The 72,089-nt window shown below is 33.2% G+C and overlaps 7 protein-coding genes across 7 annotated transcripts; 2 read left to right on the forward strand and 5 right to left on the reverse strand.

Annotated features, from left to right (window-relative positions):
* Positions 1 to 12,818: 12,818 nt before the first annotated feature.
* Positions 12,819 to 13,170, reverse strand: BDCG_17538 (uncharacterized protein; the record flags this gene model as incomplete). Its single annotated transcript, XM_045426649.1, has 2 exons — positions 12,819 to 12,915; positions 12,971 to 13,170. The coding sequence occupies 2 exons, from the start codon at positions 13,168 to 13,170 to the stop codon at positions 12,819 to 12,821; spliced, it is 297 nt and encodes a 98-aa protein (XP_045282144.1).
* Positions 13,171 to 13,561: 391 nt separating this feature from the next.
* On the reverse strand, positions 13,562 to 16,064 carry BDCG_07439 (fungal specific transcription factor domain-containing protein; the record flags this gene model as incomplete). The annotated part of the gene is made up of 4 exons (XM_045423227.1): positions 13,562 to 14,647; positions 14,770 to 15,697; positions 15,767 to 15,834; positions 15,957 to 16,064. 4 exons carry the CDS (start codon positions 16,062 to 16,064, stop codon positions 13,562 to 13,564), a joined length of 2,190 nt encoding a protein of 729 aa, XP_045278667.1.
* Positions 16,065 to 16,364: 300 nt separating this feature from the next.
* BDCG_07440 (farnesyl-diphosphate farnesyltransferase) lies at positions 16,365 to 18,975 on the reverse strand. Its single transcript, XM_045423228.1, has 4 exons — positions 18,679 to 18,975; positions 17,400 to 18,459; positions 17,129 to 17,311; positions 16,365 to 17,064 (listed from the first exon to the last, which is right to left on the reverse strand). Exons 1-4 carry the CDS (start codon positions 18,744 to 18,746, stop codon positions 16,954 to 16,956), a joined length of 1,422 nt encoding a protein of 473 aa, XP_045278668.1. The 5' UTR covers positions 18,747 to 18,975; the 3' UTR covers positions 16,365 to 16,953.
* Positions 18,976 to 19,157: 182 nt separating this feature from the next.
* On the forward strand, positions 19,158 to 21,582 carry BDCG_07441 (DnaJ domain-containing protein). Its single transcript, XM_045423229.1, has 5 exons — positions 19,158 to 19,605; positions 19,677 to 19,720; positions 19,828 to 19,921; positions 19,990 to 21,068; positions 21,167 to 21,582. The coding sequence occupies exons 1-5, from the start codon at positions 19,500 to 19,502 to the stop codon at positions 21,332 to 21,334; spliced, it is 1,491 nt and encodes a 496-aa protein (XP_045278669.1). The 5' UTR covers positions 19,158 to 19,499; the 3' UTR covers positions 21,335 to 21,582.
* A 405-nt stretch (positions 21,583 to 21,987) lies between these two features.
* On the reverse strand, positions 21,988 to 23,874 carry BDCG_07442 (uncharacterized protein; the record flags this gene model as incomplete). The annotated part of the gene is made up of 1 exon (XM_045423230.1): positions 21,988 to 23,874. The coding sequence occupies one exon, from the start codon at positions 23,872 to 23,874 to the stop codon at positions 21,988 to 21,990; it is 1,887 nt and encodes a 628-aa protein (XP_045278670.1).
* A 453-nt stretch (positions 23,875 to 24,327) lies between these two features.
* On the reverse strand, positions 24,328 to 26,222 carry BDCG_07443 (DNA polymerase kappa subunit; the record flags this gene model as incomplete). The annotated part of the gene is made up of 2 exons (XM_045423231.1): positions 24,328 to 26,007; positions 26,085 to 26,222. 2 exons carry the CDS (start codon positions 26,220 to 26,222, stop codon positions 24,328 to 24,330), a joined length of 1,818 nt encoding a protein of 605 aa, XP_045278671.1.
* Positions 26,223 to 26,435: 213 nt separating this feature from the next.
* On the forward strand, positions 26,436 to 29,723 carry BDCG_07444 (DNA damage response protein RcaA). The gene is made up of 6 exons (XM_045423232.1): positions 26,436 to 26,568; positions 26,653 to 26,715; positions 26,805 to 26,884; positions 26,972 to 27,123; positions 27,183 to 28,164; positions 28,219 to 29,723. Exons 1-6 carry the CDS (start codon positions 26,532 to 26,534, stop codon positions 28,954 to 28,956), a joined length of 2,052 nt encoding a protein of 683 aa, XP_045278672.1. The 5' UTR covers positions 26,436 to 26,531; the 3' UTR covers positions 28,957 to 29,723.
* The last annotated feature ends 42,366 nt before the right edge of the window (positions 29,724 to 72,089 follow it).

Raw genomic sequence — 72,089 nt, forward strand, 5'->3', positions numbered from 1 at the left:
CAAGTGAGAGATCATGATATTCACTCATTCTGATTTCTTATATTCTCTCAGTGTGTTTAATGTGAATGTCTCTTGTATCTGATTCACAGAACTCTCACTTATGAAATTGAGTCTGTAACTGATTGTGTCAGGCATTACTGCATCTGATTTCTTTTGATATTTAATATGAAGATTGTACACTTGAAACTCTGAGATTCAACATACTAAGTGTTTGAAAGGTTTTGTTATTGATTGTAGATAGACAAGACTTTTGTGATCTGTGATCACTGTTATTATATGTCTGTTATTAATATATCTATCTCACAACATCAGTGCATGCTTAATTGCTAGCAATTTCTTTTCATGCACTGAATAATTGAGCTCAGCATTCAATAGTTTTCTATCATTGTACATCATCAGATGCAGCTTGCTATTCTTACTCATCTGTAGAAGAGTGTCTCTGATAGCTCATTCAGATATGTCTGTCTTAATGTAGAAAGGTTTATCACAATCTGATTGAATAAGCACTGAGAATGTTATTATATATTCTCTCAGTGTGAGAAAAGCCTCTTCACACACAGTATTTCAGATGATTAAATGAAACTTCTTCTTTCACAGATTTGTATTCATTTCTCTTAAGAGATCTGAGAGTGATATAGATATTCATGTGAAATTCTTGATGAACCTGTAATAGTATGAGATCAACTCAAGAAACTATTATACATAATGTACATTTCTCAGCTGTGATTAATTCACTATAATATTCAATTTCTCTGAAATGAGGTGTATACAGTCATCACTCACTACATGTCTTATGAACTTCAACTCTTCTATTTCAAACACACACTTGATTAATTTAATGTAGAGCTTATGCTCTGTCAGAGTTGTAAGCACTTCATTGAGATGCTTCAGATGTTTGTCATATGAGTTTGAAAAGACTAGAATATCATTGAGATATATGAGACATGAGGTTTCATTCTGTTTATAAAGAATCATATTCATCATCATTTGAAAGATGATGAGTGCATTTGTCAGACTGAATAGCATTGCTAGGAATTTGAACTTCTCTCATTGTGTATTAAATATGATTTACAGAACTGACAGTTCATCTACACAGATCTACCAGTATTCTGAGAGAAGATCAATCTTCAATAGATATCAGATATTTTCAACTGTATTCAACTGTTGTTGAATTCATAGCAGTGAATATTCATTCTTGATCATAAGCTTGTTAAGTGCTTGATAATTGATACACATCTGTCACTTCTCACTCACCTTTTTCATAAATAGAACTGGAAAGCCTCACATGCTTGATGAGAATTGTATGAGATCACATTCTAGAAGATTGATGATCTGATACTTCTGTTCTTCAAGATGCATTTGTGACAGAGAATATACATTCTGATTAACTGATTTTGTGTCCCCTGTGTCAATCTCATATACAAATCCTTGTTCTGGCGGCAATTCTGATGAAAGATCTGTTCAGAAGATCTTTCTATACTTCTTCAGAAGCTTCTTTATACACTTGTTCTCCTGCATATTCTTTATCTTAGTTTTCTTCACTTTCAGGTTCTGTATGACATACAGAATGCTTTTGAATGAGGTCTTATGAATTGTTCTCTTTGCTTATTAATGTGTAAGCAGATTTAATCCTTCTATATCAGAGATGTGAAATGTCCTTCTCATATCAGTTGATAGAATTATATGAATCATTTTCTTTCTATCAGTCAACTGCATATAGCATGTACATCATTGAATCTGCAGATTGAATCTTTGAAACTAATTGAGTCTGAGAATAAGGTTGTATTTCATGTTCTGCAGCTCTCACACTCAAATATAGCAAGATCATTCTTCAAAGTGCAAGGAAACTCTTACTCTTACAGATAATATTAAATATCAGTTATCAGATAATCTTATGCATCAGAGATTCTTCACTCAGTGAATCTCTTTCAATCTTTGAATTATATAATTATCAATATATTGTGTAGAAGCTTCTGTATCTACTAACACTTTTGCAGCTATCTCTTAATTCTTACTCAAGTGCTCTCTATACATTAACATTTCAGGTCTCAAGGCATTGAGATGAGTGTTCACTTCATTCTCACCTATATCTCATTCAGAAGCCTGCTTCTTCTTTACATTTATAGAATTCAGAGAGTCATCTAACACAGGCATCTCTTTCACTTTGAAGACTTTTCATAGAATATCAGTGAGTGTCTTCAAGCTCACTGATTCTGCTAGTTTTTTAACTTCCTTACTTCTCTTAACTGTGTATACTGAGTGCAATCTTTTACATTATGATTTTAGCATCTGCAGTTAAAGCAAGCTTGATGCTTGCAATATCAAGATTTTCACTTAGAGAATTTCTTCTTCAGAGAATTCAGTGCTTTAGTGATAGTATTCAGATCTAGATTCATCATGTTCAGATATGTGACTTATGTTATAGAAGTCTGATTATCTATTCTTCACTGAGATATACTCAATTGCAGTATTTTCTGTCACAATTGACTCACTTGTTTCTGTACAATGAGAATGTTGTATACTTCTTTCATCATGCCTGATTATGAGATTAAGCATTTTCATTCCACTCTCAACTCAGGTATAAGATCATGAATGAAGATCTGTAAACAGAAAGATGTTAAAAGCTCTTCATTTAATATAAGATAGTGTAAGCTGAAGTGTGTAAAGTATGATGTAAGATTGCTCACTTGTCTACACTCAGTGAAGTATTTGTAATGCTTGTCTCATACATTCACTTTCTCAAAGTTGTGTAAGATTCATTTGAAAAACTCATTTCATGTTCATGAGAATGAATATTGCTTCAGATCTGTGAGATTCATCTTTTCATCAGTCATTTATAATGACTTCACTTTTCTGTGTAGAAATGCAGCAGATCTTAAGACTTGTTGAAATTTCATTAACTGTCTGTCTATAAGTTTGTGTTCAATCTGATAATATGATTGCATCTGACTTAGCCAGCTAATTACAGCATCATTTTTTTAATCATCATTGAAGCTTAATGACTTCAGCAGATCTCTCAGCTTGATATATCTCATGCTCAGATTCTCATCCTGCACAGCAGTCTCTGATAATATGTACACTTCTGAAGAGGTTGTGAATAATCATGATGAGATCTTCAGGTTCAGTGTAGTCATCTGTCTGTGTAAATGTTCAATCTCTCACTGCAGACCTAAGATCTGATTTTCTCTATTCTTATTGATGATGGTGATTGCATCAGCAAAGCTCTTCATAGTGAATGCTTGATCTGCAGCAAATGCTAATTATTGTTTGACTTCTGTCTCAGCCTGCCACTGTATACACAAGGCCTCAATCTCATTTAGAATCCTTGTATACATACAGAGCTTCAATTCCAGTTCAGTGATTTTAACTATTTTTCTTACTGCTTTGAGTAAACTCTCTGAGAGATTCTGCATATCTTCCAGTTCAGATAGCAGAGAAGAGTGTTGTTTGTATCAGTTAGAAGAGATATTCATTTCAGTGATTTCTGGTTGATTGTATAATATCTATCATTATATCACTATATCACTGTATTGTTATATCACTATATCATTCTATCACTATATCATTATATGATTTCTGTTATCATTGTACAACTCTGGTAGTGGCCACTCTCTCCTTTTATTTCTTTAAGTGGAGAGCAGTCTTCTTTGAATCTGGTTCATCACTTTCATCTCTTTTCTCACACCTCATCTGTTCGCATACATGGCATTCGTCTGGGTGTGGAGTTTTCCCTCAACAAGCAAAGCAGCAGCATTAATTGAATGCTCTTTCACTCATCACTCTTTGTACACTATCTTTTGAGATGTTCTAGAACCACACTGACATGATAACTACAAATTGCTTCATAGACAGAATTATCACACTCTCAAGAAGCCTGCACTTCTCACTAGTTTTTAGACATGCTATCAGATATGATTCAAAGATTGCTTAAGCCAGTGTATAATTACAGGTGTACACCGGCTTCTTATATATTGTAATATTGTATGCTAATTTAATTAGCGGCCGCTATGGCCCCTTTACACTCATACGCGTACGCTAGTAGTTCGGAAGCGGCCGCGGTATTATCTGACAGTCGTACGTTCTTCCGAACCACAGATCTATAATAAATTTCTGTTTCATATCTTTTCTAAAGAATGTTTATTGATCAGACTTGTTAACTAAATCTATTAAATGCTCAAAGATTTATTCAATCAGATTATCAGCTTTTACTGCTCTTTTACATTCTGAATTTCATCAGAGATGATATGCATTGAAATCTTCTGCAATTATAGAGTTTCTTAATAAAGTTATGTTCAGTAATTCTCTATTAATTGTTCAGATATTATTATTTTTCTTCAATAACTTTTCATTATAGATATTTATAAGCTGTATAGTATCAAACTCATTCTCTTTATCTATAATATCACTCACCAGAATATCAGAGTCAGATATGATATCAAATCTTAGATTAAATTAATATCTTGATCTCTTTCTTTCATAGATCACTACTTTTGACTTTATCTCAGACTTTTGAGATAAAAAGCAGTAGTAGCTTGAATGAGAAATAACATATTTTTGCTCAGCATCAAAATTCAGCTCCTGAAGCAGTATAAAATTAACTTTTTATTCAAATGCAATTTGAAGATAAGAATAAATACAATTTGAGTTTCTATTCACATTATTTTAAATAAATATGGTTTTTAAAGAGTTTTTAAAATTTTTTTATTATTTTTATTGTATATTTATACTAAAAGAGAGTAGAGTAGAATCTAATCACTATTATCAGATAGTAGATTATAACTATTCTGAAAAGTAGAAATCTCAACTGTTTATATTATATCTAGTTTATCATCAGAGTCATTTCTCAATTCTTTAATCTTAACAGAAGTTTGAGAATTCAAATTCTGTTTATATTTAGCTGAAGAATTGAAGTTTGAAGATTTAGATAGTTAAGAGTTTCTTCTTTTTAAGCTTGTAATTATAAGTTTACTGGCTTGACTATTCTCTTCAGTTCTAGATTTACTTTGAGCTTCATCTTTTCTTCAGTTCTTTTGAGTTCTTGAAGTGAATATATATTCTTTTGAGCTAGATGTAGACTGGCCGCCGGAACCATGAATTTCACATTTAATCTCATTTGGTCTGGTTCCATACCTTTCTTGGCGTGAATCCCACTAGAACTGGCTATCAAAAAAACATGTAAAGTGACTATATATCAGATTTTAAAATGGAACCATAACTTGAAAAAAATGAGAAAGTGATTTCATTTGATCTCATTTAGTTTCATTCTTGATATAAAGTTACTATTTTTAGACATTTTAAGGTTTTCTTTAGACTATTTTTAATTTTTTAAAAAGTAACGCTTTTTGATAACACTCAAATGAGATTTAAAGTCATTTAAAGCAATAAAAATAATTTAAATTGAGAAGTGGAAATCATGATCTCATTTGAAAAATGTGATAAGAGTAGACAGTAAGTCTTACTGAGACAGTATAAGACTACTATCTAATGTTAGAACTGTGTAATGGGATCTGTCGAATTGGCAATGAAACTATCAAAAATTCTGGTCCTGGTCTCAGACATGGTCACACGGTCAGTCTAACTCAGACACTGCTTTTCAAGAATCTTGCTTACTTTTTCAAGTTTCTGTATTTCAAGAACTTGTTGTTTCTCTATTTCTTCTTTCTTTCTTCTCATCAGAATTTCAATCTCAGAAATAGTATCTGAGAAAGCATCTTTTTTCACATCAACTGAGTGTATTTTTAAACTCATTATTCTCACTCAATGAAAAGTTGATCAGACTGTTTCAATTAAGATATATATTAAAATCTTTTGAAAAGTTAGTCAGACTGTTTTAATTAAGAGATTTCTAAGTCTATTTTCAATTGAAAAGTTGATTAGACTGCTTCAAAAGAAGAATAAAAGACTTTTATATATAAAATATCTGATTTTTTTCACACTAGTTCAGTAACTAGATTAGATTTTTGAAGAGAATCTAATAAACTAAAATTAATTTTTAAGATAAATTAATAAAATCTTTACAATCTCTTTCTTAAGATACAGTGAGAAAAAGTATAATATCAATTAATAATAAATCAGATAATATAACAGTTTTTGAGAGAAAAACTAATAAAAAATAAATTAATTTTTTGCAGAGAAATTGATTAAAACTATTCAATTTTATTCTAAATCATTCAATTCTTCTCACACAATAAGTGTGCAACTCAAATCAGTTAATAAAGAGTGTAAAAAAGAATTAAGTATTAATGAAAACTCTTCAGTTACTGAAAAAGTAATTCTTATTTAAAAGAATATGAAATTATAATAGAAAACAGCTCTGTTTTTAATTCTTTGTAAGAATATTATATAAAATTTAGAGAAAAATATCTTACTTTTTCAAGAGAAGTAAAAAACTATTTCTAAAATCTTTTTTTTTTTACATTAACTACTGTAAAAGAATGAGATGAAAACTGCTAAGATATGCACTACTATATATTCTCTATCAAGACTTTCTCTCTTCAGAGTCTTAATATTATAGAGAATATAAGTCTGTTTCTATATAATAATATAAATATTATCAATAAGATGTAGAGAAACTGGTTATTTATATCTCAAAATAGAAGACTTTGTCAATGATTATATCAATATAGAGTTAATTCTTAAATTTAATAGAAATCTAGTATTGCTGTTCTCAATCTCTTGCAGAATCTATTGAATATTGAGATATTAAAACTAGATTTAATATATCTCACTGTGCAGAGATTAAAGGCTCAGTCAGATCTTGAGATATACTGATTTTATAGTTGTTGTGTCTGCTGATTATGTATCAAATACAGTTGCTGAGATATCTTTTTGTACTTTTCTGCTGAAGATGGGCCAGATTGAGAGAGATGATACAAGGGTGAGACTTGATGTTGATGTCTAGATACACTGAAGACAGATCACAGAGATTGCACTTCAGAAGTGACTGTTGATTATATACTTGATATTATTATCAAGATATCTTTTTATATTTTTCTGCCAGGGATGAGCCAGATTGAGAAGGATGATACAAGAGTGGAACTTGGCATTAGTGTTTTGAAACATCAAAGATGAACAGGGTTTTTACAGAGATTGCTTCTCAGATATCTTCACAATTACAGATCAGAAATCTTTCAAAATTGAGAAGATTGATGCATATGACTAGGTCTCTTCATCTTACAATTTGTATGGCAATCTGGTCCGAGGTTGTGGTGTGATAGGGGAGAATGGAGGATAATTCCACACAGGAGTTTTGAACAATGTCTGATTCACATTTGACTGGATAACTCCACCACCACACGGGGTATGCGGTCGGCGATGGGGTCAAAATGCTCATATAATCGAGGGCTTTTTGATGAATCTATCGGCAGGTTCTTATTCGAAAAATCGAGCGAGTTCGTGGTGGAGCGGTTGATATAATAGTTAACTTTGCTATCTCTCTGATTCTTTCAATGCATATATTCTCAGAGAATATGATTTGAATATTTTATAGAGCTTAAATTATCTAGATTGAAACTTCTCAGAACTCTCATTATATATAAGAACTTACATTCTTATCTTAAGACTCAATTTCTTAACTAATGAGTCTTGTATTCTTTTTGATTGAATTGCTCAGTTCAGAAGTAACTTATTAGCTTTTACATGTGAATGACTAATCCCTTTTAATCTTGATTCTGTATTCATAACTACTGTGTCTGTAACTGCTGTTCTCTCTCTCATCTTTTCTGAAGCATTCTTTGAGATGCACTGATACAATGCATATAACAGATAGAATGATGAATAATTGAAGACTGTATACTGCTAGATTTATGTGACTAATGATATCAGTCTCAGATATTCATCTCATAGTCTTATAGAATTGTTCACTAGATATTTCATCAGCATGTTATTCAGAATTTTATACAAGCATTTCATCTTTCTATTCATCTAGAAGTGATATAACATTGTTCCATAATATCTTATCTGTAACTGATATATGAAATGTCTTACTACTTCTTCTACAAAATTCACACTGTTGTTAGTTAGAATCTCATGCAGTATTTCATAGTTAATATAGATCTCATTATGTAAGAACTTCATTACTATCTTCTCAGTCAACTCTGAAACTGCTTTCACTACTGATCAATCAGTAGTGTAGATGATAGCAGTAATTATTTAATAATTTTAATTTAATGTTTACAGTAATATGTTCTAACAAGTATTACAGATAATATTTCAAAGAAAAAGTCTTCTGAGTTTTTCAAACCTTGATGAAATGAGAAGATCATATCTAAAAGAAAACAATTAATCACTGCTAGAAGAGATTAAAAGAATGATGTAATATATGATAAAGAGTTCAAAGCTATCAGAAATAAATATTTTTCAGATATTAAAAGAGCTAAAACAGACTACTGAAACAAATTTCTTAAAGAAGTATAAGAAAAAGAAGTTTTTAAAGACTTCAATCATATTAAAACAAGAAGTGTAGCAAAACTTTCAGTCTTAGAATATAAGTTTCAGAATGAATCATATACAGTAAATTCTTTTGAGAAAAAATGTCAAGCTTTCATGAGAATTCTCTTTCAAAACTCATCAGATTCAGACTCAGAGAAAGAGAATATATTACTTTATAACTATATTGATGAAAATGACTGAGAATGATCTGAACTTATACAAGATGAACTAGAGTTAGCTATCTTCTCAAGTTCAATTAAAACTGCTACAGGGCCTGATTAAATCAATTACTTAATCATTCAAAATATATATTTTTACTTGAAGAATGAATATTTTAAGCTCTTTTTCAATCTCTTGAAAAATGATTATTATTCTGAATGCTGAAGAGAAGTCACTCAAGTGATCCTTATAAAATCTAATAAAAAAGCTTTAATTTCTAAGTTATATAGAGTAATATCTTCATTGAACTGTCTGAAAAAGATTTTAGAAAAGATAATAGCTACTAGACTATCTTTTATAAGCTCTATTAGTAATTCTCTTCTATTCAGTGAATAAATAAGAGATAAAAAACAATACTTTATAATTAACACTATTCTCTCAGTTATTCATAACATTTAAATAGTAAAGTATGAAGATATGATCTCAACTTCAGTTTTTATTGATATAAAAGATATATTTAATTATGTTTCAAAGTCAAAGATGATTCAAACTTTAAAGATATTAAAACTATCACTTTCTCTAATAAAATAAGTGAACTATTTTATATCTAAAAGAATTATATAACTATTCTTTGATGAAATGAAATAAGATAAGACTGAGATAAAAATAGAAGTACTATAAGAATCTTCAATCTCATCTGTTTTATTTATAATATACACTGCATATCTATGCAAGAATAGAGAGATGAAAGTAGTGAGATCTTTAAGTTATATAGATAATATTAATCTAGTCTACAGTTCAAAAATAATTAAAGAGAATTTAAAAGTGATTGAAAAAGTAGTAAAGAAAATCTTTGTTAGAGTAGATATCAATCTAATTGAATTTAATATTGATAAAACTGAGTTAATTCACTTTTTTTCTAGATTCAATGAGAAGAAACTAAGTCAAACTCTTTTAAATAAAGAGATTAAACTCAGTTTGAATATCAAATGACTAGAAGTATAGTTAAACTTCAAGTTTAATTTTAAATATTATATTCAATAAGAAACTATCAAGACAGAGAGACTACTGAATAGTGTAATTAAACTATTAAATGCAGAGAGAGATCTATTCTTCTAGACTATGAGATAGTTATATATAGTCTGTATTATCTCAGTAGCTGATTATGAAGTTCAAGTTTAATGAAATAATCAATAAAATTTCATTGAACTCTTTCAAAGTCTGTAAAACAGAGCTTTGAGAAGAATTCTGAGAGTATTTAAATCATCTTCTATTAAAGCAATGAAAATTGAAGCTTTAATTCTCTCATCTGCTATTAGATTTGAAAAGATCTGTATGAACTATACTCTGAGAGTTATAAAGATAAGCTTAAATTATATAATCAGAGAAAGAATCTCTTCTTCATTTTCATTAATTAACTCAGAAAATGAACTGAATTGAAATAGATTTCTTGATTAGAATAAAAATAATTCTTCAAAGAAAATACTCTCTTAATTATACAGACTATACTCACTGATTAAAAATCAATTTTCTTTATTAAATCTTGAAAAAGTTAATCATGAGAAGATATCTCTCTGAAGAGAAAAGCTTGAATCTCTCAGAGACTTATAAGTGAACTATCTAAAGAGAGAGAATATAAACAGAATTTGAAGAGAATCTCTATAATTAATATAAAAGACTCTATTCTGATTTACTCAGATAGCTGAAAAAATGAGAATTTAAATAGATTAGATACAGATATTACTTATACTGAAGATAATATTAATTTTATCTCAGATTTCGGAAATTTAGACTGTGAATCTGAAGTCTTTGATACTGAACTATTTGTAATAGTAAAAGCTTTCAAACTTATTGAAATAAAATCTTATAAAAGAGAAAATAGTTTAAAAGAGATATGAATATTCTCTAATAGTTAAGCTGCTTTAAAAAGACTTAGAAATAGTTAGATTTATAATAATTAAATGAATCTTGAACTGATTTAAAACTCTGTTTTAAAAATTTAAAAAAGAAGAATATTAAAACTGATAATTCATCTACACTAAGTTTCTATTTATATGAATGTTCATGACAATGAATTGACTAATTCAATTGTAAAAAAAAATTCAGAGTTAAGCAGATCTATTCAAAAAACAGTATTCTTGTCTTTTATAAAGAGAAAGATAAAAGAATGTTATTTAGATAAGTGAAATAAAAGCTGACAGAAATAAAAGAAGAGTATATAGTATTTTAAGATTTGAAATAAAACTCAAGTGAAAATCTTGTTTAATTAAATATAAAAAGAAAATATTCTCATCTATAATTCAGCTGAAACTAGAACATAATTATTTCAAATCTTATATACAAAGATTTGATAATAGATTTGATTTAATAGAATGCTCATTCTGCAATGCAAATGAAAATTCTGAGTATATTATAATATACTATACACTATACAATAGTGTCAGAGTCAGATTGAAAGAGAAGTATGATGTAAATCAATTAAATATAAGATTCTTATTCTCAACTGAGATAGAAATTAAATACTTAATAGACTTTCTATCAGAAACTCAAGCAGCTATAAGAAAATAGCTAAATTCAGAAATATCTGAATATGAAGAGGAGAAAATTAATCAGATATAGTCTGTTAAAATAGCTATATACTATCTTTTAATAATTTGTTTTATTATAGTCTCTCTTTACTTTACTTTTTCTTTTCTTTTTTATTCTTTTCTATCTACTTATTTAATGTGTCTATGTTTAAGACTTTATTCTCTTTTCCTTTGTCATGATATTTTCAAATGATTTCAAAGTATCAGAAGATATTAAAATACTGTAATTTATAAAGAGTTTTTATATTCTGAGCTGGAATTTTCTGATTTTGCATATCTGAAATTGATAAATATATAATAGTTAACTCTATAGATATTAGAAAAACTCTGAGAACTTTTAGTTCTCAGATAGATGTCATAGTCTATGACTGTATACATCTATAATTCAAGAATAATAATAATAATAATAATAATAATCTCACTGTTAATTTTTCAATTTTTTAATAGTAGATTCTGCATCTCACTCATGAATCACTTGATAACTCACATAGTTTCTCTTTTAACTTTAATCTGTATATTAATCTGATCAAGACTGTTTACAGCTGTATTCAGATTTTGAATATTTATATCAATATTCTCTGATATTGAGTGTTTTTTTCATATGATTGATATTTCTACAATCTGATAAATTTATTGTAAAAAATAATGAACTTTCTTCAGTTTCTGAATCTGTTACAGTAAATTCTCTCATTTTAAATATTATTATATAATATTTAATGAAAATCTAATCAGTGATAAGTCTGTTATTAAACAATTCTTCAGTAAGCTTTTAAAATTCAGAGTTATATTTTTAAAAGATTTCAAGATTAGAATGTTTAAAAAAATACTTATTTATAATTTTTTTAATATTAATATAAGTTTTATATCTGTGATTATATATTCAGCTGAATATCTGATTTTTATATCATATTTAAAATATTTAAATACATTTTTTTTTCTTTTACTGATTATTACATACTTCTTTGATTATTATCTGAATTATTAACTGCTTAACAGTTTGTATAATAAGATTTCAACTCACAGATTTAAAGTTGCTATTATCTGTATTCAATTCTTTCTTTTTCATCTTCAAGAGTTCAGTAAACAGAGCTTTTTTCATTGTGAAACTTCATAATATTCTGAAACATCTGATTTAAGAAGTAAGTGTTTACTTTCAAAAGACAGTAGATGTTTGATAAGAGACTGTTTCAGAGCATGTTTGAGAGAGTGTTTAAAAGAGTGTTCGAGAGAATAATAATTAAGAATCTGATTATTAACTCAGTGAGATTGAAATTGTAGAGATTTGAATATTATCATTCTTCACATTCAGATATTGTATTGAGATATCATACTGTGACATTCTTGTTCACTGCTTTCATGAATTCTAGCTAATAATGATGGTTAAATATAGACAAATCAATCATAGATATGAGAGAATATGATTTCAATGTGTCCGCGTTGATGAATGTGAAATTAAAAAAAGCCAGTGTGAAGTGATCTCAATTATGGAATAGCATGGTGGTGCAATGCCGGCTTGCTACTAATAATTGATAAATACACTATTTTTAATGAGATCCACTATTGCGTTCAAAAAGTACGGACGCACCGAACAGGCCCTTAATGGTTTTTTTTCGTCCGAAACCGGGACGAAGAAAACATCGGTTAGGGTGAATGAATCGTTGCAAGCGGGCCAAAATACCGGGTAGAATCCATCTGTGTTGGCAAAAGGATTCGTAGCTCCTTTGTCCAGTTCAAGTACCTACAAACAGGATAATTAGACATTATTAGCTATCACTTGTATGTTGGTCACGTACAGTGCACCAGAACTTAGCATCACTTCCACCGCCCCTTCAGAATCAGGACCAAGAATGCGATGCACCGCGTGGAAGGCCCGGATGATTTCCTGACAATACCATGAGTTTAACCGGTTTTCAGGCGCCTTCTGCATGGTGATGACGAAAACATTGCTATGGCTGGTTAGCGAGAGGGTGCGGAACTTGGAGATCTCGGTCATCTTTTCCAATATATTCTGGAGAGTGCAGTCGCGCAATAGAGAGGAATGCTGTGAATTACAGGACACAGTATTTGTTGCTTGCCATGATGAAGCGAATAATATTAACCGAGCTATTGAATTTCTCCTCCCCGCATTCCCTCTTAGTTCTTAAACAAAGACTAGTGCCGGGGCCTGCTGGTTCTGCGGATTATGGGGTAGGCATTTTGCCGAAGTCCCGAAATGCCGAGCACACTTTGCCGGTGAAGGAGCAGAAATGTGCTCGGGGATTAAAATAACCCAACAATCCCCAAACTAGAGAGAATATTTAAGTGCTGTGAGTTTATACTTATTTTTCTCGTACACATTACTTTGAACGCATACTATGGGCAAAGTGTGGGAATCAGACATACTTTCACCAAGCAATATCGCTATTCCAGTCCCAATCTTTCAGCAGCCAGTTGCCGATCCCTGCGTATTGGCCACAAATGATATCATCAGTGATATCCGTAGTTTCCCCACCGGTTGTGCTGTGCATCTGGTGGTGCTCAAGAATGGTGGCTAGGGGTAGGTACCCGTCCAGGGCTGCGAGAGTACTTATTGGCGTTTTCAACTTTGCTAAAATCCCGGCTGTCATCATATCAGAGGCGCTGCGTGAGAATTGGTCATCGTCGAGTCTTCGTGGATCCAATAGGTCTTGAATGTGGGGTGTCAAAATGGCTTCTCCAAGCCGACACAAATCCGTTGGAAAGCCGTTGAAGCACGTTAGTTGCTCAGGGGTGAGACTCCCAATCAGCTGTGTCTCCTCGTATCGTTGGTTTTTGCTTGCCTCCTCCTTCATGCCCCGTAGCGCATTTAAACCGCCGATTGCAGAAGGCCACCTTGTTGAGAGTTCTTTTTGAGAATTGTATATTATGCGGAGATCCTGTTCAGCCTTGGCCCACAGGCGGGGGTAGCGGAAACAAGAAAGAAGGCCAACTCCTGAGGCCAAAAGATAGAAGGTAAATACAGGGCCTAGGAAGCAAATTTCGTCTCGAGCTAAGAAATCCTCAAAAATTCCTGCGACGAAGGATGACGCGAGCACTGCTGCTGGGGAGGGTGTGCTCGCAGGCGGAGTTGATCGAAAGAGAATGGCGAGGATTATAAAATACAGAACGTGTAGCTGGCGTGCTTCGAAGCTGTACGGTGCTGGTACTAACTTTGGGGAGGTGCCATTGTTTGAGCTTGCATACCGGAAGAGATGTAGATGGTCAGGGAGTTCTCGAGTCCAACGATAAAGCGCACCTTCGATATACTGACGTTTTTGGCGTGATAGATATGTGCGGCAACAGCACTGAGTTAGATCGCCTAGTAGCGAGGCCAATTCTACGTATGAAATAAACATTGGGCCGTCTGCAGTTGATCCATAGAAGTCTTCGTTAGAAAGCGATTTGACGTCGCAGTCGTCAGGATTAATAGCGCGAGGCCTTCCGTGACTTGCCGAGATTAAACAATCTCTCGCCTGCAAGGGAACGAGTTAGCTGTGGCGTACTATCATTTAAATTGACGAGGGAACATTTGTGTCTACATAAATGCCCCGATTTAGGATGTTTGGGGACAAAGAGAAAAAGGATATCCGCTCACGTATAAAGTCCACCACAATCGTCGACGAAGGGCTGCATTCCGTCCAGGAGGAGGTTCCTTATGCAATCCAATCTGATACGCCAGACCGACACCAATGCGATTCCAGAAGCCGCTGGTGTTAAGAGATATATGTTCCGGCCCTTCAGGGTTATACCAGTGCATTACCAGTACGGCGGTAATGACGGTGATCGTATTTTTTTCATAGCCAGACCAGAACAAAGCCTTGGCCCGACGGTAGAACTCGTTTGGCGAAGCATACGCTGCCACCGCTGGAGCAGATGACACTCTGCTACCCGCGAGGAACACCGCTTGCAGGAGTAGCAATGACGGTTGGTTCCCATAACGTTCAGTTAGCCAGCTTCGCTCAACAATGGGCATCCACGGCGCACAGCGCTTCATGAACGTGTCTATTAGGCCCTCTCTAACAGCCCGCGGTGGTAAGTCAAACGCGTGCTGTAGCTGCAAAACACGAATATCCTCCTCTGTCAAACTCTCCGTCGCGACTGCGGGGTAAGACTTTGCCTGGTCTTCGTTGATGGGGACCTCACCGCCTAGATATTCTGATCGGCCTAGAAAACTTGAAGCGCTGGGGCTCTCATCGTATGAATGTACATGTGGTAAAGGAACGCTGGACGTTGTGTTCGTGTAAAGAGTTGCTTTGTCTGGTTCACGGAGGATGGTTGTTGGTGCAGAAAAACCGGGATTGGGAGGAATTTGGCTTAGGGAAGGCTCTGCAGCTTCTGACGGGGGAGCTCCAGTGATAATGCTAACACGCCTAGAGGCATTCCAGCCCGTCACTTTCGAATCCCAAGCGGGCTGCTTTGGCGACGAGGGTTGAGACATGTCATGGCTCCCATTCGCAATAGGGCTACCCTCTTTGACCTTTGTGGTGGTAACCTCACGCCGCTTTCGCTTCCGTTCCCGAGGACTAGACAGCAATCAGCAAATAAGACCCTACAAACCATATGTGTTGTAAAGGTAGGTTTGAGGCACGCACGAGCATTCCCAGCGATTGCGGGAGCAGTTCAGGCATTCTTTACTGTGTTCGGGATAGACGCAACGAATCTGCTCACGCGGTTTGCAGGTGATGTTAGAGCCCGAAGGGATATCCAAAACTAGGCTTCTCCCCCGGAGGATTTATAGAACGCCTTTGAATTGCATAGTGAATGGAGGATGTGAAGAGATACCTTTTTCATGTTACAGGCCAAACATGCGGACGCTGCACGAAGCCGGGATGGACTGTGGCCCGCTTTGCCTAGAACCGCCGGTGGCATCTGTGACTGCGCACTCATCATCCTGCAGGGTGGTAGTATTTCATAGCGATCGATATAGATCACATAGAGGTGTATGCGTACGTGCCGAAACTAAGTGTTAATAAACGACTGGAATGGGCTGGGTAGCGAGGAGGGAGATAGTTGATTTGTAGTCCGGTGTTGGTTTTAAATACATAAATAGACGTCGTCGGGTCACAATCTCCATTTCCCGAGATAGAACTAAATATGCGGGGGATGGGAAAAGAGGCTAGCCAGGAGATTGGAGACTACTGCAACCTAACCTATGTCACAGTTGACATTGATGTTTACTTTTAAATTTTATTGGGAACAGCGAAGGAATTCATTCAATGTTGAACTTAAATTAGGATTAATAAAAACTGATTATCACCATAGTAATTGACAAGATGATATATTATTCCATATGTTTCGTCAATGTCGCCCGGTTTTCAATGGGTAAGTGCCATTCAACAAGCTGGTGTAATCCAGAAAGCAGTGAGACAAGAACCTAGTACGCCTGGCAGATCGATCGCAACTTAATGCAGACAGAATATTTTTGATATAAGCACATCTTCGGCGCAACCGCAGACAAAGAATGAAGGACTGGGTTGTAATTTGACATCCGTGCTAAATAAACACCAGATTCCCAACTTGGATGTCTGGGTTATATATACATATGCCCCAGAATTGTTGCACGATGGTAATGAAGAGACGGATATATAGAATGGTAGAATGGTTAGTTAATTAAAATGGCGTTGAGAGGGATTATACAAACGGAAAGTATTAGGGTGATAGTTATATATCTGTATATCCGGAATAGAAATTACACCGCGGTGTATCTGGCCGAAATTGGAAAAAAAAAAAGAAAAGAAAAGAAAAGAAAAAAGAAAGGAATGGTCGTATTCGTCATATCCTACAGCTCCTGGTGTCCCGAGATGGGTGGCGGAGAAGGGCGAAAACTTCCTTTCTTAACCTGCTGGAACGCGAGGTCGAAGCGGGCTCCCATCAGCCATGCGGCAAAGATCTGCGAGAGGCGTCAGTGTATAGACTAGAAAGGCTTTGGTGGTGGAGCAAATGTGTGAATATACCATAATTCCCGTAAGGACAGCCAGAATACCGAACAAGGCAAACATTATGTAGATTGTGTCTTGTCGGGCTTCGGCCTCTAGGCGAGCTTGTTCTGCCTCTTCGGGGCTCGGTTCCTGATTGGCCTTCCGTTGGGCGTACTCAGCGGTTTGGGAGGGGAAAATAGATTCGATGAATGCTTCAACCTAGAAGGTGACGAAAAAAGGACCATTGGTTAGGCATAAACCAAATCGGCCAATTCGGGGGACAAAACAACATAGGAGTCTGACTAACCTTCCCACACGCAACACTGATTTTTAGGAAATTAGGGTCCTTGGGAGTATTCTTCTTGTGAATTTTCCGAACGTATTGTCGGAAAACATCACAAATAGCACGAACATTTTGAGTGGACTGGAACATGAGGTGGCAGGCGGAACCTTTCGTGATCTTGACATTCCGCTCAAAGATGGCATCATTGCGGAAGCATAGTTGAAGAGTCGCGATGGCCATCGACTGGGGGATGGCGCAGAAATTAAAGACACTCTGTTCCTTCAGGCCAGCGAGATAGAAAAGACATTCATCAGCGTGCTCAAGAGCATTCAGAATCATTTCCGAGTTACAGTTTAGGGCTGCCTCTTTGTTTTCGGGTTTGAAGAGGTCTTCGAACTCGTCGACATGTTTGGACCAAATCTCCCTTGGCCAAAAGCACCTGTTGTCCACATAATCCTCTTTCACATCACGGATGATGTTGGTCTTCTGAAGAAACAAACCCATTGAAATAAAGAGTTCAGTGCGTTCCAAGAGGGCCGGGTTAGCAAATCCAGCCTCCACGAACAGCCTTGTGAGGCCCTCACCAACGATTCCGGCAACGTAATAACAGTACAGATCGTATTCTTTCACAGTCTTGACCTTTGCTGTGTCCAACTCGGCTCTCCTGCAATAATCCGCCATCCCACTTCCCATTTTCTTGGTGATGTCTTTTATAATGGTTCGGTAAGCAGGTTTTATCTTCTTGAATTCAGTAACGACGTTGTGGAACTGAACCAGCAGCTCACGGTCTTTCTCCTCGGGCCGATTGCCATTGAATGACCAGCCATCTTTCTCCAAGATATTGTGGAAGTCGCGGAGAAGCGGTTCCTTTGTTTGTAAAGGGATTGAGGTGTCATCCTCGATGGTATCCAGACCGCGGAGGACCAAATAAAACAGGCAGACAGGGAGAAGCAGTTCAGGATGCAGCTCCATAATAACGGCGCTGAAGCTTCTGCTGGTAAATTTTAGGAAATGGAAACATTGCTTCTCCGTTTCGGACGAATTTTTCTCATCTCTCTCGTGGACGGGGTTATGCCACACCTTCCTACAGCATCAATTAGCATAGGAGGATGAGGTTAATGTATGCATGGCGTCCTTTCTCAAATTGCACTAAAGGGGGCTGGCTCAATGGAGTGGGATGTCATGGTGTGATCATAATGAAGGCTTCGGTTAGGGCTAAGGACTGGAAGAAGGAGGGGAGTATACAAAGTACCATTTCGGAATAGAATAGACAGAAATGAGAGAAGCACCCAGAGGAGCTTACCATTGGATGATTGACCTCAGCTCTTGAGGGTGTAGAAGGTAATATATTGGAGTTGTGAAGCCAACCATGGCGGCGGCGGGGGGAGAACGAGAACGAAAAACGACGAGGAAAAGAAGAGAATAGAGCGAAAGCAATCCAGGTACGAAATTGAAAGAAGAGAAGCAACAAGAGTAGAGGGGAAAACGCAATATATATCACATAGAAGAAGAAGAAGAAGTGAGAAGGGGGGCTGGGGGAAGAATTCTTAGGGGGATAGTTATTTTCGACTTATTTGCTAAAGTTAAGGGATGAATAGTTAGTTGTTTTATATATCAGCACGGGTTATTCTTTATCCGCAAGCGCCAGCCCGAGCTTCGGCGGTACTGTTATTCCGATATTCCGGTCCAAAAGAAGACAAGGCTGTTAGCTAACACATGGCCCTGCTTAGTAACACAGCTCAGCCACTCAAAAGCAGCTAGTCCAAACAGGCAAGCGGCGGCAGAACTTGGTATGACATCGCCAGAAAAACAGTTATACAAATCTTCGGTAGGCAAAAATCATTATCGCCATTTTTGAGTCGCCCTTCCGCTGTGTTTGTCTGTCTGTCGCTGCTGAGCCCCGTTTGACTCTTTATTATTGGTGCTGTTGTTTGCATATAGTTTATCCATATATCCCCCCCTTCCTTTTGGTGTTTTCTATTCGGATTCTATTCTTCATAACCCCCCAAACACCCCTCTGATAACCCTCTCCCCCCCCCCCCCCAATCAGGGTTTCCCTCAAATAAGCAGCTAAAAAGGAAGAATCGGCTCTGCCCCGTCGTTGCAGGTGCTGGCCGCTTCAGTATGGTGGCAGATACCGCCTACTATGATGTCTTGGGCGTCCCGACAAATGCGACAGAGATACAAATTAAAAAGGCATATAGAAAACTAGCCATCACCACTCATCCGGGTTAGTTCATTTCGCTTTGCTTTTCCCCTCCTCTTATCTTTACTCTCTTCTTACTCAAAGTGATCAAATAGACAAGAATCCCGGAGATGAAACTGCCCATGAACGATTCCAGGCGGTACTTACATATAAATAACCCCTTGCTCTTTGCTTCTCTTACCACGCCCTCCCTCCACAATGATGCGAATAAGGGTGTTGTTATTCTAACCGCCATTTTTTCTCCAGATCGGCGAAGCCTATCAAGTCCTAAGTAATGAGCAGCTACGAAAACAGTATGATAAGTTTGGTAAAGACCAAGCGGTGCCCGATAGCGGGTTCGGTGAGTACTCCTTTTGCACCTGGCTCGCCTCATCTTAAAAGATGGGTTCATCTAACACACAATCGCAGAGGACCCCGCGGAATTTTTCAGTATGATCTTTGGAGGCGGTGCCTTCATTGATCTTATTGGCGAAATTTCCCTCATGAAAGATATTACGCAGACCATGGATATCACTATGCAGAATGAAGAGGAGGATGAACAAGCAGAACAAGCAGAGCTGGCGGAGGCAGCAAAGGAAAAACTCCATGTACATGACAAACCTCGTCCGGAGCATTCATCCCAAAAGACAAGCGGAAGCACTCCCCCCCCCCCTCAATTCACGGATCAGAAGGAATCCACGAGTGTCCCGGAGCTGAAAGTTCTTTCTACCGATGTCCCCCACCAATCAGGTCCGAGCTCCGGCGCCAATACTCCTCGTCGCTACCTAGGCCAACACGCTATCATGGATCGATCGGATGAGGATGTGAGGATGGAAAGTATTTCGGCAGAAGAGAAGGAGCTGCGGAAGAAGGAGAAGAAAAAGGGCGGCCTCACCAAGGAACAGCGGGAACGCCTAGCGGCTTTCGAAATGGAAAGAAGACGTCAGCGGGAAGAACGGATCAACATTCTTTCCCAGAAACTCATTGACCGCATTAGTATCTGGACAGAAACCGACATGGGACAGGATGTAACGCGCGCGTTTGAAGAGAAGATTCGTCTAGAAGTCGAAAACCTCAAAATGGAATCCTTTGGACTGGAAATCCTCCACGCAATTGGCACGACCTACATACAAAAGGGCACAGCATTCCTGAAATCCCAGAAGTTTCTAGGCATCTCTGGTTTCTGGTCGAGGCTGAAGGACAAAGGCACCTTGGCAAAGGAAACATGGCACGCCGTTTCTACAATGGTCGATGCCCAGATGAGTGCGGAGCATATGGCGCAACTGGAGGAACGGGGCGGCGAGGATTGGACTGATGAGAAGATGGCAGAACAGGTCAAAATTGTCACAGGGAAGATGCTTGCAGCTGCGTGGCGTGGAAGTAAATTTGAGATTCAGAGCGTCCTCCGGGATGTGTGCGATAAGATCTTGAACGATAAAGGGGTTCGGTTGGAGAAACGTATCGATCGTGCTCATGCTCTCGTTCTCAGTGGGAGGATATACCAGTCGGCACGTTCCCTCTCTCTCTATATGCTCCCCCTCAGTCATACAAACATCCCTACAAATTTTTATGTGGTGCGTGCACTGACATATCGATATGACCATAGGCTAAACGTACTCCAGAAGAGGAGGGTGATTACATGGCCTTCGAACAGTTGATGGCGGAGGCTACTGCTAAGAAAGCCAAGAATGAGAAAAAAAGGGATGGTAAAAAGCCAAAGACAGAATCTGCTAGCGATACTCAAGGACCTTCGGAACAGGGTACGTCAAACTGATGTTGCCATTGGACGGAGATGAGTTGTACCTGTAATTAATGGGTGCGTCCAAGGGAACTTTCCTCCTCTTTGCTGCGGTGTTTTCGTTGATAGATATACATTTTTCACGATCGTTTGCCCCTTTACCCTTTTTGTTTTCACATACGGCTCCCAACTCAGCGGCTTGGCATTTACTTGTTGAACACTTGAGATGTATTGTATCTATGTAGAGATAAGACGATATTAATCATAAACTGAATTTGAACACATTTGTTTGTTTTTTGTTTTTATGTTGCATTTTAGAAAATCGCGAAGCAATGGTATATTTCGGGTATCACTGGAGTGGAGGAGAGCAAGAGACCGGTATGTAAAGCTCTACCAATATACACTGTTGGGAAGGGGGACATCCAGCGTCCGACACCAAATCCAGACCGCACGCCAAAACTAGGGAAAAGAAAACAAGTATCACATAAAAAAATAGCTTCGACGTAGAATCTCGTAGATAAATATGCGCAGACAGACCGACTTAAGAGCCACCGTTAGGAATGGGTTAATACACGAAGGAGAAGGCAACGCGCTGAGACAATGAGAAGGGCACATAAAAGTGTGAGTCTAAGTGCTTCGGTCTATGACGCAACAAGACAAAGGAAATGGTAGTATGCATGGAATAATGGTTAGTCCGAGTCTGGTAGCCTGATGTCGGACGGAGAAGGGTTCGGGGGCCGATATAGTTCAGCCACCCCTGATGTTGGGCTGAGCAGGCCACGGCGACCTTCCGCTTCTCCCTCTAGTTCATCAGGTGCAAGCACTCTGCCGCCAATATCAATGTCACTGACACGGACATGATAGTCCAGGGCTTTTTTGCCCTCTTGGATCAGGCTTTCTGTCCACCCTAGGCAGCGCTTGATGCTTTGATTCATCTTTTGGCTGTTGATAAGAAGTTGTTGATGTTTCCCAAAGTCCAGGATAAATCGCTTCTCATCTCTAATTCGATGTTTTGCGTCGTTCCCGGTTGGTTCATTCAAGGTCGCAGTCTCGTCATGGGAACGTGTTGACCCATTGTCGCTGGAGGTTGAAGGGTCCTGATCCGAGTCCTCGGTCAGTGATATATCACTAGGCTCATCATCTGTTGAGCCAACAATGGAAAGGGTCCGTCCGGGGGCGGACAGAGTAGACTCAGTCATGGAGAAGCGGCCAGATCGGGTCAGCCGGCGGTAGCGACGTAGTTCAGCGCTCTGTTTCCGCAATTCCCGTTCAAGAATGCGGTTAATTGCTAACAGGGACGAATTGCTGATCTCAAGATCAAGGACCTTACGCTCTCGGCGAGCATTTGATGCTAGTTCATTTATCTTATCTATATCAGCGTTTCGAGGCGGGTCCTCCCTGGCTGGGCTATGATTGCCAGACATGGAAGGATATGTGGGGGCATCTATAGATTCTGAAGAGCTGCCACTGACAACCCTCGCCCGTTTGTCGCGCGAAATTGAACTTGGCGAAGGCAGCTGGCTTGTGGATGGGAGATGCGAACTTCCGTGTACAGTTCCTAGCAGATCGTGTTTCCGGTGTCTCCCATATTCCGATGTGTCCATACTTGAAGATTTTGTGTGGGAAGGGCGCCTCGTGGCGCTGTTAAATACGCAGGTGTACTCAGGTTGGGTAGGTGACTGTTGGTCTCGCCGGGCGTCTAGGCCTGGGAGTAGTGTGGGATTCGGACTTGCGGGCGTCCGGTCATGTCGGAGTATTTGGGAATCTCTGGGTAACGTAGTTGATATATAGGGTTGTTTCGATCGTGACGGGGCCGAAAGGTCCGGTTGTCTGAGTGAGGCTACGCGAGCAGCTTTGTCCGACGGCGTAGCAGCCCTTGGTGGTTCACGATGTGAACTGCCAGTGGTGGTGCCATCAGCATAGAGAAAGGTGGTTGGTGCGGGTTGATTATGTAGAGACCCTGGCCGGTGGTCAAGATCGCTTGTGGACGGTGGAGACCTAGTATCGTCCGCATGAAAGAACATAGACAAGGCACCGGAACTACCACAGGATGAGGTCGGGCGGGATGTCGGGGTAGGTAGCTGCATCTCGTTTGCTACACTCCTGGCTCTCGCTAGTCTTGGGATCGATATAGCAGGATTATCACGTTTCGGGGTGTGGTTGTGTGGGGATGCAGGTTGGTGGACATCGTTGATAGCTGGAAATAAGGCATGTTGAGAGGCTGGAGACGTTTCCGCTGGCGAAGCATTTCCGTCCCGCCTGGATAGTCGTAGCCCCGATCTGGGGGTTACATTGGCGCTCAAAAGGGAGGAGGAGGTTGGAGTCGAAGTTGCGGGCCGGGAGATTCCGTTTCGCTGTTGCTGGGTGGATTCCGTATACACGATATTGCGTGTAGTGCGGGTGGGAGTATAGCCTGCAAGCTTAGGAGTCAAAGGGTTTTTTGTGGCTCGAAACGTAGAACTCATTGTGGGCGTGAAGGGCTTGGCCTGTTGGCCGCTGGGGTGTTTATTCGAGGCCATTTTTGCGGGACCGAGTCGAGGGTTCGAGGGAGGTGCGCGCAATAGTTGGTCGCGCATTATGACATCGTGAGGATCTGGATAGAGAGGAGACCATGGTGGCCGGGGCCAAAACAGTATCAGACGCGTAGATATGTACCAAAGCCCGAGACCAGAACCAATGAGCAACTGGGAGGTGATGTTTGTCGATGTTGTTGATGTTGATGTTGTTGGGCGGTGTCGGATGGTGATGCTGCTGGACGGGAAAACATGCGGCTAAAAACGTCCTAGCGCGGAATCATATCATAACGGCGATAAGGGTCTGCTGACTCAGCCCACGGGAGAACAGAGCGAGCATGTCGAATCTGAACATGAAGGATTTTTTTGGATCGTAGAAAATATATTTATCTTCGTAGCGTCGTAAGAGGCAAGCTATGTAAAAGTAGTATTTACAGAATTCTAGTAGAAGAATCGCAAACAAGGCTATGCGAAGGATGATTGATAGCAAGTGATATTCGAATGTGACGGCCACTTTCACGTAAAGAATGGTCGTTTTCTCACGTTCTCTGCGGCGGTATCAGCAGGATGGTCAGTCTTGCGTTTGCCCGTCAGTGGTGGCCGGGGTTCCTCCAATGTCCCCCAAACAGCTTCTCTAATCGTTTGTTTTGACAGGCAGAAATCTAAGTGTCGATTGAAAGTCGAATTGTCGGGCTGCTGCGGGTCCATGCAAATCGGACACTCCCACATTTCCAAAGTTGGATCCGACTTGAATAGTGGGTTCAAAGTATGACTCCCTGCAATGGATCCATATGGTACATGCGAATGTTCCCAGTCCTCTATCATGGAATCTGGATCCCGGGGTTGATCGTGGATATCTTGACCATCTAGTATTCCCAACCCTTCTTCCTCGGGGCTCTTGATACGGGAACTGGATTGAGGCCGCCCGTTACTAGTTTGGATACCACGAAAAAAGTTAACATCTGTGTTTTTCATGCTGACCAGGTTTGTACATCGTAGACCCATTAACCGGATTTTCAAATTTGGCGTCTCCTTGTAAAGTTTGACCAACATTGGAAGCGCATAACGATAGAGGTCTTCCGATAAATAAACCGCTTTCGGTAACAGCATTTGGCGAGATAATACTTCAAAAGTATGAAGCTTCACTTTCAGGACCAAAGTCCGGCCCTTAAACTGGGTACGAAGCATGTCTTTCTCCAGTTCAAGGGCTGTCAGCTGAAGTTTTTCTTGTAAATCTGCCACATTCCCAGTGTCTCTAAATGTACGTTCGGTGCCGACACTCTTTCTTTCAGATTCTTCGATTGGCTGTATTTTAGTCCTTCCCAGTCCGAGGTAGCATTGCATTAGGAATCTATAACATTTTTCTCCAAACAACGGTAAAATAAGTCCACGGTGTGTGAATATGTCGCGGCAATACTTTATGCCAATGGCGTCTAGTTCCCTTTCGAAAACACGACCTACACCATTGATATTGCGTAGTGGTATGGCGGACATGAACTTCATAATCGCTGAACGCTCGTTAGGTACATAGTGTTGACCATTTGGTTTGTTCCAATTCGAGCAGATTTTGGCTAACCGCGCATTAGGTGCAATACCGCCGGAAATTGACACCTTTGTCTTTTCGACAACTTCACTACGTAGCCTGCGAACAGCCTCCTCTGGCTCAATCTCGTTGGCCGAGCAGTAAGCGGTGATATTCAGATACGCTTCATCGAGGCTGGAGCTCTGGAATTGTGGGTCGTAGCATGCCAGTATGGCTCGGATTTCGTCAGCCTTGGCAGTATATTTTTGATAATTTTGCGGAATTAGGATGAGATCTGGGCACAGCTTTTTGGCGATAAAACCCGCCATGCCACTTCGACAGCCATACTTTCTAGCATGGTAGTTACATGTTGTGAGGACTCCTTTTCCCACAGCCATGGGTAACTCGCGTAGTTCAGGTCGGTCAAGCTCCTCGACAGCCGCAAAAAATGCGTCGCAGTCGATATGAACAACGGTCTGCGATAGGTCGCGCCCCAGCTCGAGCTCAGCCAGATATTGGTCTGTCCGGCGTGTATGAAGTAAAAGGCCGTGCTCTTCTATTTTCTGCTTCTGGGAAATAATCCGTTCGATTTTGGTGGTTAATAGCTGGTTGCGAGACTTCTCATGAGTAAAGAATTTGGAGCCCCTGGAGACGTTGTATATGATTTCGGATACCTGTGGCGCGCGACGAGTGTTCAATATTCCATTCCAATAAAGGAATCTATGCGTAAGCCATCCCCTAGAGAGCCTACCTTTCGTTGGTCAACAGCACTCTGACCCGCCTTGGTCAGGGAGGGCCCAAGGAGACGGTATTTGAGTGTTTCGTCTGTTTCCTCTGTTTCTGTAGCCTGGGCATCATCACCTGCACCGCTATTCTCGGAAGATGCCATTCTCTTTTTTTCGTTTTATGAAACCTATACCAATTATCTACCCATACACATGCCACACACCTCTAATGAAGCGATAGCAATCCTCTGGGTGTCCAAAATTCCTTTGATGCCGTTCAAGCAGCATTCTCGTACTCCTCCGTTGGACAGATTACTTGGGTAGCAACACGCTAAATATGCTGGGCACGTGGTCACGTGCATTCGCGTCTCTCGTAGCTGGAATTAATAATCAACAAAACGACGTAGCAGCTTTTCAACATTTGAAGCGGATTCCTGTCATCACTGTCATCAGGACACTGCGACCTGTTGGAAATGTGGATATTGTCGTCTGATGGTGATTTCCTTCTCGGTAATCCTTTAGCTTCCATCTCACTATGTACATGTAACATGTACAATTCTTTGTCTTGATCTTGCTAACCCTTCTGGTGCGAAGGCAAACGAGTATGGCTGAAGCCTGGGAAGAAGTATCTGTTTGGCCGAGTGAAAAGGAACGGAGGTAAGAATTGATTTCTCCTCGTCGCCTGATAGAGTCGTGCGTTATACTGCCTTGCTGCCTCCGTATTGTACCCTATGCTCACTTCCCAGTGTGCCATGCAATCAACAACACAACCATCTCTCGACAGCATTTGGTTATCGAAGTTGGCCAAGTAAAGCCAGGGGCAGGAGTATGTTTCCTTTACATATTTACACCCGTCTAAATATGCCTATAAGGTACCAAACATTGTGTCTACTGCAACTAACACTCAACGAAGTTGCAAATCCACTCGAAATCGCGGCTCATCGTTACCGACCTAAAGACGAAATGTGGGACAATAGTCGACGGAGAATCGATCCAGGGCTCGAGCAAGGAGCTTAACAAGGACGATCATGTAATCCAGATTGGGAAATATCCGCACGTTCTAAGGTATATATCGCTCGGAACCTATCTTTACAAGGGTGGACGCTCACGGAAGCATTTGACAGGATTAAGTGGCACCCTGTCGTTCTGACCTTCTCGTTTCCGTCCAAGGCGAAGGATCCACTCAAGGAAGTTCTCTGTCGCCTCGAAGGCCTTGATATTAAAACAATCATCCCCTACGTGGTCGATAAGACCACCCACGTTGTTCAAACCAGACGCAATACCGCGAAAGGGCTTCAGGCGTTGATTAATGGAAGATACATCGTTCAAAAATCCTACATTGAGGCCATTGTATACGCCACCACCCCAGGAGACCTCGGGAGTGAAGAGGCTATTTGTCCTCTAGAGGAAGATTTTGATGCTGCCTGGCCAGATCCGACACAATACCTACCGCCGAAGGGCAGGGAACCTACCCAGAGGCCAGACGCGGCATATGAACCAAACCCGAATAGAATCAACGTATTCGAGGGATATACATTTATCTTCTGCGATGCTAATAGATTCGAGGATTTACAGGGACCAATTACAAACGGCCATGGAAAAGCTTTGCTATACGATATGGAGCGGGGGAGAACCACCGCAGATGATGTAGTGAGTTACATGGAACAAGTTGCGGGGAATAAGGGGCTGGGGAATTTCGACGGAAGTGGAGGCGTTGGTCTCGTGCAGTTTCGGAAAGCAGACGAACACTATGATTGGGATGGAGAAACGGAGAACCGCGTCGCTGGGATAACAGGCCAGAAGGTTGTTGAAACAAGCGGATTTTTAGATGCCATACTTGGTAATGACGCATCTTCGCTTCTCCGACCTCACCCAAAGGATAATCCTCTACGTCAATCGGAACGACTCGACGAACAAGCGCCGGTAAATGAGGATGAGCCCGTCCCAATGGATGTTAGCGACACGCAGGCTGCTAGCCACCCACCAAAAAGATCCCGTACACGGACATTTGTCAGCAAGTTCAAAACATTCGATGACGGGTTTGACATGGATTCTATTCCGGTGTATACTTTGGAGCAGGGTGATGGATCAGAACAAGCCTCTCAAGTGCGCGTGTTTCCCAATTTAATTGTTTATTAAGTGGCCATTAACGCTTCCTAGGCAATGATTACGGAGTCGTTACCGGACCAATCTCAGACAGGTCTCTCGGTGTCCGAGGGCGAGGATATGGTCTCAGAACTCCTCCCGGGCGCTGCTGCGATGAAAGTACACCTTGCTGGAAGTCGGAAACGAATAAAATCGACTCCTGCGCTTGAAAGCTCGCAAAAGCCCAAGAAAGCGAAACTGAATGTAATGGAGGCCGCCCGGCAACGTCGTAAGGCTGTTGATGAAGCAGCGATGCAGCGGCGGGAACAAGAAGTTGCGTCCTTCCGTGCGATGACCGAAAGCGTGGATATCGGACGATTGCGGAACCTTGCGATTGTTGAAGAGATGGTGGTGCCAGTCATGTCTCGCGAACAAATAGACCCGGCCGATAGTGTTCGATACGATCAGCGCTGGAATGGCCGAAAGAACTTCAAAAAATTCCGCCGAAAGGGACATGGCTGTTCAATCCCTCGCACGGTTCAGCCTGTGATCGTGCCCCTGGAAGAGGTTAAGAGGAAGGACTTTGGTCTTGGGGGGGCATACTGGAGTACGAGCCAACCCAGGGCCCGACATCATACTACGATTGGAAGGAATGAGGAAACTCCGAGCCCTTCACGGCGCATTATTACCCAAAGCAAGTCATCCACTCGGCCTGCAAGCATTGGTAAGCGGCCCCGAGATACTCGAGATGCAAGGGAGTCTGATAGTGAAGATTGTGTGAGATTCCGCTTCCGACGAAGGAAGGGAAGATGATATATCCTTGAGGCGGGATTTCAAACCAAAATTCGAATGATCGGAATGCACAGCTATTTGAAATCGAAAAGTCGGAAACCATGTCTTGTCGCTGTTCGTAGAGTGCCGTTTTTTTGTTGTAAACCAGGTCTTTCCTGTATCTTAGCTTCCAACTATAGATATAGTAGTAACGTAAGCATGCACTCACAACTCAGTTGATGCCCGCTCTGATCATGTTAATCTTAATACTGGCTTCCATTGTCTTGAGACAGTCACGAAAATTGATTTTTATTAAAGAAGGCTGAAATATGCTTTAACAGTGACTTGAAATCAAACTTTCTCTCTCTTTAAAAAGCATCTGCTTTATTGTGATGAATGTGTTTATGTAGAATAGTTGAACATTGTATTGGCAGAGCTATTTACAAAGAATCTAATAGTGGTTGATCACATGATCTAGAGAGATTGTGTGGGATGGTTAATCCTTATCTCAGTAAACTCAGCCACTCCACTCCGAGCTAACTCAATCCGAACTACTGCTACTTTCTGCCAAGTCCTGCTAACATCTGAGCCAATCAACTGTCACAGAGCTTACACTAAACCTAAATGAGACATCCCCAGCAAACTCTTCACAGAGTGTCTGAGAAAAAACAGTTTCTATTTATTAGTAACACAGAAATAATTTACTTTAATTATAATATTTAAGATAGAATCACTGTATAATATCACTTATAGATCATTTCTCTATTATCTTGAAGAATTAATTTTTCAATTTTCTGTTGATTGATGTAATTTTTATCTGAAAATACATATATTCTGAGTATAAAGTGTCATATTGAAAACTGCTACTATGATTTTGAACATAGAAATGATTTACTAATTTTTCAATCATAATTATATCTAGTTATTCAATATCTTAATCTTACTATTAAAACATCTATTTAGCTATCAGAGACTATAGTCAAAGCACTGAGTATATTTTTCAGTACTTTTAATAACTTCTGATAACTTCTAATCTCTTAGTAATCTTATATAGTATATTAACTTATGACAACTTCTGATAACTTCTGAGATCTTTTAACAACTTCTGAATCAATCATATAATACTTCTTTTTAACAGATGAGTTATTTTTTGACAGCTGAGTCAGACAACATTTCATCAACTGCATTAAATATGATTAAGAGAGATTAAAGAAAATATGTAAGTCAGCTACAACAGTGGCTTTAAAAGTCATTATTAAAGCAAATACTTTCAATGAATATTAAAGATATGCTATAACTTATTATAAGCTATGTCAGATTAGATAGTATTGATAAGCAACAGAATGTTATTCAGTATTATCTTTAATAAATACTTCAAGACCTGTGTTCAGATTCTGAGTATACTCTTCAGTAGACTGGTCACTGAGACTAGACTGACCGTGTGACCGTGTCTGAGACCAGGACCAGAATTTTTGATAGTTTCATTACTAATTTAATAGATCTCATTACATGATTCTAACATTAGATAGTAGTTCTATACTGTTTCAGTGAGACTTAGTGTCTACTCTTATCACATTTTTCAAATGAGATCATGATTTTCACTTCTCAATGTAAATTATTTTTATTACTTTAAATGACTTTAAATCTCATTTGAGCATTATCAAAAAGCATTACTTTTTAAAAAATTAAAAATAGTCTAAAAAAAACCTTAAAATGTCTAAAAATAGTAACTTTATGCCAAGAATGAAACTAAATGAGATCAAATGAGATCACTTTCTCATTTTTTTCAAGTCATGATTTCATTTTGAGATCTGATATATAGTCACTTTGCATGTTTATTTAATGATTAGTCTCAGTGGGATTCATGTCAAGAAATGTATGAAATCAGATCAAATGAGACTAAACATGAAATTCATGATTCTGATAGTCAGTCTAACTGAGATCATGAATGTCATATTTAATCTCATTTGATCTGATCTTATACATTTCTTGACATGAATTTCACTGAGACTAATCATTAAATTAACATGCAAAGTGACTATATATTAGATCTTAAAATGAAATCATGACTTGAAAAAAATAAGAAAGTAATCTCATTTAATTTCATTTAGTCTCATTCTTCACATAAAGTTACTATTTTTAGACATTTTAAGGTTTTTTTTAGACTATTTTTAATTTTTTAAAAAGTAACACTTTTTGATAACACTTAAATAAGATTTAAAGTCATTTAAAATAATAAAAATAATTTAAATTAAGAAGTGAAAATCATAATCTCATTTGAAAAATGTGATAAGAGTAGATAGTAAGTCTCACTGAGACAGTATAAGACTACTATCTAATATTAGAACCATGTAATGAGATCTGTCAAATTGATAATAAGACTATCAAAAATTCTGGTTCTGATCTCAGACACAGTCACACGGTCAGTCTACTCTTCAGTCATGCATAGAATAACTCTGTATACTTCAGTGTATGATATATGAATATAGCAACACTTTATTCATTGCTAGAACTGACTATTAAAAGAGTCTTATTCTTCAATTCTATACAATTCTGACAGGAAAGATAATCATTCAACTGATTCCTCTAGCCCCGGTGGCCGAATGGTTAATGCGGCCACCCGGTAGCGTCTTGGCGTGGGAAACCAAGGTGTGTGAGTTCGAAACCCGCAGGGGATACATTAAATCCGGAACTCAAGCACCTCAGGTTTCTAATAAATACAGAGGTGTACAAATCACTTCAATAAAATCGCTCTATGTTCCTGGGCTGGGAAGTTATTATCGCATGTATCTAATTGTCACTCCTTTGTATTTCCTATGTTCTTGTTATCTTGATGTGATCTCAACACCTGTATTTCCTCCTGTATAATCAACACTTGACCTGTATTTAACATCATGCAAGGACTCATCATAAGCTCCGCTTGCATATAAGTATAATGATAGAATAATAATAATAATAATAACTGATTCCTCTAAACAAGTTCGAGTTTTTCAAGAAATAAGAGTGATATATAATACTTATAATAACAAACAGCTGTTTGATAGCTGTTGTTTCATCTGAGTCTCATTCATAGCTCTTTTAATTAACGCATTTATTTTTTAGAACAGAAGTAAGTAGGTTAAACCAGATTGATGTGTCAGTCTGAATAATCTCAAAAGCAGTCTGAAAGTCAATGATATTCAGATCAGAATCATGATTGAATTTTACAAAAAAGAGAGTGTTGATAAGACATTTCAGCTTCTGTTTAAACAAGATAGTATAACATTGATTATCATTGAATATCCCTGCTTTGAAAAGTACTGAATATAGTGTATTTCACTGCTTTGTAGAAGTACTGTATTATTAATGACTTAAGATATCAGAACTCTGAATTCAAGTCTCTATAAAGATCTTCATTTCTCAACTATTTTACTATAATATTCTGACAATGTGAGATAATTTCAACTGTCTTTTCTGCCAGTTATAAGGCATTGTAGACAGGTGCTGTGAGTCATAATGATTTGATTGTAAACAAGCTTACAGAGTATCAGTATCAGTATCAGTGATCTTGAATTCTGAAGAAATATTAATAGATTTAAGCTCTGTTAAGTTACTGTCTGATGTGTCATATTCATCATCTACATTGTTAAGAGACTATAGTGATTGTAGAGAGAATTCAACTTCAAGTGATAAAGAATATTGACTGAAGTGTGTCTGATATTGAGTGTCTTGAGATTCAAAAGACACACTGTCTTTTATCAATAATTATGATATGATGAGAAGAGATAGTAAGTTATAAAATAGCAGAGATAATAGCAGAATAACTGAGGATTTGAAAAATATCAGTTTGATAATGATCAGACAGATATTTAGAGTAGATATATAATTTCAAAGTCAATTGAATATTTTATATGAGTGAAGTTGATTTTTCATATATGATGAAACTGTTTCTTCTCAGACTCTCTATGAGATATTAGATTGTGAGCACATGTGAAGTCTCTTATTAATCCAGAAGTTAGCAGAACTTGGCAGAAGTCTAAAGAAGTTTAGTTGATCGTGCTAATTCAAAAATATCGAGAAGAGAGACTGAGTATGCTGAGATAAGATTAATTCATTGTATTCGTGTAGAAAGAGCTAGCTATATATATATTACATATGAGATCATGTGTAGGCGGAGCAGTCGCTACGGCAATGCTACTAGGGCGGATGCTACACTCTCTCTCGCATTGCCATGTGAGATTATAAACATTATAATAAAGAATCAATCATCTCTTGCAAATCTAGCTATGTCATTCTCAAATTCATTCAAATTATGCTATCTGTATTGAGTTTGTGTATTCTGTCTCTCTTCATCTGTAAAACCTAGTAAATCAAGGAATTGATGAAATGTAATTATATTCAAGAGTTTAGTCAATTCATCTACTATCATTTCTTCAGTTGAAATGTAATCAATTGAGATTATTGTAAGAAATCCTGCTTCTCACGAATTCTTTACCTCTATTTCTATCTCTTGTGTAATCAATAGGGCTAGCAGCCCTTGGCTACACACAACTATATAGACTGGAGTTCGCGAATACTATTTATAACTCAGCTTGAATACTATTATATATTTGATCTCTACATTTTATCTTTCTACTGTGAATACTTCTAGTAGTTAACAGTATATATCACATCAAGCTGCAAACACCTGAATAATCATCTGTAAGCATTTATTCTTACATTTCAAGCTCAGTCAGTCAGTAACTGTCTGTTATAACTGAAAGAACTAGAAACTTACATGCTTCAATTCCTGTAAACTCTACTGCAGACACTCAGAAGCAGTCACTCAAATCATGAATAACTCTTATAAAAGAAGTCTTAGAGAACTTATCAATAACTCACAGAACATCATTCTCTGCATCTGTGACAGAGAAATTCTTCAAATTCATGAATAAATCAATCTCAGTGAAGAACATTCTTAAGTATCTTGTATAAAATCAAGCTATTTTTCTATAAGAAATGCTTACTGTCTGTAAACACTCTCAAACTGAGTCTCTAGACATGATCTTCAAAAATATCTATGAACTGAAAAGAAACTTTCTTAAGTTATAATCACTTAAGGTCACTTATTGAATCACAATCTATAAAAGCTTTTATAAGTTTGTATTTAAAATTGACTTACAATCTATAAAAGCTTTTATAAGTTTGTATTTAAAATTGACTTACAAGCTCAGCTGTGTGATATAAAAGATGAAGAAGCTGTTATCTATATAATAACAGATCTCTATTACACTGAAGTCAAGAACTGATTGAATTATCTAGAGAATGATTATAAGAGATTCTACTAATCTGTTCTCAAGATCTATCTAGAGAATAAGTTAAGAGACTTTATAAACTGAACAGAGAACACCTGAGCTGTAATCATTAATATTAGAAAAAGAGATAAGAAATCTGATAAAGACTACTCATAGTGCTTCATGAAATTGTGATGTGAATTGAGATCTGTGAAAACAGAGCTCTGAAACAAGACCTGAATAATGATGTTTATAAAGAGACTGAATAAAGACATATAGAATAAGCTTATTAAATAAGACTTTAAACTCTTAACTCTGAAGAAACTGATAACTCTTATTCACTGCTTACAGATTACTGTGAGAGTCATAGATCTGTGAAGAGTGAATCACTGATCAGCTCTGTAAGAGCTAGAACAACAGAGAACAGATTTGTCAGAAAAAGATAACAAGATACAGAGAGATTCATGTCTGACTGCTGAGTAGAGAGAAAGAGTCTCATAAGCTTCTGTAAACAGAGTGTATAATAGAAAGATCAAGGAAAAGAAACTCTGCTTCATCTGTTCTAAATTAGAACATTTTTATACAAACTATCTAAATAAATTAAAATAGAAATTTAAGAAGTTATAGATAGAGTCAGTAACAGTCTTCTTAAGAATCTTAAAGCTGATATCTGAATCTGTTACTTTTCTGATGAAAATGCTTACTTATAGAGAGAGATTACACTGTGATACTGCTGCTCTGTAAGTATGAGAAGTATTAATAAACTCAGAATCTCAGATCAGTGTAATGTCTCTAAAGCTTATAAAGGAAATGAGCTGAAAGATGAAGACTGAAAACCTGCTCTTATAATAAGTAGAGTGTGAGAACTCAGATCTGAGAACTAAGAGACTTATAAGAGTTATCTTTGAATTACAAGATCTCTCTGAAATCTGGAAAAGATTTGTAGAAACTGTGATTATCACAGATATTGTAGATAACATGTACTTAGAACTTACATGACTTTAAAGACATAATCTGCACATAGCTGTTCATAAGTCAGGTTTATACTTCTGATCAGTGTTGACAGACTTACTTATAAAGATAGAATCAGTTAATACTGCAGAGTTGATTAGAGAAGACAAGCTTATCTATATAATGACTTTGTAAGTGTCTGAGAATCTTGTAATTATGAAAACTGAGCTTCAGATATCAGAGAAATACTGAGATCTCACAGAGATATTCAGCTCAGTAAAGATAGCTGAGCTTTCTTCTCACTGTGAGAAGAATCTGATAATAGATTTGATAGAAGAGTAGAAACTCTTCTGAGAATCAATCTATAAGCTCTCTTATTATAAGACAGAGATCTTACAGATCTATGTGAAGAAGAATTTAAAGAATGACTTTATCTGATCTTCACAGATCTTCACAGAAGTCTCTGTGATATTTATAAAGAAGAAGAATAAAGATCTCAGATTGTGTGTAGACTATCATGATCTGAACTTTAAGATAATAAAGAGTTACTATTCTCTATCTCTGATTGAGAATGTGATCAACTGTCTCACAGAAGCTGTCATATTCACACAATTAGATATGATCAATATATATACATAGCTGTGAATACAGTCTGAGAATGAATAAAAGACTGTCTTTAGAACTGCACTGAAATTATTTGAATATCTAGTAATGTCTTTTGATCTGACTAATGTCTCTATAATGTTTCAGTCTTTTATCAATAAAACACTTCATGTATATCTGAATATCTTTGTGATAATATATCTGAATGATGTGATAATATACTCTATGAAGAAGAAAGAACACACTGAGCATGTATGAAGCATGTTAAAGACCTTAGATGAGATAGAACTGTATATTAAGCTTATGAAGTACAACTTCAGTACTCACTGAATTAATTTCCTAGAATATGTAATTATCACAGATGATATTCAGATGAAATCTTCATGAATTGAGACTATTCTATTATAATCAGAGTCAACTAGTATTTATGAGATTCAGATCTTTCTGAGCTTTGTGAATTTCTATAGATAATTTATCTTTATATTCATGAGAATCTTCTTGACTCTTACAGACATGCTGAAGAATGAAAATAAGAAGAAGTCATTCTATAAATAGAGAATGAAAAGATTGTTAAGAAGAAAGAACTATAAGAACTTTCTTATCTCAGAAGCTCATGAGATCTTTACAAGATTGAAATAGATATTCACAGATATAGTGATGCTGTTTCATTTTAATCTCTTACTCTTAATCAGATTGAAGATAGATATCTTCTTCTTTATAATTTCAGAAATAGTCTCATAACTACAGTTAAATGAGAACTGAGTTTCAGTAATCTTTTTCTCATAGAAGATGCAACTTATGAAGATTAACTATAACATTTATAATCAGAAGCTTCTTATAATAGTGAAATTCTTCTATCACTGATATCACTACTTTGAGAGCCTTATAACAGTGATTACTGTTAAAACTGATCATAACAGCTTATAATAGTTTACTTCAATCAAGAAACTCTCACAGTGACAGATTTACTGAGCTCAGAGACTGAGTGAGTTCTGATTCAAGATAGAATATATTAAGAGAACTAAGAACTCAGCAGATGAACTCTCTCACAGATCAGACTATATTAAGAAGATCAGAGTGATAGATACTCAGAGACTAGAGAAGATAGAAAAGCTTTACAGAATGCTCAGACTGAGTGTTATAAAGAGATTAACTGAAGAGTCTCTCAATCCCCTGTGAGAGAAGAGAGAGAAGAAAGAAGAGAAACCTGTACAACTACTCTCTATAACACTGAGAGTCAACACTCTGAGAATCTCTGTGAGAATTCTTGAAGAGAGTATCTATAATCTGAAGAGTTTGCAGACTTTGAGAAGTACTGTGAAAGACCTGATGTAAGAGAAAACAGAGTATAAGTCTTTATAAGATCTTCTATTCAGATTGTCTGAACTGTAACTGAAGAATGAATATACTCAGTATATTCAGAAACTGCTCATGACAGAAATCAAATCTACAGAAATAAAGAATTGAAGAGACTTAAATAATCTCTTGTAAAGAAAGAACTGAATTTATATATCTATAAATAAGTTTCTATGTATAGAACTCATTAAAAGATATCATGACTCTTCTCTAACAGGTCATTTTACAGATACTAGAACTTATAAGTTGCTTATAAGAAAATACTTCTGACTGAAGATGTGAGAACTTGTGAAGAAGATAGTGAATTCTTATACTATTTATCAGGGTTCATGAATAGTGCAGTTCAGGTTATATGAAGAACTTACTTCTCTACTCATTCTATGAGAACCTTGAGAACAGCTAGAAATGAATGTTCTTATAAGCCTCTCTGAAAGCAAGAACATATATAATGCCTGCTTTGACAGTGTACTGGTGATAGTGAATTACTTTATCAAGATAACACACTTTATACTCATCTGTAAGAACTTGAAGTCAAAGAATTTGACTCACATCTTTGTTCATAATGTGATCTGATTGCATGAGTTGTCTGTGAACATTGTCTCAGACAGAGAATTAATCTTTGCAGAAGAGTTCTGATCTGATCTGATAACTATACTGAAGATCTCATGAGATCTAAGCATGACTTTTCATTAATAGACAGATGATCAGATAGAATATCTGATAAGTATATTGAAACAGTATCTACAGTGCTTTGTCAATTATAATCAGAATGACTGAGTGTATTGATTATTACTCACAGAGTTTGTATACAACAACTTAAAGCATGTCAGCACAGATAAAATCCTCTTTGAGATGCTCACTGAGACTCATCTGTGAATAATCTTGATGAACCTGCAAGAGTACACTATAGAGTGTGATAATATCTGTGAATAGGCTGAGAGAATTCAGAAGATTCAGAAGAAAGTCTGTGAATTCTTGAGAAAGACTTAAGAGTATCAGAAGAGATACTATAACTTCAAGTATATTACAAAGAGTTTTAAGAAAGATGATAGAGTCTGACTGAGTCTAGAAAATATCATCATGCAGAGATCTAGTAAGAAGCTGAATCTCTTATAAACAGAGTCTTACAAGATTATGAAGAAAATTAGCTTATAGTTCTATAGATTGAAACTGTCATCTGAGTTGCAGATATATAATGTTTTTTATATCTCTTTACTTCATGAATATAAGAAATTCTTAGAAGAGAATTCTGTGACTCATCACTCTGTTCATGAAGTACTAGAAAGTGAAAGAGAATATCAGATTAAAGAAATTATTGACTCAGAGAAGTGAGATTATAAGCTCTGATTCAAGATTCAGTGATAAGAGTATTCTGATAAGATGAATGAGTTCACTTAAGAATCATTCAGACAGATAAGATATCTGCAGAAGCTGAGACATGACTTTCATACTGTGAATTCTGATAAGTCAGAATAACACAGTCTTTGCTAAGAACCTGATTATGATAAAGATATTAACACTGTTATTTATGAATTCTAGTCTATAAGATGATGAGTTTCTACTGAGATGAACAGTCTGCAGTGTATACAAGAGAAGAAGAAATCATGTTCTTATTAAAGCTAAAAAACAAGAAAATAAACAGAGCTGTGAACACAATTTAAAGATTAATAAAGAAAAAATAAAGAAAACTCAAACTCACACTCTCAACACTTATAACACTCAACTCTCTCACAACTACTAATTTCTCTCTTCAAAGAAGCAGAGAGCATCATATCTGTGATACAGATAATTGTTACATTTGACATGAAGACTGTCAGAAATGCACAGACTTCAGAGAAGCTGAATATCAGAGTGTGTACAGTTGCAGCAGAGCCTTGAAGACTGACTGTCTATATGTGTGATCAGATATCTCTTACAAAGCTGTGTTCACTTTCTCAGTTATACTGAAGTATTCAGCCTGAAAATAATTGAGATACAGAGAGAGAGCTCATCTACTCAGATTAACTTTCATCACAAATTCATGATATTCACATTGCCTTGATTACTCAGATTTTATGAGTACTCAGAGACTCATCTCTCATTGATAATGAGATTGCAGAAATGTGCTGCAGTGTGAGAATCATTGATAGAGAACCTAGGCATATTTGTATATATCTGGTCAGAGATTGTGTAAGCAGAGAGAGAGTGATTGTAGACCTGTAGAACTGCAGAAGACACTGATAACACTGAGAGCTTTACAAGAACTGTTAGCTAGAATCTGTAAGAAATTACTTATGAGAAGACTTACAGTAAAGAGAAGAACTACACTGCTTAAAGTTAGAGACTGATCTGAGAGAGAAATGAGATGAGTCACTGATCTGAAGATCAGATACAGTGACAGAGCTGAAGAGAGTGAAGATATAATCATAAGTGACAGCATCCCTGCTTCATCAGCTGATAAAAAGTAATCAGAGAAGTCACAGAGACACTCATGAGAAGCTCAGCAGCAGTCAGATATCATTTATAAAGATATTGAAATTGAAAATTTTTTTTATTCTTGAGAAGTTCTTGAATCAATATATGAATATTATCAGAAACACTCTCTGTCTATCATCTGAATGAAAACACTTTGTGAATAAATGAGAATACTCACAGTTTGTGAGAATGAGAGCTGTTACAGAAAAAGAGAAAAGAAGATGAGATTCTATAGACAGATCTGAGATATTTATACTACTCTAGAGAGGTTTGTTTACACTGTGAGTGATTCTGTAAAACAGTCAGATCACTCTAGTAAACAAGAGTGATTATGAATCATAAGTCTGAATCTTTCTATATGACTATAAAGATTGATTGCAGACTGTGAATATCTTGATTCTATAATTCTACAGAGTTGATAAAAGAATGAAAAATTCCTCACAATTCTACAGTGTTAAAGAACAATGATTTGTGAGAATGAGTGAAAGATTAACTTATAAATGTTTCTCTTTGATAAGAGTGATCTCACAGAGAGTGATTCATCTGTGAGATGAATCTGTGTGATAATCACACAAGAATCTTGTGAAAATGATTAAGAGTCAACTGAAACTCTTCTGTATAAAAGATGTGAGATAAATCTGTGTAATAGTCAGAGAAGAATCTGTAAATTATAAAGAATCTTATAAAATAAGAAACTGAGTGACAGACTCTTTTCTCTTTGTGATAATAAGGGATTTTTCCTCACTGAGATTTTTTATAGATATGAAGGATTTTTAGTGAGTATCACTGCAGTGCTGAGCTGATTCTATGAAGTCACTCAGTGAAAGGCTTCATAGATGAAGTCTTAGAGAGGGAGAAATATGTAAGAAATCCTGCTTCTTATGAATTCTTTATCTCTATTTCTATCTCTCATGTAATCAATAGAGCTAGCAGCCCTTGACTACACACAACTATATAGACTGAAGTTCATGAATACTATTCATAACTCAGCTTGAATACTATTATACATTTGATCTCTACATTTTATCTTTCTACTGTGAATACTTCTAGTAGTTAACAGTACATATCACGGCAAGCTGCAAACACCCGAATAATCGCCTGCAAGCACTTATTCTTACAATTATATCATTGTTCAACTGACTGTGAGTGTAATAAAATTAGATATTAATATACTTACTTCTTACAGTGATTATAGTCACTGTAATAAGATTAATCACTCTCTTATTATCTATCTTAATTGACAGAGAATCTTCTATTTCAATGAAACTCAGATTCATTATTATACTTCTTAATCATGTTACTTTGTATACAGCTTCACTCAATACTATGTATTCAGTCTTATTAGAGCTTAAGAATACACAGAATTACTTACTTAATTATTATAAAATCAGTATATTTCTCAATTTAAAGATGTAACTGAATATAGATTTATAATCATTATTCAATAGATCAGCTTAATCAGAATCTATATATCTGACTAACATATATATTATATTTATAAATTCATTCTTAGATTTCTCATTATGATTCTTTGTATAGAATATATCAATCTCATATATTTCTTTCAAATATTGAATAATATGTAATAGAGTGTTTTATATCTTAGAGATAAGAGCAGTGTTCTTCTATGTTAGTAGAGATACTATATAAGTGATATTCAGTCACAGCTTGATAGCTAAGTATTGCAGATATCTGATATTATACTGAAATTATTACTTTATAAAACTGCTTTCTTTTTCAGAGATGAGAGAGTTATCTAGATGTAAATTCTTATTTATAAGTATATAGATAGCAGTTATATTATCTAGATAAAAATCTTCTATCAATTCATTAATATAATATTAAAGTGTTAATTTAACTTTACTCTCTATATATTTCACTTTCATTTCTAGATATTTTGTAAGTTTTTTTAAGTCTTTGATCTCTAGTTTTTACTGTAAAATATTAATAAGTTAATCAGCATTCTTCAGAGTATCTGTAAAGATATAAGGATTATCAACATATATAATTATATACAGATATTTTCAGGCTGAATACTTTTAAAGAGTAGAGTTATAAGAACTCAGACTGAAGTCATTTTCTCACAGTATAGCTGTTAAGTAGTTATATTATATTTTAACAGCTGAATTCAATTTATATAGAAATTCTTCAACTGCACAGATGAGTATATACTGAGTTTCTTATTTAAAGTCTGTAAATTGTCTCATATAAACTGTTTTCTCTAATCTATTATACAGATATATCATTACTATATTTACTTATTATAGAGTTCAATTATATTTTACAGTGATTACAAGCATTATTTAATTTATTACATCTGTAATTACAGAGATATAAGTCTTCTGATAAGTATCCTTCTTCAATCAGTTATTATATATAACTTATTAAGATTTTCATAATATATCATTCTTATCAGTATTGAAATTATCAGAGTGATTCTTTTCAATAAATACTCAGTAATCAGATATCACTGATTCATTATATAAGATATCAGAATATGAAATAAGTGTTCAGATCTTATATCTCTCAAGATCAGATATTTTATATTATATAAATTTCTTTTAATAATCTTCTACTCTTTCTGATCTATTTATAGCATTCTTATATAATTTCAGAAGAGAATCAGTAATGAGAGTGAGAGTGTAAGCTGTAAATATCTTTATTAATCACATTTAATCTGTATTCATTAATTCAGAAATGTCAGAATTCTTTATTAAATAGATAGTAGAAACAGTGTCAGTTGCTGCAGTTATAGTAGTTATAGTAATCTTCAGCATTTCTTACACTTTTACAGAGAAAATTATATCACTTATATTAATAATTTTATCTATTGTAAAACTTCATAAGCAATAGATTGAATATCTGTGAAATTTAATAAGCTTATATAAATCAGTCTATGTAGATAACTTATTTAACAGCTTCTGTGATTCATAAAGATAAGTAAAAACATCAGTTTCAAGCTTACAGAAATATGTGATTTACAGTGAGATATTTATCAATACTGAAAAAGAAATTATATAAGAGCTATAAACAGCTTCTTTACTATTATTATCTACAACTGCAGATCAATACTTTTCATTATATAGAACTATAGATATGAGTGTATTATTTATAATTAAAATAACTGTTTTCAGAATGTCTGCTCAGAATTTCTTCAGAATCTTCTTACTGATAAGAACTGCTCTGACACAGGCTATAATTATATGTATTCTGTGCTCAGACATGTTATCTTGATGTGATTCGGAATAGACTGGCCGCCGGGACTATGAATTTCACATTTGGTCTCATTTGATCTGGTTTCATACATTTCTTGGCGTGAGTCCCATCAGGATCAAGCCTCAGAAAAATCTGAAAATGAACCATTTCTGAGAGAAATAACATGAAAAATGACCAGATTTAATTCAAGAACAGTGAAATGAGAGTAATTTTCCAGAATAAACTGTGAAAGATGATCATTCTTTCAAAATCAGAATGAAACTGAGACTGAAGATTAAAATCAGTCTCATTCAGTTCATTCAGTGATTGCTTATATAATCAGAATTTGGTAATGATTATTGATAACACTCATGAAACAACTAAATACATTCTTGTACAAGTTTATTCTTCACTTTCTTATAAAAACTACACTTCTCTGATATACTGTGATCAGAGATATTAAACTGTCTGATAATTCTATGTTTTACAATCATGAGTTTCTTGATTGTTTCTCCTTGTAATTGTTCTCAGTAATAGTGATAAATATCTCAACTTGAGTTGAACTTTTACTTCATTCTCATCTCTGTCAATGAAATTATCAGAATATCACATAATATCAGTGCAACAGTTGAATATGTACTCTCAACAATTTTTTATAACTCTAGAATTGATTTGATGTGTAAATTCATCAGATCATCTTGAAGATAGCAGTTAAATTCAGTTTTATAAGTATGTAGTTTTGTCTGATTTTCAGTTGTAATCAATGTATGTAAGTTCTGTTTCAAAGTTAGTATTATAGTTCTATATAATATGAAGTGTTATCAAAGATCATTACTTACTAGAGAATTGTATTTCACTGTCTTCACATCTTAAACATCTGCTCATTCAAATCTCTGATAGTTGACATTGTAGTAGTCTTAAGCTAATTTAACATATGAGTCTTATTTCTTCTCTGTTCAATCTTGAGAAGTGTAGATATTAACTTAATAGAAGGAATCTAGTAGAGCTGCTACAGCATAGTACTCTGTAAAAGATTGTTCTATTTTACTGTAGTAATATGTCAGTTTATCTCTTACAGTAATAATAGCCTGCACTATAGCATTATTTCAGACTGAATTTCTTTTTAAGTGATTCAACTGCTTCTCAAGATGAGTAAATAAACTGTTATACATTCATCAGACTAACTGCAGTATTGATGTATAAGTGATTGAGACTGTCTTTATTATCTTATAAAACTGAAACAGTAAATCAATTACATATTTCAACTGAGTTCACTTCATATCAGAAAGTTTCAATATCTGAATCTTTTTCTGATCAGAGTGTTGCACTTAATAATCAATTATCTGACATAATTGAAGAGTCTGAACAGTCATCTTATATATTGAACTTCACTGTATTCTAATATTCTGTATCATATTCAGTGACATAACTGATTTATTTATTTATTGAATATCATGAAATCATTGTTATTATTTAGAAGAGATATAAATCACATTAACAATGTTTTAAATCTATGATATTTAAATTATTAGTCAATCTATTCAAAATTAACAGTAGTATTATTAAAAAGCATTATCAAAAAGTAATATTAAAAAGTGTTATCAAAAAACATTATCTTTTGCAAAGTGAATGTAAAAGTTACTTGAGTAATCACTTTCATCTCATTCTCATCTCAAGAATCAGTCATCTCATTATTCTTCATCTTTATATTAAGATTCTTTATCAGTGTTTGTATCAGAAGTTGAATCATATGAGCAATGCAGAGAATATAATCTTATTTATCATTTCAGAAATACAAAGTCAATTTTTGCTTCAAGCTCTTTATCATAGTGTAGTTATTCACAGCATTGTCAGTTGTAATTGTAAGAAGACTGAGACTAATATCTCAATAGTCATTTTTAATCACAGTCATTAATATCTCTGCTATATAATTCTCAGTATGACTACTGATCAATGATTCAAATTCAATTAATATCTCTTAATAAGTTTAGTTCTTATCAATGTAATAACATGTAACTCTCATAAATGCAAGATTGTTTATACTAGTTCATGCATTCACTGTGAGAGACACTCTTTGATGATTCTTCAACTCTGATTCTAGATGTTGTATATTAACTTTGTAGTGTGTCTTGAGATTGAACTGAAGACAGAATTGATATAGAATATAAAGATTTGAATTAAGCATTTGAAGAAGTGTTCAGAATTCAGAGTTTTCAATTGATTGAAGAGAAAGATTCAGAGATATACACATACAAAGTAATTATTCATGAAAGTTATCAGATAAGAGTTATGAAATCAGAGTACTGATACAGAGTTGTTTTCACATGATTTTCTTCAAATTAGAAAGTTAGTGTTATTAAAAATCATTATCTGATAGAGTAACTTATCAGCTCAGTAGTAATTTTCTGATTATTTTTCTTTTATTATCTGCATTCTGATAACTTCAGATGTCAGGAAATTTCTTCAGAGTTATGATTAGTTTATAATGAATCTTTCTGAATGAAGTTGCAGTGATTGTAACAGAGAGATGACTCTTCAGTAATCTGTAATACAATCTGTTGATAATTATTCCATAGTTTATCTTGATATTTGTGTTGAGTTTTTCATAAATTTTGTGATCTGGAATCAGATGTGAAGAATGAAGTGATCATTTATTATAAGTGAAAGAGAGCATTCTGTGTTGAATTGTAAATAATATAGACTTTGTGATTCACAGTGACTTCTTGAAGAGTTTATGAATCTTCAATAGAAGTAAAAGAAGTGAAAGAAGTGAATTCAGAAGATATGATAATAATTTAAGAAAGATGATAATTTATTTTCAATAACTGATCACTGATATATGTAAGAAGAATTAATATAAGAGAAAATAATCTTATTTCTTAGCTTAGTTATAATTTTAGTACTAACTCAGATTGAATATCATTGATGTATAAAAATAAATAAACAATCTTAATTAATCTCTGTCATATTTCTTGAAATATATTAATATTGTGAAAGAGAGTGTTACTAAATTATATTATCAGATGATATCATTAAAAATATATTAATATTATGAATATCAATGTTGAAAAAATGTTGATACTTACACATTATAGTGATTTGTGAATCATGATAGTTAAATATATATATATATATATATATATTGTTCCTGACTTGATTACAACTTGTACAATAATTTTTAAAAACTCAAAATTAATTTCAATTATTAATAATTATGAACTTATAACTAACTAATATAAAAAGAAAAAAACTTTTTCTACTCATTATCTTTCTTCTCTTTCTTATTCTTCTTATCATTCTTCATAATTCATTTCTCATTCTTCTTCTTCTTCTTCTTCTTCTCATCTAAGATGATAATCATCTTAAAATCTCTCTCTGCTGCCTTCTCAGAGAAGAGTTCTCACTGCTTTCTCTCAGCCAGGTCAACCTGCATCTCAAAATCTCACATTTTCTGATCTGCTGTCTCAGGTTCCACCTCAGCAGTAAGTAGATTGACATGCTCAGAGAGTAGAGCTGTCTTCTCAATGTTCTGAATCATGAAGTGCATTTGAGACCTGAACAAGGTCTTAATTCTCTTCTTCTCTGCCAGCTCCTGCTAATCAATTAGAGAACAGAAGTATTATTAAAAATCATTATCTCTCAATAAATAAAAAACTTATCAGTTTTAACTTCTTTATCTCTTACTTTAATACTCTCTCAATCTTCTTCTGCTGCTGCTTATTTACAGTAACACTCTTCTTCTCTCTCTCTCTCTTTATCTTAGTCTCAAATCATTCTCAGAACTTCTTCTGATCTTATCACTGCTGTATGAGACTCTTCACTGTCTTCTTCTTCAATCTCTCATAGATGATGTTATCTGTATTATTTCTATACTTAGTTCAGTCTAAATCTATCAGAAGTGTTACTTAAAATTGTTATTATTCTACTCTTTTACAGAGCCTCTTCAAGATATTATAACATGTTTTATGATCTGTCTCTTCTTACTTGAATGTCTTCTTCTCCTCTCTCTTCAATCTGTGATAGCACTCACGCGCCTTGATGGTTCACAGAACTGCAGAATATTTGAAAAGAAATGACATGATTAATTTCAGTGAGTATTGAAGAGAGGTGAAGGCAGAAGAGACAGTCAGAAATAATATAATAATGATAATAATGATAATGATGATGATGATGATGATGATAATAATGATAATAATGATAGTGATAATGATGATGATGATGATAATGATGATAATAATGAAAGAGAGAGTGCATTGAAATATATTACTGACTTATCAAATATAAAGAGACTCAAAGAAAATATTAACAGCTTTCAGCAATGTATAGAAACAGCCACAGTGTTGCATAGTAACATCATCTTCATTTAATACATGCACTGTTGATATTCTTTATATGCAGTTATCATATAATCTGTATCAGAGAGACATGCAGAAAACCATGATCTCATTTGAAAAATGTGATAAGAGTAGACAGTAAGTCTCACTGAGACAGTGTGAGACTTCTATTCAATCTTAAACCCGTGTAATAAGATCAATCAAATTGATAATGAGATCATCAAATATTCTGATTCTTATCTCAGACACGGTCTAGATAAATTGCTCAAATCGCAATAATTACAGAATCTCTCTTGAGAACTATTATATCTATGTACAGTACAGTCTTCACAGGCCGAATTCAATGTATTATTGTTAGAATTGATAGATGTTGTAGCTGTTGTAGCTGATTTATTATTATTATTATTATTATTACTCAATCATAGATGTATGCAGTCAGAGACTATGACATCTACCTGAGAACCTTTAGTTCTCAGGGTTTTTTTAATATCTATAAAGTCAACTATTATACATTTATCAATTTCAGATATGCAAAATCAAAAAATTCCAGCTCAGAATATAAAAACTCTATATAAATTGCAGTATTTTAATACCTTCTGATACTTTAAAACCATTAAGAAATATAATGACAAAAGAAAAGAGAACAAAGTCTTAAAGATAGACATATGAAATAACTAGATAGATAAGAACAGAAATGAAAAGGAAAAGTAAAGTAAAGAGAGACTATAACAAAACAAAAATATTAAAAGATCATCTATAGCTGTTTTAACAGATTATATCTAATCAATTTTCACCTCTTCATATTCAGATATTTCGGAATGTAGCTATTTTCTTATAGCTGCTTGAGTTTCTGACAGAAAGTCTATTCAGTATTTAATTCCTGTCTCAGTTGAGAACAAGAACCTGATATTTAAGTGATTTAAATTATACTTCTCTTTCAATCTGGCTTTGAGACTATTGTATAGTGCATAATACATTACAATATACTCAGAATTTTCATTTGTATTGCAGAATTAGCATTCTGTTGAATCAAATCTATTATCAAATCTTTGTATATAAGATTTAAAATAATCATATTTCAGTTTCAGCTGAATTATAGATGAGAATATTTTCTTTTTACATTTAATTGAATAAGATTTTTACTTGAGTTTTATTATTATTATTATTATTATTATTCAATTATAGATGTATGCAGTTATAGACTATAACATCTACCTAAGAACTAAAAGTTCTCAGGATTTTTCTAATATCTCTAGAGTTAACTATTATACATTCATCAATTTCAGATATTCAAAATCAGAAAATTTCAGCTCAGAATACAAAAACTGTTTACAAATTGCAGTGTTTTAACATCTTTTAATACTTTGAAATCATTTCACAATATCATGACAAAGAACAAGAGAACACAGTCTTAAAGATAGACATATTAAATAAGTAGACAGAAAGAAATTGAAAGAAAAAGATAAAGTAAAGAGAGACTGTAATAAAACAAATTATTAAAAGATAGTATATAGCTGTTTTAACAGACTATATTCAATCAATTTCCTTCTCTTCATATTCAGATATTTCAGAAATTAGCTATTTTCTTATAGCTGCTTTCATTTCTGATAGAAAGTCTATTAAGTATTTAATTTCTGTCTCATTCAAGAATAAAAACCTTATATTTAATTAATTTAGATTATACTTCTCTTTCAATCTGACTCTGAGACTATTGTATAATGCACAGTGTATTACAATATACTCAGATTTCTCATTTACATTGCAGAATAAGCATTCTATTGAATCAAATCTATTATTAAATCTTTGTATATAAGATTTGAAATAACTATATTCTAGTTTCAGCTGAATTATAGATAAGAATATTTTCTTTTTATATTTAATTAAACAAGATTTTCACTTGAGTTTTATTTCAAATCTTGAATAATGTATACTCTTCTTCTGTTTCTGCCAGCTTTTATTTCATTTAACTAAACAAGATTCTTTTATCTTTCTCTTTATAAAAGATCAGAATACTATTTTTTGAACTGATCTGCTTAATTCTGAACTTTTTTTTACAACTGAATCAGTCAATTCATTGTCATGAATATTTATATAAGCAGAAACTCAGAGTATATAAATTATGAGTTGTAATATTTTTCTTTTTTAAATTTGTAAAACAGAGTTTAAAATCAGTTTAAGATTTATTTGATTATTATAAATTTGACTATTTCTAAGTCTTTTTAAAGCAGCTTGACTATCAGAGAATATTTATATCTCTTTCAAACTATTTTCTCTTTTATGAGATTTTATTTCAATGAGTTTGAAAGCTTTCACTATTATAAATAGTTTAGCATCAAAGTCTTCAGATTCACAGTCTAAATTTCAGAAATCTGAGATAAAATTGATATTATCTTCAGTATAAGTAATATCTGTATCTAATCTATTCAAATTCTCATTTTTGAAGTCATCTTAATAAATCAGAATAGAGTCTTCTATATTAATTGTAGAAATTCTCTTCAAATGCTGTTCATATTCTTTCTTCTTAGATAGTTCACTTATTTACAAGTCTATAAGAGATTTAAGCTTTTCTGTTCAGAGAGATATCTTCTTATGATTAACTTTTTCAATATTTAAAGAAGAAAATTGATTTTTAATCAGTGAGTATAGTCTGTATAATTGAGAAGACATTTTCTTTGAAGAATTATTTTCATTTCAATCAAGAAATATATTCTAATTCAGTTCATTTTCAGAGTTAATTAATGAAAATGAAGAAGATACTCTTTCTCTGATCATATAATTTAAGCTCATCTTTATAACACTCAGAGCATAGTTCATACAGGTCTTTTCAAATCTAATAGTAGAAGAAAGAATTGAAGCTTCAATTTTTATTACTTTAAGAAGAGATGATTTGAATGCTCTCAGAATTCTTCTCAGAGCTCTGTTTTACACACTTTGAAAGAGTTCAGTGAAATTCTCTTAATTATTTCATTAAACTTGAACTTCATAATCAGCTACTGAGATAATACAGACTATATATAACTGTCTCATATTCTGGAAGAATAGATCTCTCTCTGTATTTAATAGTCTGATTATGTTGTTTAATAGTCTTTCTGTCTTGACAGTTCTTTGTTGAATGTGATATTTAAAATTCAACTTAGAGTTTAATTATACTTCTAATCATTTAATATTTACACTGAGTTTAATCTCTCTATTTAAGAGAGTTAGAGATAGTTCTTTCTCACTGAATCTAGAAAAGAAATGAATTAACTCAGTTTTATTCATATTAAATTGAATTTAATTGATATCTTCTCTAATAAAGATTTTCTTTGCTACTTTTTCAATCACTTTTAAATTCTCTCTGATTATTTTTGAGCTGTAGACTAGATTAATATCATTCATATAACTCAGATATTACAATATTTTCATATCTCTATTTTTGAATAGATATGCAGTATATATTGTAAATAAAATAAGTGAGATTAAAGATTTCTGTAATACTTCTGTTTTTATCTCAGTCTTATCTTATTTTATTTCATCAAAGAATAGTTGTATAATTCTTTTAGATATAAAATAGTTAACTCATTTTATTAAAGAAAGTAATAGTTTTAATATCTTTAAAATCTGAATTAACTTTGACTTTGAAACAAGATTAAATGTATCTTTTATATTAATAAAAACTGCAGTTGAGATCAGATCTTCATACTTTGTCATTTAAATATTATAAATAACTGAGAGAATAGTGTTAATTACAGAGTATTGTTTTCTATCTCTCATTTATTCACTAAATTAAAGAGAATCATTAATAGATCTTATAAAAGATAGTTAAGTAGTTATTATGTTTTCTATAATCTTTTCTAGACTGTTTAATGAATATATTAGTTTATATAACTTAGAAATTGAAGCTTTTCTATTAAATTGTATATAAAGTACTTCAGTGACTTCTCTTCAGCACTCATAATAATATTCATTTTTCAAGAGATTGAAAAAGAGCTCAAAATATTCATTCTGTAAGTAGAAGTATGTATTTTGAATAATCAAGTGATTGATTGAATCAGGCCCTGCAGCAGTTTTAACTGAACTTGAGAAGATAGCTGACTCTAATTCATCTTGTATAAGCTCAGATCATTCTCAGTCATTTTCATTAATATAGTTATAAAGTGATATATTCTCTTTCTCTGAATCTGAATCTGATAAGTTTTGAAAGAGAATTCTTATAAAAGCTTAATATTTTTTCTTAAAAGAATTTACTGTATATGATTCATTCTGAAACTCATATTCTAAGGCTGGAAGTTTTGCTACACTTCTTGTTTTAGTATAGTTAAAAGCTTTAAAAACTTTCTTTTCTTATACTTCTTTAAGAAATTTATTTCAGCAGTCTTTTTTAACTCTTTTACTATCTGAAAAATATTCATTTCTGACAGTTTTGAACTCTTTACTAGATATTATATCATTCTTTCAATCTCTTCTAGCAGTAGCTAATTATTTTCTTTTAGATATAATATTCTTATTTTATTAAGATTTGAAATACTTACAAGACTTTCTCTTTGAAATATTATCTCTAATACTTATTAAAATAATAGATGTAATGAGCTTCACTCTATTCTTAAGTATTTCATTTAAGATATCTTGATCAGGATTTCAATATAGCTCACTTTACTTTTCAGATTTTAACAGTTTTATACTTTCTTTAACTGCTTTTTAATCAGCTTTTTCAAAGTTAAACTGATTAGAGAGAAGAGGATTTTCACTTATTTATTTTTCACTCAGTTTAATATTAAATTGAATAATCTCATAATCTGATTCTGATGTCTCATTTGAATTAATAAATCAGTTTACAAGTTCTTTTTTCATTACATTTTATAATATAAAGATTAGATCTATAATAGATTTCTGTTTTATATCTTTTCTAAAGAATGTTTATCAATCAGACTTGTTAACTAAATCTATTAAATACTCAAAGATTTATTCAATTAGATTATCTGCTTTTACTACTCTTTTACATTCTGAATTTCATCAGAGATGATGTGTATTGAAATCTTCTATAATTATAAAGTTTCTTAATAAAGTTATGTTCAGAAATTCTCTATTAATTGTTCAGATATTGTTATTTTTCTTCAATCACTTCTCATTATAGATATTTATAAGCTATATAGTGACAAACTCATTCTCTTAATCTATAATATCATTCATCAGAATATCAGAGTCAGAAATAATATTAAATCTTATATTAAATTAATATCTTGATCTCTTTCTTCTATAGATCACTTCTCTTGACTTTGTCTCAGACTTTTAAGATAGAAAGTAGTAGTAGCTTGAATAATAAATGATGTATTTTTACTCAGTATCAAAATTTGCTTTCTGAAGTAGTATAAAATTCACTTTTTATTCAAATACAATTTGAAGATAAGAATAAATACAATTTAAGTTTCTATTCATGTTATTTTGAATAAATGTGATTTTTGAAGAGTTTTTAAACTTTTTTTGTTATTTTTGTTGTATATTCATACTAAAAGAGAGTAGAAATAGAGTAGAATCTAATCACTATTATCAGATAGTAGATTATAACTGTTCTGAAAAGTAGGAATCTCAACTGCTTGCATTATATCTAGTTTATTATCAGAGTCATTTCTCAATTCTCTAATCTTAACAGGAGTTTGAGGATTCAAATTCTGTTTACATTTAGCTGGAGAATTGAAGTTTGAAGATTTAAATAGTTGAGAGTTTCTTCTTTTTGAGCTTGCAGTTGTGAGTTTACTGACTTGACTATTCTCTTCAGTTCTAGATTTACTTTGAGCTTCATCTTTTCTCCAGTTCTTTTGAGTTCTTGAAGCAAACATACATTCTTTTGAGCTAGATGCATGTTTTTCTTTGCAATTAGAGCATTTAAGCAGAGTGTGTTGACATATTTCACCTCTTTTTGAGCATATTTCACATTTATACTCACTAGTTTTGTGATCTCTGGCACAGAATGCATATTTTGAGTCTCTGAAACAGGAGATTGCAAAGTGTTCATATCTTTGACAGTTTGAACACTGTGTTTGAGCTTTGAGATTTATTCTTGAGTCTTTGTATTCATGAACTCTCATTTTCAAATCTGCTACTCTTACTTCAGAGATCTTTGACTGTTCAATTGTCTTTATATATACTAGAACAGAGGCATTTCTTCTGCTTTGTCTGAACTCAATTGAATTTAGTCATACAGGCTCTTTTCTCAGTTGAATAGAGTTGTATTCTTCTAATTCATTTTTGAGAAGTAGCATTTCTTCTTCACAGTCAAAAATTTCAACTGAAATATTATGAAGAATGAATTTGTCTCACTTTTCATCTCTCTCAGATAGAATTATTGTGTTTAACAAAGATTCTACTGCTGATTTTCAGAGATTCTCATTCTGAATAAGGAATTCTGCACTGAATTCAGGCATTGTGATCAGAATCATGAAGTTTTCAAAGAAGAATGGCTTAGTTGAAGCTATAACTAGTTTTTGAACTTCAATATCAGTCATTAACTGTGAAAAGAACTGCTGATTGATTTCATTTCTAATTCTGAAAATGAGGTTTGAGTTTAGCTTATTTCTCTGCAATATGTTCTGATTTGAGACTTTGAGAATAAGTCTTCTATTTCTGAAGATTTGAAGATTTTTCTCTTTTTGCATTTTTTTCTTCACTCTTCTATCACTAGAAGTATGAGCAGTATTCTTCTCAGTTTTCTCAGAATTTTGAGCAGGTTTTGAGATAGCAGATTTAGAGATAGCAGATTTAGAGGCAGCAGATTCAGCTGCTTGAGCATATGTTTTCTTCTGATTTAAAGAAGAAGAAGAAGAAGTAGAAAAAGAAAAAGAGTAAAATAAAAAATCAGTGATTATATTAGAAATTTTCAATTTTTTTAGAACTGTGTTTGAAATTCCAAGTTTGAACTTGATCACTTTCTGTAGTTGTCTAGTCTGAGTATGAAGAATTAACAGAACTTCTTTATTCATCTCACTCAGACACTGCTTTTCAAAAATCTTACTTACTTTTTCAAGTTTCTATATTTCAAGAACTTGTTATTTCTCTATTTCTTCTTTCTTTCTTCTCTTCAAAATTTCAATCTCAGGAATAGCATTTAAGAAAGCATCTTTTTTCACATTAACTGAGTGTATTTTTGAACTCATTGTTCTCACTGAATGAAAAGTTGATGAGACTGTTTTAATTAAGATATTTATTAAACTCTTTTGAATTGAAAAGTTGGTCAGACTGTTTCAATTAAATGATTTCTAAGTCTGTTTTCAATTGAAGAGTTAGTCAGACTGTTTCAAAAGAAGAATAAAAGACTTTTATATATAAAATATCTGATTTTTTTTCACACTAGTTCAGTAACTAGGTTAGATTTTTAAAGAGAATCTAATAAACTAAAATTGATTTTTAAGATAAATCAATAAAATCTTTACAATCTCTTTCTTAAGATACAGTGAGAAAAAGTATGATATCAATTGATAATAAATTAGATAATATAACAGTTTTTGAGAGAAAAACTGATAAAAAATAAATTAATTTTTTGCAGAGAAATTGATTAAAACTATTCAATTTTATTCTAAATCATTTACTTGTTTTCACACAATAAGTATATAACTCAAATCAGTTAATAAAGAGTGAAAAAAAGAATTAAGTATTAATGAAAGCTCTTCAGTTACTGAAAAAGTAATTCTTACTTAAAAGAATATGAATTTATGACAGAAAATAACTCTGTTTTTAATTCTTTTTCAGAATATTGTATAAAACTCAGAGAAAAATATCTTACTTTTTTAAGAGAAGTAAAAAACTATTTCTAAGATCTTTTTTTTTACATTAACTGCTGTAGAAGAATGAGATAGAAACTGCTAAGATATGTACTACTATATACTCTCTATCAAGATTTTCTCTCTTCAGAGTCTTGATATTATAGAGAATATAAGTCTGTTTCTATATAATAATATAAATATTATCAGCAGAATGTAGAGAAACTGATTATTTATATCTCAAAATAGAAGACTTTGTCAATGTTTATATTAATATAGAGTTAATTCTTAAATTCAATAGAAATCTAGTATTGCTGTTCTCAATCTCTTGCAGAATCTATTAAATATTGACATATTAAAACTAGATTTAATATACCTTACTATACAGATATCAAAGACTCAGTCAGATCTTGAGATATACTGATTTTATAGTTATTAACATGCTGTTGACTTGTTCTGTTGACTTATTATCTGCTCATTATGTATTGAATACTGTTACTAAGATATCTTTTTATATTATTCTACTGAGAATGAGCCAGATTGACAGAGATGATACAAGAGTGAGACTTGATATTAATGTCTAGATACACTGAAGACAGATAGAATATTTATAGAGATTACACTTCAGAAGTGTCTATTGATTATATACTTGATATTATTATTAAAATATCTTTTTATATTTTTCTGTCAGAGATGAGCCAGATTGAGAAGAGCAGTATGAGAGTGAGACTTGATATTGATATTTTGAAACATCAAAGATAGACAGGGTTTTCATGAAGATTACTTCTCAGATATCTTCATAAGAACAGATTAAGAATCTTTCAAAATTAAGAGAATTGATGCATATGACTAGATCTCTTCATCTTACAATTTGTATGATAATTTGGCCCGGGGTTGTTATTATTATTATTATTATTCTTCAATTATAGATGTATGCAGTCAGAGACTATGACATCTACCTGAGAACTTTAGTTCTCAGGGTTTTTTCTATGTCTGTAAAGTTAACTATTGTATATTCATCAATTTCAGATATGTAAAATCAGAAAATTCCAGCTCAGAATACAAAAACTGTTTACAAATTGCAGTGTTTTAACATCTTTTGATACTTTGAAACCATTTGACAATATCATGACAAAAGAAAAGAGAGAAAGAACACAGTCTCAAAGATAGACACATTAAATAGATAGATGGAAAGAAATTGAAAGGAAAAGATACAGAAAAAGATAAAGTAAAGAGAGACTATAACAAAACAAATTATTAAAAGAGAGTGTATAGCTGTTTTAACAGACTATATCTGATTGATTTCCTCCTCTTCATATTCAGATAATTCTGAATTTAGCCATTTTCTTATAGCTGCTTGAGTTTCTGATAGAAAGTCTATTAAGTATTTAATTCCTGTCTCAGTTGAGAATAAGAATCTTATATTTAATTGATTTAGATCATACTTCTCTTTCAATCTGGCTCTGAGACTATTGTATAATGCACAGTGCATTATAATATGCTCAGAGTTCTCATTTATATTGCAGAATGAGCATTCTATTGAGTCAAATCTATCATCAAATCTTTGTATATAAGATTTGAAATAGCCATGTCCTAGTTTCAGCTGTATTATAGATGAGAATATTTTCTTTTTACATTTAATTGAACAAGATTTTCACTTGGGTTTTATTTCAAATCTTGAATAATGTATACTCTTCTTTTGTTTCTGCCAGCTTTCATTCCACTTGTCTAAACAAGATTCTTTTATTTTTCTCTTTATAAAAGACCAGGACATAATTTTTTGAATAGATCTGCTTAATTCTGCACCCTTTTTTGCAGCTGAATCAGCCACTTCATTGACATGAATATTCATATGAGCAGGAACTCAGTGCAGATGAATTCTCAGCTTTGATATTCTTCTCTTTTGAATTTTTAAAACAGAGTTTAAGATCAGTTCAAGATTCATTTGATCATTATAAATCTGACTATTTCTAAGTCTTTTTAAAGCAGCTTGATTATCAGAGAATATTCATGTCTCTTTCAAACAATTTCCTCTTTTATGAGATTTTATTTTAATAAGTTTGAAAGCTTTCACTATTGCAAATAGTTCAGCATCAAAGACTTCACATTCAGAGCCTAGATTTTAGAAATCTGAGATAAAATTAATATTATCTTCAGTATAAGCAATGCCTGTGCCTAATCTATTCAAGTTCTCATTTTTTGAGTTATCTGAATAAATCAGAATAGAGTCTTTTATATTGATTGTAGAAATTCTCTTCAAATGCTGTTCATATTCTTTCTCTTTTGATAGTTCACTTATTTGTAAGTCTATAAGAGATTCAAGCTTTTTTCTCCAGGGAGATAACTTCTCATGATCAACTTTTTCAACATTTAAAGAAGAAAATTGATTTTTAATCAGAGAGCATAGTCTATACAGTTGAGAAGGCATTTTCTTTAAAGAATTATTTTCATTTCAATCAAGAAATCTATTCCAATCCAGTTCATTTCCAGAGTTAATTGATGGAAATGAAGAAGAGACTCTTTCTCTGATTATATGATTTGAGCTCATCTTTACAACTCTCAGAGCATAGTTCATACAGGCCTTTTCAAATCTAATAGCAGAAGAAGGAATTGAAGCTTCAATTTTCATTGCTTTAATAGAAGATGATTTGAATGCTCTCAGAATTCTTCTCAAGGCTCTGTTTTACAGACTTTGAAAGAGTTCAGTGAAATTCTCTTGATTATTTCATCAAACTTGAACTTCATAATCAGCTACTGATGTAATACAGGCTATATATAACTGTCTCATAGCCTGGAAGAATAGACCCCTCTCTGTATTTGATAGTCTGATTATGTTGTTTAATAGTCTTTCTGTCTTGACAGTTCTTTGTTGAATGTGATATTTAAAATTCAACTTGGAGTTTAACCATACTTCTAATCATTTGACATTTACACTGGGTTTAATCTCTCTATTTAAAAGAGTTAGAGATAGTTCTTTCTCATTGAATCTAGAAAAGAAATGAATTAACTCAGTTTTATCTATATCAAATTGAATTTGATTGATATCTGCTCTAATAAAGATTTCCTTTGCAGCTTCTTCAATTACTTTCAAATTCTCTTTGATAGTTTTTGAGCTGTAGACTAGATCAATATCATCCACATAACTTGAAGATCACACTATTCTCATATTTCTATTCTTGAATAGATATGCAGTGTATATTGCAAATAAAATAGGTGAGATTGAAGACCTCTGTGATACTTCTATTTTTATCTCAGTCTTGTCTTGTTTCATTTCATCAAAGAAGAGTTGTATAATTCTTTTAGATATAAAACAGTTAACTCATTTTATTAGAGAAAGTGGCAGTTTTAATATCTTCAATGTCTGAATTAACTTTGACTTTGAAACAGGATCAAATGCTTCTTGTATATCAATAAAAACTGCAGTTGAGACCAGACTCTCATGCTTTACTATTTAAATATCATGAACAACTGAGAGAACAGTGTCAATTGCAGAACACTGTTTTCTATCTCTCATTTGTTCACTGAATAAAAGAGAATCATCTATAGAGCTTATAAAAGATAGTCAAGTAGCTATTATCTTTTCTAAAACCTTTTCTAGACAGTTCAATAGAGATATTACTCTATATGACTTAGAAATTGAAGTTTTTCTATTAGGTTTTGTAAGAATCACTTCAGTGGCTTCTCTTCAGTATTCAGAATAATATCCATTTTTCAAGAGATTGAAAAAGAGCTCAAAATATTCATTCTTTAAGTAGGAATATGTATTTTGAATAATCAAGTGATTAATTGAATCAGGATCTGCAGCAGTTTTAACAGAACTTGAGAAGATAGCTGACTCTAATTCATCTTGTGTAAGATCAGGCCATTCCCAGTCATTTTCATCAATGTAGTTGAGAAGTAATATATTCTCTTTCTCTGAATCTGAATCTGAATCTGGTGAGTTCTGAAAGAGAATTCTCATGAAAGCTTGATATTTTTTCTCAAAAGAGTTTGCTGTATATGATTCATTCTGAAACTCATATTCTAGAGCTGGAAGTTTTGCTACACTTCTTGTTTTAGTATAGTTAAAAGCTTTAAAAACTTCCTTCTCTTATACTTCTTCAAGAAATTTATTCCAGCAGTCTGTTTTAGCTCTTTTAATATCTGAAAAATACTCATTTCTGACAGCTTTGAACTCTTCATCAGATATTACATCATTCTTTCAATCTCTTCTAGCAGTAGCTAATTCTTTTCTTTTAGATAAGATATTCTCATTTCATCAAGGTTTTGAATACTCAGAAGATTTTCTTTTTGAAATATTATCTCTAACACTTGTTAGAATAATAGATGTAATAAGCTTCACTCTATTCTCAAGCATTTCATTTGAGATATCTTGACCAGAATTTCAATATAGCTCATTCTGTCTTTCAGATTTTAACAGTTTTATACTTTCTTCAACTGCTTTTCAATCAGCTTTTTCAAAGTTATACTGATTAGAGAGAAGAGGATTTTCACTCATTTGTTTTTCACTCAGTTTAATATCAAATTGAATAATCTCATGATCTGATCCTGATGTCTCATTTGAATTAATAAACCAGTTTACAAGTCTTCTTTTCATTAGATTTTGTGACATGAATGTTAGATCTATAATAGACTTCTATTTCATGTCTTTTCTAAAGAATGTTTGTTGATCAGACTTATTAACCAAATCTATTGAATGCTCAAAGGTTCATTCAATCAGATTATCAGCTCTCACTGCTCTCTTGCATTCTGAATTTCATCAGGGATGATGTGCATTGAAATCTTCTGCAATTATAGAGTTTCTTGATAGAGTTATGTTCAGAAATCCTCTATCAATTGTTCAGATATTGTTATTTTTCTTCAATAACTTTTCATTATAGATATTTATGAGCTGTATAGTATCAAACTCATTTTCTTTATCTATAATATCACTCACCAGAATATCAGGGTCAGACATGATATCAAATCTTAGATTAAATTGATATCTTGATCTCTTTGTTTTCATAGATCACTACTCTTGACTTTATCTCAGATTTTTGAGGTAAAAAGCAGTAGTAGCTTGAATGAGAAATGATATATTTTTGCTCAGCATCAAAATTCAGCTCCTGAAGCAGTATAAAATCAACTTTTTATTCAAATGCAATTTGAAGACAAGAATAAATGCAATTTGAGTTTCTATTCACATTATTTTGAATAAATGTGATTTTTGAAGAGTTTTTAAACTTTTTTTGTTGTTTTTATTGTATATTCATACTAAAAGAGAGTAGAGAAGAATCTAATCACTATCATCAGATAGTAGATTATAACTGTTCTGAAAAGTAGGAATCTCAACTGCTTGCATTATATCTAGTTTATCATCAGAGTCATTTCTCAATTCTCTAATCTTAACAGAAGTTTGAGGATTCAAATTCTGTTTACATTTCACTGAAGAATTGAAGTTTGAAGACTTAGATAATTGAGAGTTTCTTCTTTTTGAGCTTGCAGTTGTGAGTTTACTGGCTTGACTCTTCTCTTCAGTTCTAGATTGACTTTGAGCTTCATCTTTTCTTCAGTTCTTTTGAGTTCTAGAAGCAAACATACATTCTTTTGAGCTAGATGCATGTTTTTCTTTGCAATTAGAGCACTTAAGCAGAGTATGTTGACAAATTTCATCTCTTTTTGAGCATGTTTCACATTTATGCTCACTAGTTTTATGATCTCTGGCACAGAATGCATATTTTGAGTCTCTAAAACATGAGATTGCAAAGTGTTCATATCTTTGACAGTTTGAACACTGTGTTTGAGCTTTGAGATTCATTCTCAAGTCTTTGTATTCATGAACTCTCATTTTCAAACCTGCTACTCTTACTTCAGAGATCTTTGACTGTTCAAGTGTTTTTGTATATACTAGAACAGAGGCATTTCTCCTGCTTTGTCTGAACTCAATTGAATTTAGTCATACAGACTTCTTTCTCAGTTGAATGGAGTTGTATTCTTTCAATTCATTTTTGAGAAGTAGCATTCCTTCTTCACAGTCAAAAATTTCAACTGAAATATCATGAAGAATGAATTTGTCTCACTTTTCATCTCTTTCAGATAGAATTGTTGTGTTTAGCAAAGATTCTACTGCTGACTTTCAGAGATTCTCATTCTGAATAAGGAATTCAGCACTGAATTCAGGCATTGTAGTCAGAATGATGAAGTTTTCAAAGAATGATGACTCAATTGAAGCTATAACTGGTTTTTGAACTTTAATATCAGTCATCAACTGAGAAAAGAACTGCTGATTAATTTCATTTCTGATTCTGAAAATGAGATTTGAGTTTAGCTTGTTTCTTTACAGAATGTCCTGGTTTAAGACTTTGAGAATAAGTCTTCTATTTCTGAAGATTTGAAAGTTTTTCTCTTTTTGCATTTTCTTTTTCACTTTTCTATGAAAAGAGGCATGAGCAGTATTCTTCTCAGTTTTCTCAGGATTTTGAGCAGGTTTTGAGACAGCAGGTTTAGAGACAGCAGATTCAGCTGCTTAAGCATATGTTTTCTTCTGATTCAAAGAAGAAGAAGAAGTAGGAAGAAAGAAAGAAGAAGAGCAAGATAAAGAGTCAGTGATTGTACTAGGAATTTTCAAGGTTTTTTGAACTGTGTTTGAGATTCCAAGTTTGAACTTGATCATCTTCTGTAGTTGTCTAGTCTGAGCATGAAGAATTAACAGAACTTCTTCATTCATCTCACTCAGACACTGCTTTCCAAGAATCTTGCTTACTTTTTCAAGTTCCTGTATTTCAAGAACTTGTTGTTTCTCTATTTCTTCTTTCTTTCTTCTCTTCAGAATTTCAATCTCAGGAATAGCATTTGAGAAAGCATCTTTTTCCACATCAACTGAGTGTATTTTTGAACTCATTGTTTTCACTCAATGAAAAGTTGATCAGACTGTTTCAATTGAGATATTTCTAAGTCTGTTTTCAATTGAAAAGTTGGTCAGACTGTTTCAAAAGAAGAATAAAAGACTTTTGTGTATAAAACACCTGATTTTTTTCACACTAGTTCAGTAACTAGGTTAGATTTTTAAAGAGAATCTAATAAACTAAAATTGATTTTTAAGATAAATCAATAAAATCTTTACAATCTCTTTCTTGGGATACAGTGAGGAAAAGTATGATATCAATTGATAATAAATCAGATAATATGACAGTTTTTAAGAGAAAAACTGACAAAAAATAAATCAATTTTTTGCAGAGAAATTGATTAAAACTATTCAATTTTATTCTAAATCATCCAATTCTTCTCACACAACAAGTGTGCAACTCAAATCAGTTAATAAAGAGTGTAAAAAAGAATTAAGTATTAATGAAAGCTCTTCAGCCACTGAAAAAGTAATTCTTACTTAAAAGAATATGAAATTATGACAGAAAACAACTCTGTTTTTAATTCTTTGTAAGAATATTGTATAAAACCCAGAGAAAAACACCTTACTTTTTCAAGAGAAGTAAAAAACTATTTCTAAGATCTTTTTTTTTGCATTAACTGCTGCAGAAGAATGAGATAGAAACTGCTAAGATATGCACTACTGTATACTCTCTATCAAGACTTTCCCTCTTCAGAGTCTTGATATTATAGAGAATATAAGTCTGTTTCTATATAATAATATAAATATTGCCAGCGGGATGTAGAGGAACTGGTTATTTATATCTTAAAATAGAAGACTTTGTCAATGATTATATCAATATAGAGTTAATTCTCAAATTCAATAGAAACCTAGTGTTGCTGTTCTCAATCCCTTGCAGAATCTATTGAATATTGAGGTATTAAAACTAGATTTAATATATCTCACTGTGCAGGGATCAAAGGCTCAGTCAGACCTTGGGGTATACTGATTTTATAGTTGTTGGTGTGCTGTTGACTTGTTGTCTACTGGTTATGTATTGAATGCTGTTGCCGAGGTATCTTTTTGTATCGTTCTGCTGAGAATGGGCCAGATTGAGAGGGGTAGTACAGGGGTGAGACTTGGTGTTGAAGTCTAGATACACTGGCGGCGGACTGTGAAGGTTGCACTTCAGAAGAGTCTGTTGATTATGTGCTTGATATTATCGCCGAGGTATCTTTTTGTATTTTTCTGCCGGGGATGGGCCAGATTGGGAAGGGCGGTACGAGGGTGAGACTTGGCGTTGGTGTTTTGGAACATCAAAGATGGACAGGGTTTTCGCCCGGGGTTGTGATGTGGTAGACGAGAATGAGGGCCAACCTCACACAGAAGTTTTGAACAATGTCTGATTTACATTTTGACTGAATAACTTCACCATCACACGGGGTATCCAGTCAGTGATGGGGTCAAAATGCTTGTATGATCGAGGGCTTTTCAATGAATCTATCAGCGGGTTCTTATTCGAAAAAATCGAGCGAGTTCGTGGTGAAGCGGTTTTTCTAGTGAATGTAATCTGTATAAAGTGAAACAGTATTACTGTATTTATAAATATCTATTTTAATCTTATAAAGACTTTATAAGCTTCTGAGATAAGAAAGTTCTCACAGTTTTTTCTTCTTAATAATCTTTTCATTCTTTATTTATAAGCTGACTTTTTCTTATTTTCACTCTTCAGTATGTCTGTAACAGCTAAGAATATTCTTATGAATATAAGAATAAACTATCTATAGAAATTTATAAACCTCAGAAAGATCTGAAAATTATAAATACTAGTTAACTTTAGTTATATTAGAATAGTCTTAATCTATAAAGATTTTATCTAAATATTATCTGCAGTAATTACACATTTTAGAAAATTAATTCAGTAGATACTGAAGTTATACTTTATCAGCTGAAAATACAGTTCTGTCTTATTTAAAAGCTTTAATACAGTTTATATATACTCAGTGTGTTCTTTCTTCTTTGTAAAGTACATCATTACAGTTAGACTGACCGTGTGACCGTGTCTGAGACCAGGATCAGATTTTTTGATAGTTTCATTATCAATTTGACTGATCTCATTACACAGTTTTAACATTAGATAGTAGTCTCTTACTGTCTCAGTGAGACTTACTGTCTACTCTTATCACATTTTTCAAATGAGATCATGATTGTCACTTCTCAATTTAAATTATTTTTATTGCTTTAAATGACTTTAAATCTTATTTGAGTGTTATCAAAAAGTGTTACTTTTTAAAAAATTGAAAATAGTCTAAAAATAACCTTAAAATGTCTAAAAATAGTAACTTTATGTCAAGAATGAGACTAAATGAAATCAAATGAGATCACTTTCTTATTTTTTTCAAGTCATGATTTCATTTGAAGATCTGATATATAGTCACTTTGCATGTTTTTTTAATGACTAGTCTCAGCGGGATTCACATCAAGAAATGTATGAAATCAGATTAAATGAAATTAAATATGAAATTTATAATCTCAGCTAGACTGACTGTGTGACTGTGTCTGAAACCAGGACTAGATTTTTTAATAGTCTCATTACCAATTCGACTGATCTCATTACACAGTTTTAACATTAGATAGTAGTCTCATACTGTTTCAGTGAAACTTACTGTCTACTCTTATCACATTTTTCAAATGAGACCATGATTTTTACTTCTCAATTTAAATTATTTTTATTGCTTTAAATGACTTTAAATCTCATTTGAGCATTATCAAAAAGTGTTACTTTTTAAAAAATTAAAAATAGTCTAAAAAAAACCTTAAAATGTCTAAAAATAGTAACTTTATGCCAAGAATGAAACTAAATGAGATTAAATGAGATCACTTTCTTATTTTTTTCAAGTCATGATTTCATTTTAAGATCTGATATATAGTCACTTTTAGACTGATCATGTGACCGTGTCTGGGACCAGGACCAGATTTTTTGATAGTCTCATTACCAATTCAACTGATCCCATTACACGGTTTTAACATTATATAGTGATTTCATACTGTTCCAGTGAGACTTACTGTTTACTCTTGTCACATTTTCCAAATGAGACCATGATTTTCACTTCTCATTTTAAATTATTTTTATTGCTTTAAATGACTTTAAATCTCATTTGAGTGTTACCAAAAAGCGTTACTTTTTAAAAAATTAAAAATAGTCTAAAAAAAACCTTAAAATGTCTAAAAATAGTAACTTTATGCCAAGAATGAGACTAAATGAGACCAAATGAAATCACTTTCTCATTTTTTTCAAGTCATGGTTTCATTTTAAGATCTGATATATAGTCACTTTACATGTTTTTTTGATAGCCAGTCCCAGCGGGATTCACGCCAAGAAATGTATGAGACCAGACCAAATGAGACCAAATGTGAAATTCATGGTCCCGGCGGCCAGTCTAGTCACTTTACATGTTTTTTTAATAGTCAGTCCCAGCGGGATTCACGTCAATCAATGTATGAAATCAGATCAAATGAGATCAAATGTGAAATTCATGATCTCAGCAGCCAGTCTAATCTCAGCAGTCAGTCTAATTACAGTACTTTGATATATTATTATAAAGATATTCAGATATATATAAAGTATTTTATTAATAAAAGACTGAAATATTACAAAGATATTTATCAAATTAAAAGATATTACTAAATATTCAAATAATCTCAGCACAGTTTTAAAGACAGTTTTTCATTTATTCTCAGACTGTATTTATTATTATATATATATATTAATCATGCTCAGTTATGTAAATATGACAGCTTTTATAAAATGATTAATTGTATTCTCAATCAGAGATAGAGAGTAGTAACTCTTTATATTCTTGAAATTCAGATTATAGTAGTTTATATATAATCTAAGATATTTATTCTTTTTCTTTATAAATATTACAGAGACTCTCACAGAGATTTGTAAAAGTTGAATAAACTTATTCTTCAGATTCTTCTTTATATAAGTCTGTAGAGCTTCTGTCTTATAATAGAATAGCTTATAGATTAATTCTCAGAAGACTTTCTACTCTTCTATTAAATCTATTATTAGATTCTTCTTATAGTGAGATAGAAGCTCAGCTATCTTAGCTGAACTAAATATCTCTATAAGATCTTGATATTCTCTGATATCTGAAGCTTAGTTTTCATAACTGTAAAGTTCTTAAACATTTATAAAGTTATTATATAAATGAGCTTATCTTCTCTGATTAACTCTGTAGTATTAACTGATTCTATTTTTATAAGTAAGTCTACTAATACAGATCAGAAGTATAAACTCAACTTATAAACAGCTATATATAAATTATATTTTTAAAGTGATATATATCTTAAGTATATGTTATGTATAATATCTGTAATAATCATAGTTTTTACAAATCTTCTTCAAGATTCAGAGAGATCTTGTAATTCAAAAATATCTCTTATAAGTCTCTCAGTTCTCAGATCTGAGTTCTTATAGTCTGCTTATTATTAGAGTAGATTATCAGTTTTCATCACTTAGCTTATTCACTCTATAAGCTTTAGAGATACTATAATAATCTAAGATCTTATATTCATTAATACTTTTCATACTTGTAGAGTAGTAGTACTTCAATATAGTCTCTTCTTATAAGTATATATTTTCATTCAGAGAGTAACAGATTCAGATATCAGCTTTAAGACTTTTAGAAAGGTAATTACTGACTCTGTCTATAACTTCTTAAATTTCTATTTTAGTTTATTAAAACAGTTTCTACAGAGATATTCTGATTTAAAATAGACAAAGTAGAGACTCTTTTTCTTAATCTCTTTATTATATACTTTATTCACAGAAGCTTGTGAAGCTCTCTCTCTACTTAGTAGTCAGATATAAATCTCTCTGTATTTTATTATCTTTTTATAGTAAATCTGTTCTGTATTATTCTGATTTGTATAAGACTAATTAATAATTCACTGTTCACAGATCTCTGACTCTCACAGTGATCTATAAGTTATGAATGAAAGTTATCAGTTTCTTCAGAGTTAAGTGCTTAAAGTCTTACTTAATAAGCTTATTCTGTATATTTTTATTCAGTCTCTTTATAAATATTATTATTCAGATCATATTTCAGAGCTCTGTTTTCATAGATCTTAATTTATATTATAATTTTATAAAGTACTGTAAGTAGTTTTCATCAGATTTCTTATCTCTTTTTCTAATATTATTAATTACAGCTCAGATATTCTCTGTCTGACTTACAGAGTCTTTTAACTTATTCTCTAGATAGATTTTGAGAACTGATTAGTAAGATCTCTTATAATTATTCTTTAAATAATTCAGTTAATTCTTGACTTCAGTAAAGTAGAGATCTGTTATTATATAGATAATAACTTCTTCATATTTTATATCATATTGACAGACTTATGAGTCAATTTCAAAAATAAACTTATAAAAGCATTTATAAATTGTAGTTCAGTAGATAATTTTAAATAATTATAATTTAAAAAAGTTTCTTTTCAGTTTATGAATATTTCTGAAGATTATATCTAGAGACTCAGTTCAAAAGTATTTACAGATAGTAAGTATTTCTTACAGAGAAATGACTTAGTTCTGTAAAAGATACTTAAGAATATGCTTTATTAAAACTAATTTATTTATAGATTTAAAGAGTTTCTCTGTCACAGATATAAAGAGTAATATACTATAAGTAATTAATAACTTCTTTAAGACTTCTTTTATAGAAATTATTTATAATTTAAATAACTGCTTTTAGATATCTGTAGTAGAGTTTGTAGAAGTTAAAGTATATAAGTATCACGCCCCTGGCCGCGCAAGGCCCTGCTGCGGTTTCACACGGCTCATTGCTTTCATGCGGATGATTTCATTCTGTCTGAACTGGTTTTCAACCACTCTATGACATCATTCAGATATATCATAGAAAGATCTGATTGATGAATATGAGAACCTCATGTCTATATAAGATCAGCAGATTACTTTTCCTTAGCAGTGAGACACTGCTGAGGTATCACTCTGACTATTCTCACTCATGAAATGAGAGAAGAGTATTCACTCATTGTCTATATAGAATAGCTAGATGCTGACTCTTCATCAAAGAAGTCAGTGATTCATTTTTTCTTTTACTGAAATATATATAAGAGTTACTGTGTGTCTCATACAATCTTCTTAGTATACTAAGTATCATATCTGTGATATTCTTACAATAACCCTGTAATCTATGAGCTCACTATTCAACCAAGATAGTTAAGCTCACTTATACAGTTTCTTAAACAACTATCTCTATATAATACTACTAACTAGTCACTGTTTTAATTTCATTATATTACAATTTGAATCACTCAATCTGATTATAAGTTTAAATCAGTCAAGCTCTAATAGACTGATATAACTCTATACACTTATACTGAGACTGATCTGATCTCATTCTCTGAGAGAAACTCTACATTATTCTCTAGAGTATGTACATCTCTATCTCAGCAGAAATTCAAGATTTCTGAACTTACTGTATATTTTGATATGAGCTCTTCAACTGCTCTGCTATCATTGCAGCCTCTACACACCTACATCTATCATGAAGATAGAGAGATTAAGGTCAGAGATTCTCTAAGATATAAGAAAAATACATTGTCTGAATTTCACAGCTTTATCTGTATTCTTGAACAGAAATTCTGCCTTAATCTGAGCCAGTATAATACTTATAAGATATGAGTAATATATGCTGTCAATCTTCTTGAAGACATCTCTACAACTACTTGAGTCACTAAGAAGAGAGAGCTTGAGTGTACTGATACTGCAATAATTTGAGAAGAATTCAAGAACTTTCTACTGAATCAAATCAAAGATCACTGCAACTGCTGCTTCATAATAATATAGTAATTCAACTTATTACATTAATGAGATGATGAGAATTCTTCTGATTTCAATACAAGATTTGAGAAATATTGAGAGAAATCAACTGATGATTTGAATCAATTAAAAATAAAGCTTTATCTTGTGAAGCTAACTTATAAGATATAAATAATGATATCACAATATCAGAGTTCATTAATCAATTATACTGAGCTTGTCAACCTGACTTTCTGAATTCATTTGAATAATCAATTCTCTGAGAAAAAGGCTAGTAAGATCTCTTCTAAATAATCAATAATAAGATCTAAACAGCACTGTGATGACTTCAGTGTGAAGAAAGTAAAGAAGAATTTCAAGTGTTCTGATTCTTCACTCACTGTAAAGAAATACTAAAAAAGATTTGATAAAGATCTCTATTTTAACTACAGAGCTGATGAACACTATATCAGTGATTGTAAGAAGCTGAAGAAGAGAAGAAACTGAGAAGATATCTTCTCAAAGTTGACTTCTCTTCTGACAAATGTATCCGCGGAAGATAAAGAAGAGAAAGAAATGAAGAATTGATAATTCTCACATCTTCAAGTTCATATTATGATTATAATATATACTCTGAATAAGAAGATATCAGTGAGATATTTACTTAACTCTGAGATAAATGTTAACTTCATATTTCATTTCTTTTCTTTAATAAAGAGTTGAAAGAAGATAGATTCATCAGATTATGTAAAATTTACTGATGAAATAAAATGCTATTATTTTAGCATAATTTAAGCAAAGTGTGTGATTACAGACTTAGAAGAAATCTTTAAGAAGAGCAGTCTGCTTCTTTATATAGTCAATATTATAGATAAGAATATCATTCTAGATCTTCTATAATTGAGAGAAAGCAATCCTCTCATTGACTGAGTTACTCAGATATGATAGTACTATCTCACTGATGAAGAGACAGTAATAGAGAAATCTGAAGAGTTTCATTGAAAGAATCTTGAGAAAAAGATAGAGTTAATATACTGTATAGCAGATGACTGAGACTTAGAAACAGATAAAGAAGTCATCACTCTCACTATAAGATTAGCAGCAGTATCTGTTATTAAAGACAGATGAGTATAATATCTCTTTACAGAATATAAGAATGTCTTTTTAAAAAGAGAAGCAGTGAAGTTTTCTGATATCAAGATATGATATAAGATTTGTCTTAAAGACAGTGTAACAGCATTGTACAGATCTCTTTACAACTTATCTGTGAAGAAATTGAATATTCTGTGTAAATATCTTGAAGAAGTGTAATCAAAGAACTGAATACACTTATTAAAGAGTCTGACAGAGATGTCTATACTTTTTATACTTAAGAAGAATGATAGACTACATCTATACATAGACTACAGAGGTCTTAATAAGATGACAGTTAAGAATCACTATTCATTACTATTAATTGATGAGATGATTGATCAATTATCTGAAGTAAAGATATTCTCAAAAATTGATATACAGAATATCTATCATAGAATCGGAGTTAATGAAGATAATGTTTGAAAAATGACTTTTCATATCAAGTACAGCAATTTTGAATATCTTGTTTTATCTTTTAATCTTTATAATACTTCAGTCATCTTTCAGATCTATATAAATAAGATGCTGTGAGGTCTTGTCAATATCTCCTGCATAGTATACCTGAACAATATTCTAATCTTCTTAAAATCAGAGAAGAAACATGATATTCATGTTCAAGAAGTATTGAGTTACTTGAGACAGTATCAACTTTATACAAACACTGAAAAATGCTTGTTCTACATGCAGAAGATTGATTTCTTAGATTATATTATTAGAATGAACAGCATTTCAATGAATAGAAGCCAGGTCTCTGTTATTGAGAACTGATCAGCACTGTGAACATACTGTGAGATGTAGATATTTCTAGAATTTGCAAATTTCTATAGATGATTTATCTATACATATTCATGAATTACTGTTCCTCTTACAGATCTGTTAAATAAAAGTTTGAAAGATAGAAAAATAAGACTGTTTATTCTCACTCAAGATACTGTGCAGGTGTTTACAGAATTGAAACAAGCTTTTATAGATATTACAATACTGAATCACTTTAACTCTGACTTATTCAGTCAGTGTGAGACTAATGTATTCAGAAATGAGATCTATGAAATCTTTTCACAGTTGATATCAAAGATCTTTCAATGTTGAAAGAATCAGAGAATAGTTACTTCTGAAGATACAGACAATGAATTATCTGTAAGAGAAGGCTTTTTCACAGAGTTTATAAAACACTGTGAATGAAGATCAGTGATCTTCTTCTTCAAGAAGTTATCACTTATATAGAGAAGATATAATACTCATAATCAGAAGATGTTAGTAATTATTAAATTCTTTAAGATCTGATAACATTATCTTCAGAGTAGTAAGTATTTAGTGTAAGTTCTCACTGATTATATAAATCTGTGTTACTTCTTGACAACAAAGAGCTTGATAGAATGTTAAGTCAGGTGAGTGAAGCTGCTTTCAGAGTATGATTTTTATATCTAATACTGTTCAGATCAGCTTAATTTCACTGATACACTGTCTAGATAACTCAATTATAATATCATTGATATGAAGAAGAATTCTATAAAAGAACCTCTGTTATCACTGCAGAAGAAGCTAGCTGCAGAGAGTTAAGATTCTCTGAAGCTTGAAAATGACACTGATAAGACAGCTGTGCAACTTAGTATAGAAGATGAAAGAAAATCTGAATCTTCATAGAGAACTGACACTGAAGATTATAAGCTTCTTATATTATATCTTACAATCATTGAATTGATAAAGAATGAAACAGTCTACAATCTTTCAATCTAACTACTTTTGAAATTCATTGATAAGTTATAGAAGAGGAACATCTCTACTACAGCTTGAATTCAGAAGTTAAAGAAGAAAGAATTCAGTTTAAACTTGAAAGAGACAGACTCTGAGTGAAACAGTGTCACTAAAAAATCAAGTCACTGATAACTAGAAGAATGTGAACTTCTACTGCTGAATAATTCAGTCTTCATTTCTTGTAGCAGAGCAGTGTGTCAGAAGTTATTAAGAATTCATCATAATAATTCTCATATAAGACACTTTGAGTTAGAGAAGACTGAGAAGCTTTTAAAATATAAATATATTGAAAACAATCTTCAGACAGATGTCAAAGAGTATATTAAGACTTATAATATCTGTTAAAGAATAAAGATCTTATGATATAAGTAATACAGTGAGTTAGTATCACTGTCTATTTCAAAGAGCTCATGATAGAATCTATCAATGAATTTCATAGTTGACCTACTGAAGTTAACAAGAGTCAAAGAATATGACTTAATTTTAGTCATTGTTGACTGCTTTATAAAGATGATTAGATATATTTCTACTTATAAAAAGATTAAAGCCTCTGAATTAACTGATCTGTTTTTAGATATCATTATTTATAATTACAGTGCTTTAAAATCATTGATAATAGATTGAGAATTTCTCTTCAGTAGTAAATACTGATCAGCTTTTTACTATTATCTTATAATAAGATGTCTTCTCAGTACTGTATTTCATCTGCAGACAGATAATCAGACTGAATATCAG

Source organism: Blastomyces dermatitidis (genome assembly GCF_000003525.1).
Source record: "Blastomyces dermatitidis ER-3 genomic scaffold supercont1.8, whole genome shotgun sequence".
Lineage (NCBI taxonomy): Eukaryota > Fungi > Ascomycota > Eurotiomycetes > Onygenales > Ajellomycetaceae > Blastomyces > Blastomyces dermatitidis.

What these genes read in the sequence shown, in the direction of transcription:
- BDCG_07441 (XM_045423229.1), top strand. Translation starts at nt 19,500, where the DNA reads ATGGTGGCAGATACCGCCTACTATGATGTCTTGGGCGTCCCGACAAAT. An exon ending in GGTGCCCGATAGCGGGTTCG is followed by an intron (nt 19,922 to 19,989) that starts GTGAGTACTCCT and finishes ACACAATCGCAG; the next exon opens with AGGACCCCGCGGAATTTTTC. An exon ending in GTGGGAGGATATACCAGTCG is followed by an intron (nt 21,069 to 21,166) that starts GCACGTTCCCTC and finishes ATATGACCATAG; the next exon opens with GCTAAACGTACTCCAGAAGA.
- BDCG_07444 (XM_045423232.1), top strand. Translation starts at nt 26,532, where the DNA reads ATGTGGATATTGTCGTCTGATGGTGATTTCCTTCTCG. An exon ending in TGATGGTGATTTCCTTCTCG is followed by an intron (nt 26,569 to 26,652) that starts GTAATCCTTTAG and finishes TCTGGTGCGAAG; the next exon opens with GCAAACGAGTATGGCTGAAG. An exon ending in CCGAGTGAAAAGGAACGGAG is followed by an intron (nt 26,716 to 26,804) that starts GTAAGAATTGAT and finishes CTCACTTCCCAG; the next exon opens with TGTGCCATGCAATCAACAAC.
- BDCG_07440 (XM_045423228.1), bottom strand. Translation starts at nt 18,746, where the DNA reads ATGGTTGGCTTCACAACTCCAATATATTACCTTCTACACCCTCAAGAG. An exon ending in CTGAGGTCAATCATCCAATG is followed by an intron (nt 18,460 to 18,678) that starts GTAAGCTCCTCT and finishes TTGATGCTGTAG; the next exon opens with GAAGGTGTGGCATAACCCCG. An exon ending in CTGTCCTTACGGGAATTATG is followed by an intron (nt 17,065 to 17,128) that starts GTATATTCACAC and finishes CGCCTCTCGCAG; the next exon opens with ATCTTTGCCGCATGGCTGAT.